At 32.4% G+C, this 57,648-nt stretch overlaps 3 protein-coding genes across 7 annotated transcripts in view; 1 reads left to right on the top strand and 2 right to left on the bottom strand.

Annotated features, from left to right (window-relative positions):
• LOC133197714 (uncharacterized) overlaps positions 1–3,991 on the bottom strand; it is a 22,744-nt gene extending 18,753 nt beyond the window's left edge. Inside the window, exons 1-2 of the mRNA XM_061333893.1 lie at positions 3,908–3,991; positions 2,112–2,268 (exon numbers count right to left, since the gene is read on the bottom strand). Of these exons, the coding sequence (XP_061189877.1) occupies positions 2,112–2,214 (103 nt within the window). The 5' untranslated portion in view covers positions 2,215–2,268; positions 3,908–3,991. The remainder of the gene's footprint in view (positions 1–2,111; positions 2,269–3,907) is intronic.
• A 21,771-nt stretch (positions 3,992–25,762) lies between these two features.
• LOC133179900 (sperm flagellar protein 1-like) lies at positions 25,763–37,534 on the bottom strand. Of its 3 annotated transcripts, XR_009720201.1 has the most exons (8): positions 37,451–37,534; positions 36,784–36,910; positions 33,707–33,818; positions 31,330–31,547; positions 31,118–31,169; positions 29,253–29,332; positions 27,416–27,545; positions 26,945–27,066 (listed from the first exon to the last, which is right to left on the bottom strand). XR_009720201.1 is itself a non-coding variant. In XM_061314579.1 (7 exons), the coding sequence occupies exons 2-7, from the start codon at positions 36,881–36,883 to the stop codon at positions 26,947–26,949; spliced, it is 732 nt and encodes a 243-aa protein (XP_061170563.1). In that variant the 5' UTR covers positions 36,884–36,910; positions 37,451–37,534; the 3' UTR covers positions 25,763–26,946. The 3 variants fall into 3 exon arrangements, 2 of the variants coding, with proteins under 2 accessions (XP_061170563.1, XP_061170569.1); XM_061314579.1 differs by lacking the exon at positions 29,253–29,332 and having other exon boundaries at positions 25,763–27,066; XM_061314585.1 differs by lacking the exon at positions 29,253–29,332 and having other exon boundaries at positions 25,763–27,066; positions 36,784–36,913.
• Positions 37,535–39,134: 1,600 nt separating this feature from the next.
• On the top strand, positions 39,135–55,356 carry LOC133192339 (sperm flagellar protein 1-like). 3 transcript variants are annotated; one of them, XM_061328366.1, is made up of 7 exons: positions 39,135–39,410; positions 41,062–41,173; positions 47,383–47,591; positions 50,139–50,190; positions 52,088–52,144; positions 52,779–52,908; positions 53,910–55,356. In XM_061328366.1, the coding sequence occupies exons 1-7, from the start codon at positions 39,269–39,271 to the stop codon at positions 54,024–54,026; spliced, it is 819 nt and encodes a 272-aa protein (XP_061184350.1). In that variant the 5' UTR covers positions 39,135–39,268; the 3' UTR covers positions 54,027–55,356. The 3 variants fall into 3 exon arrangements, with proteins under 3 accessions (XP_061184350.1, XP_061184344.1, XP_061184355.1); XM_061328360.1 differs by lacking the exon at positions 41,062–41,173 and adding an exon at positions 44,128–44,239 and having other exon boundaries at positions 39,142–39,410; positions 53,910–55,197; XM_061328371.1 differs by lacking the exons at positions 41,062–41,173; positions 52,088–52,144 and adding an exon at positions 44,128–44,239 and having other exon boundaries at positions 39,143–39,410; positions 53,910–55,194.
• The last annotated feature ends 2,292 nt before the right edge of the window (positions 55,357–57,648 follow it).

The raw sequence follows: 57,648 nt of genomic DNA on the forward strand, positions 1-57,648 counted from the left end.
TCTAAAACTTAGACAGCAATTGGAACTTATGTACATCATCAGAAATATAATAAAGTTAATACTTAAAAACAGAACATGGGGAATTGATTAAATACAAATGAATAGGAAATTGTAAAAGGGTTATTTTTTCTGGGCACACAAACTTGAATCGGATCTTGTCGGTTATCATGTTGTGTTTCCTTTGTAAATCTGCTGTTATCTTATTATAGTGAACACGTTGGAATTCCCCGCAAGTACATGTGTACAGGAAAATTTACTCTCAAGATATTAATCGTTAGCTGATTGACTCTCTATTGTCATACTTCACAGCATAGTCGCCGATCAACGACCATGTTTGTTTAGCTCAGCTCCGTCCACTTTCTCTCGAGGTGCATGTAGTATAAACACAATTAACAACTCAAGTCATTGAAAGTAGGTGTCAATGCTGAAATGCAATAAATATCAAATCATGGCGGCCACCGATTTTGACCATGGCACAGCTCATTTAACCACTGCGCAAATAAATTTTACCATGATGGGCCGCCATGGTAAAACCCCCTGTGGAGAACCCTGTCATATGAAATATTAGGGCTGCAGGAACATACACATGTTATGCATTAATACATATCACAATATAGTGGTCAAAATATATGAATCACTATGTATTTTTCAAAAAAAAAAAAGAACTGAAGTAGCAGCGGACATTCAAAAAGTAGAAGGGGGTTTGGGGTTCCTCTCCTAACTTGGGGTTGAGGAAGAATACTACAGTAACCGGGGGATAATGTCATTATAGGAGGGGAAATTCCCTGGCCCCTGGTCTTAAGGACAACACTGCAATAAGAACTAAAATAACCTGTGTCACTGTAAATTGACCTTTATTAATCTGATCAAGGTCAAATCTTTACTAAGGACAAAATAATGACCTACAAAATATTTCAATTTGGTGTGATTAAACAGAAAAATAAGTATATGTGAAGGTATTTATATTTCATCATTGATTATATATACACAGTAAAACTTGTGTATATTGGCCATCAATGGTTTCATAAGATTTTGCCAGATTAGAGAACAAGTTAAAGAATTGGAGAGTGTTACGCAACATAATTATGAAATATTGGAAACTATATATTTCATCGGAAAGCAAAACATACTGAAATGCATTTCATCTGATTTAAGTGCACATGCATAAATCAATTGAATATGCTGTTTCAGGGTTTATACTGAAGTCAGAACTAGGGTTGGATACCGTTAAGGATGAAACGGTACGATACCATACCGATATTTTTGAAACGATACGGTATTTTTAACGGTACGGTACTATACCTTGATGAATGAGAATGAGGGTTCATTTCATAACAAATGTATGCTTTCAGTAAATCACCAACCTTTCAATGTTATGACCCAGAATGAGCTTATAAACTATATTTATATTTCAACCTTTTAATAAATGATCAACAAAACAAATAAATTGAATCTCAAACAAATTAATAATCACAAGTATAAACAACTTCCATGGTTGCTAGGACCCATCTTGTTTGGTCGCACTAAACAAAGAAACGTTAGAAAATGGATAGAAATGCACATCACATTTTTGCGACATTTTGCCTTTTTAATTTACATTTTATATTATCAGTTTTATTAATTAAATTGAAACACGATTAATTTGAATGTATTTAATTTTTTTATAAACAAAAATATATGTACTGATTTACCTCGAATATCGGCAGTCAAAAGCAAGTGTCGGACAGTCATACTAAGCATCCATTTCGTTACTTAGCCTACCCTTTCAATGTGCGGAGAATTAAATTTTAGCGAGTTTTAAATCATTTTGAATGTATTAAAATGTTTCAAAGATTAAAAAAACAATATACCCCCGGAATCTTTCGATCCGGGGCCATGAAAATTGTACCGTTATTAGTACCGGTATTAAATGAAACGGTTTTTCACGTGTTTTTTTCAGTAACTATTCGGTATGGTATTGGTACCGAGTACCGGTCCAACCCTAGACAGAACAATGTTGGATTTGGTTCAAAGTTAATGCACGTCTATCCCTTGATTACATACTTCTTTGACTTATACTGCAATTGACTTTCAGAGCACGAAAGAAACTAAGTTTATTCTTTTATACCTACCAACGCATTCCATTCCACTTAAAATAATAAACGTAGCAGTGACCCCTCTTCTTCCTTTTCTCTCTTTCTTCTGCTTCTTCTGGAGTAATTCTTTCTCCCACATACTCCAAAAGAAAACTACCCTTTGAAAACTGCTGGGTGGTAAAAACACCAAATCCTTCAAATAAACATTTTGAAGAAAATTAAATGGAAATACAGACAGAAATACTTACTAATACTTGTTCAATATTAATAAATACATGCTATGATATCACTAGTAATCCAGAGTATCACTCGCAAAGTTGATGAAAAATTGAAATGATGTTAATTTGCATATAGTACACAAAAAAGACAAAATGAAGACACCCTTTGTTCTGTAATTAGGAGAGTAATTCTATTTACTGGGTAATTATAGTTAGTTATACATATATAAATACTGGGTGTTTCAACAAACATGTCTCAACTTTTGCTGTCTATATTTTTGCACAACAATATAATATTTACAAAATTATAACTGTATGTTATAGCAAATTTCCGGCAATATAATTGTGATATAAATAATATGAAATAACATCATTATATTTTTTCCACTGAATTTTGATTACTTCTTCAAAAATCAGGTTGTCAGATTTTTTTCTCTAAAAATGGATCTATGGATGTTTTTGAACTGAACAATACAAACAGAAAATCTCCAAAATCACCAAAACCAGTGCATAAGATTTTGAAAAAAGAAGTACATGTACTCATATGAAAACTATCTTTCTAAGAAACAGACTTCAAATGATGTCAAAATATATGCCATACAGGACTTCAAAGACAAATTGAGGACGCTAACTTTACAACATTGCAGCTTTTTGCAACACATAAAAATGACGTTAAATTGAAAACTGCTGCTGATGTTCAAACTTTAAAAATGCCTGTTTTAAAAAGTAATTGATTCAGCATTACTTCAAATTTCATATTGAAAAAATTGTTTTGTTATGTGGTTTTCATTTTTGCAAAAATTTTGTCACATTAAAGAGGCTGGAGGGTTGTGGCCATTTTTAGACTATATTGATCTCCTTTAGAAGAAGAGCTCCATATGAAGATATAGAAAATGATCAAATTTTAAAACTAAAATTTTTGAAATTTTTCTTTGCCAAATGATAGTTGACAGCCTAAGATATCATATCTAAAAAATTAAGTTAAATCTGGTGGTTAATTTATGGTTAATTTGTTGACCCCCCAGCATCCTTAATACTGTGTAACTTTATACTGAAACCGCAAAGCCAGGCCATGTTTGCTGAAACACCCTGTATATCATATTACATACTAGTGGAACAGTCAACTACAAAATACTTTACAAACTCATTGATAAATATTATTAAATTTTGTTAGCATATACAGATGTAGAGCACCAAAATTCAGAGGTGTACAATAAAACAAATATTAATCTCTAGTCAAAGCTAGCACAGAGCACAAAATCTCTGGCAAAAAAATTTAAAGTGTTCAATTTTTCAAACTGGGCCACATGATTTTCCTCAAAATAAAAACATATACAACTAAAAAACTTTAATGATGTTTCGAAGGAAATTTAGGATCAAATGGAGTTTACAGACAAAGACTGAAAGAGTCCCTTTACTGTAAAACATTAGGTTGTGATTCTGTTTAATTATCAACTACCCATGTTGACAGGTCAATATTTGACAGGTTAACAATTGACCTTCAATCAGAAAAAATTTTTCACAGAGCCTTTGGTACAGGTGAGATAAAAAAAAGTTACTATTTTGATAAGAATAACCTACAGTTCTACAAATAGTTCAAAATGTATTTCCTACCAATTTTTCTGTCAATTAGTTTTTTTTGAAATCCATCTTGATCCAGCCCACTCTCACACCAAAATTTGAGATTCTCTGCTGGGGAAAGTCTTTGTTTCTAAACAAGTGGAAATGATACTATACAATTATGAATTTCAGTTTAGGTTGATATGTAGTTATAAGGATCCGTGTCAAGTGATATTGACTAAAGACATATAGTGACCAAGCTTGCAAGTTAATGCCAAATGTTAACATCTCACATTGAAAGTTTCGAACATTGTGAACAAAAAAGAAAACTTGACTGTCCAGAACTTAGTAATTCAAGCAATACTCTTGAATAATTTCTAGACTCCAAAAATATCGAATAATTTTATCATTTAATTAATATATTTTCCAAACAAATGTATTGTACTTGTAAATAATCTAAACAACATAAATTTCAAAGAGTTTCCTGCATTTTTCGTGCACTATCAATTCTGTCTAATCTGGCAAAATTGTATGGAATAGGCAGAATCTGGTTTGGACATATTATACTGTACTTACCTTCTTGGACTGCTGCTCTAAGATACTTTTCAGCAGCTTATGAAAGGAAATCAAATTATAAAACTTAATAATATTTTGCAATCTAGACTATAAAACAACTATTGTACATCATGTAGTTTTACTTTGGAGAATCTCAGACACCCATTAGGGACTAAAATTAACCTGAGGCCAACATTTTTTTATTAAATGATTTATGGCAATTTTTTTTTAAAAATTGGGAGGGGGGGGGGGAGAGATAAATAAAAATAAAATTCATATTTTACATAGTCAACTAAAACTAAACATGCTAAAATTGAAAAGAGTGTCTGAATTTCTTATTTTCAATTATTCAATAAAAATTGCCATAATTATATATAAATACGGTGTGGAGCTTAAAATATGATAACTGCAACACAAAAATTAAAGTAGACTATTACACCCTTATGAGAAATGGGGGAAATATAAGGAATTTCTTATCAAAATATTTAACATGACCATGACAAGATGACCAAAGAAAAAAAGATTATAAACATGATAAAGAGAAGCTTACTATGCTCAAATTAAGGGGTGGGACGATATACCGATACATATCAATATTTTCTAAGATACTGTTTATGATACATGCATTGATATGTTGGTATGAAACGATACACGAAGGACTAAGGCTGAGATGATTCACCGAAATATTGATATTGTTCAATATTACTGCTCGGTTCACTATCTCGATTTTTGGTTCGTTACGTTTTTTTATAATCCAGTTTGGTTACTCCTTGATATAGATCAGGTTTGACCTTATTTTAATAGTTTGACACACGAGGGAGAAAATTGCGTCGGAGAAAGTTTCAGAGCAGGCTGCCACTGTTAGTATTAACACAAACAAAGTGCTCTTTTAATCTACAGAAGCACAAGTAGTGCTCTTTATTGTATCACCACCTTTTATTTGAAATCTGAATACATGTTTTCCATAACTTTATGATTTGTTTCTTCTTTAAAATGTATTGTATTGAAAAAAATTGAATTGTGACACAAGTATCGCGATACGTACCGTATTGTGGAGGGGGCGTATCGTTTCAGCCCCATGAATAACCTATCAAAAATTTGAAATTGAAAGTAGTTTTCTTTGGAAAATGGTGGCTTGTACGAAGCAAAGAGATGATATTCATATTGAAAACATGTTTTAGATCTAACTAGATATCATTGAGATGGTGGCCATCAAACATTGCCATGAAAATCACGAGTGCTCCATACCCTCTATCAAAAAACAGCACAAAAATCACGAATGTTGCATATCCTCTATGAAAATTGTTGCATATCCTCTATCAAAATATGGAAGGAAAATCACAAATGTTCTGTACCCTAAGTCATTTGGTAAAGTTTGAGGCTGACTGGACTTAAGAGAAAGAAATTATGCACCTAATGAAGATTTTAAACACAGAGGTTATTTTTGACCTTGACCCTTGACCTAGAAACACATCCATTGACCAGTGGCACTCTGTGAGTGAAGTATGAGGCACATAGGATGAAGGGGAGAGATGATATGTATGCTCCAGACAAGGACTTTTCATATAATTCTGCTATGACCTTAACCATAGACCTAGAAACATGGTTCAAGGTCACTGCACACCCTTTACCCAAAGACACTCTGTGGGTGAAGTATGAGCCAGATTGGGCCAAGGAGAGAGAAGATATGCTCCAGACAAGAGATCTGGCATAAACACATGATAAAATACCATTTTGTTTGCAGTGTCTGTTTATAATTTAACACACAGGAAAATAGTCAGTACAGTGCTGCGTATGATCTTTTTAAAATGTTAAAAGTTTGAAAATGTTTCTTGGATATACATGCAAGTCAGATACATCACATTTTATGCTTCACAAAATTCGAACGTCTATTTTCAATTTCCACTTTTTTAATCACATTCATCAACTGAAAGGTATCAAAATTGTAAGAGAACTACTGTATATGGTACCCATGGCGAAAGTGACAGTCTTGTCAACATACCCTCTAGTAAAATGTATTATGCTGACCATTTTTTAAAATTTCTTTTTAACTCCAACTTAACTTCTTCATCGGACATACTCTAATTGATTTTTCTGTTAGCTATGGTTGACTTTGAAAAACTATCGTGGTTAAGGGCAAAGTATTCTCAACTTGTAAAATTTGACATTTCTGCATCGATTACCTGCTGGCACATTTCATACACTTCTGAAACAGTTGATAACAAACGTTAGGGGTGGGACGATATACCGATACAAACCGATATTTTCTGCTAAGATACGGTTTACGATACAAGCATTAACATATCGGTTCGAAACGATACACGAACAACCTATCCAAAAATTGAAAATGAAAGTACTTGTCCTTGGAAAATGGCGGCTTGTATGACGCGAAGAGATGATATTGATATTGACAACACGCTTTAGAACTTATAAGTCGGAGATAAGGGGTAAAACAATTTCACTTTTAAGTATCTTCGGAAGATGGGACAAGAAAAGTTCCGTATGTAAAGTCGGTAAAGCGTGTGATATACAGAAAATATCGTTTCCACAACAGTTGATATTATTAACCTGATTAATAAATTGTTATAGTCCATCTGGCACTAACAGCGCATAACAAAGCATGGATTTTCTAATTTCAAGAATTTGAAATTTTGAAACAAATTGTGGATTAATTTTTTTATAAACTCAACTCGGTTGCAGACTTTCAGCAATTATTAATAATGTACATGTGATGTTTTTTAATGAATTTTTAGTCAATGTTCTTAAATAATGAACTACACAACTATTTATAAACAACTTGTTTATAGACATTTGGCGATACTACAAGTAATATTGTTTTTGTAAATATTTAGTCAATGAAATTGATGAAGTTCAAGTATTAATTTCAAATATCACATATAATTTGATATAGAATGATTTGTTGATTTATCATGTTTATTGTCAAGACAAAAAATGAAAACAAATACTAAGTTTTTAAATAATTTTATAATTTATCATAATTTCGAGATACGTATCGCATCGTGCTGTATGTAGCGAGGTACGTATCGTATCACAAGATCTGTGTATCGTCCCACCCCTAACAAATGTACATTGATTGGATGAAAATAATGGCTTTCAATTAAGCAGCCAATCAGAATTGCTGACTTATGTGCACATTATTTTATTTTCTTAGTGCACTTGTATTGACGATTAGCGGGAAATTTAAAAATCAACAACAGTGGCCTTTATTTTTTATGTGGTTTTAGCTTAAGTGTGTAGTCTGCACTCCCATAAATCATTTTATTAAAAAATGTTGGCCTTATACAGGGATTTTCCACTGCCCCGTGTAAGGCTGAATATGGGCCTCATTCCCAATTGCAAAACCCCTCCCTTTTTCTAAAATGAACTACATAGTTCAATGTTTGAATGCATAAAAACTCCACGAATTTAACTTGATCAAAATTCACAAAAAACAAACAGGCGGTGCCAGGCAAATCGTCAGTGCATATTACATAAAACTGGAAGTAATAGTATTTTTTCTCGATATACGTCACAAGTCACGGGGTGTGGAGGACCCTTAAACGCGAAAGATTTTTTGACATGACATAATAATTTCTCTCAGGTGTTATTGTAGTAGGTAATACATTCTTTATGCACTTCAATTGCATTTAGCTGTTTACCTAAGGCTTTTTCAATGCATTGACTGCAATCGTGTTTGAGGGTTCATTTTGGGATTCTTATGAGTGCAGAGTCAATCTAATAGCATGAACTAAGACAATAAATATATGTAGAGACAATGTGAACAAGTCTAAGGGAATTTTTTTTTTACCACACAGGACATTTGGTCCTGTGTAATCAATGAACACACATGCCAAACCTAATTTTGTCAGACCGAGAAACCTAATGTAAAACAGTGAGAAACATGAAAATGCAGAACCAAAGAAATCACATAATACTGTAGATGGTTTTTATCACTTTCAGTAACGTATTTGGATTTGTGCAATATTTATTTCTCATAACAAACATTTAAATGACTCCGCGTCAAAATAGTAAAAGCTCAAAACCGGACACTGAGACATCGGACATTCTTGTCTGGTGTAAAAAATGACACATCAGACCAAAGGCACTGCACACCAGTTAGGCCTTACAGTCCGATGTCTTTCACATGGACTGGTGAATCAACATTTTAGGTTGAAATAAAATAAAGTTTTCTTTTTAACCCAGGAAGACCAGCGGGAGTACAATGTAAACAAATCACACTGGCATACTTTTCTCTTTTATTTAATACGTAAAGTGGGGATTTTTTGTATGAAATGATTTTGCTTTTTTCTCCCAATTTTTTGCTATGGTGTACATGATAAATAGGTGTAATAAATATAATTTGTGAAGAAAATACCAACAAGCCCTGAGGTTGAATATTGGGGAGGAGGTGGAAGTTCTGTCCACAAGTACCTAAATGTATGACACAGCGATTTTTTTTCCTTATATAACTGGTACCGATAAACGGCATCATTCCCAATGCCAAAAAACGTTAATTTTTCCCAATTTTGAGACTAAAAATTCCCAATTCCAAGCAACAGACTATGATGACATTGTATGTAGTATTTCCTTTTAAATGAAACGTACAAGTTGACTAATTCTTTCACTTCCGCTTACATCGAAAGTAGAGATTAGTCGTAATATGGCAGGACCTGTGATGTAGACAGCGTAGTGTCATACATTTTGACAAATTGAAATCATGAAAATGTGAAAAAACAAGAGAAATGAAAAACAATAAATACTTGTTGTTTGTTCTTTAAAACACACAGTAATAGGTAATGAGGTTAGACTAAACGCCAAATATGTTTTATTTGTTTAAATGACAGAAACTGCTTTGTTCTACTTCGATGCTATTTTTCCCAATTGAACCGGTACCGGACCCTTTCCCAATGGGTAGAAAAAAATTGCTGTGACATAAATATGTACAGTAAAACTCGTTTAGTACGAACACGGATATTGCGAATTCACAGATAGAGCGAAGTTTTCTTGGATCCCCAGCTATATAAATTTAACGAATTCCTAATACGGATATAACGAATTTCGGGTATAGCGAAGTAAATTCGCATATCCAGTGACTTCGTTATAACCGAGTTATACTGTATCTGCATTTATCCATCCCTAGCAAAGTCATGTGTGCAAAAGTCATAGATCAATGAGCAAAAAATCGTAATTTTACTTTTCTTATTTGTTTACTGAATTTATATGTTAAAAGCTATAACGTCGGGAAAAAATTACCGCGAAAATGTCGAATGCAGTGATACAGTGACTGTATCGCTTCTGTGGTTAATGATCTCACTATTTTCTTACATCAGCGGTAAACATGTATTCAAACTAAGGAAAAAGTAATGTAAGCGCTCAAATTTTCTTAACTCGCTGACTAGTACCCCATGTATGATGTATGCCACTTGCATTCCGAATCGGAGCATGTGCTTTTCTTAAGGTTGGCAAGCAAGCTCCCTTACGCTTCAGACTGAGGCGTCCACCATTTTTATTCAATTGTGCATAAGTTCAAACAAATTCAACAGTCCCTCGTTTATAACTTTATATTCAATCGCCCTTCTACTTGCTGTTTAATGAGAAAAACACTGTACTTGCAGGTGTCGTAACAGTATTTCACTTGAGGTTCACGTCAAATCATGGCTGACGCAAAATAATTCCTGAATCTTCCCTTCCGATTCGGGCATTTTAACACGAGACTGGAGCTGAATTTTTTTATGAGATGAAAAACAATATGTAAACTTCCTATATTGACTAGATTCATTAAAATTTAGGGCGTGCTGAATTTTCTATATACTGTATTTGAGTGGGGAGTGATTAGGTCCTGGACTTGATTTTCAAGCACCTGCTCGACTTCGAGCGAGACAAACTTGCGTGCCTTGCTGGATGGCTATGTATTTTTTGGTACTAAAATCTTTATAAAGAATTGTTTTACAAGATCTGAAAAGGAAACTTCTCAAAAGTTTGTTTTCAATTAATACCATCTACTCAAAGTTGCGCATTTTTGGTAAGAATATATAGCAAAATTTAATACTGTTGTGCAACCTGCAGTAAAAGCAGATTTTATACTTCGAAATATTGTAGTCTATAATTTAAGGTTTAATTTCGTGAGTTTAGACGGAAAATGAGAAATAATGGCATTTTTTGACCGTCATTGCTGTTCGTTCGCGTTTAATGGAGCATAGAAAATTAGTCCAGATTTCCTCTAAAATAATTTATCTTGACCACACAAGGGCCTGATTTCGATGTATCGGGTTGAGAGAAATGCATGAAAATTAGAGGACACTTTAACAAATACCTTGCCATCACACTCGTTAACATTATTTACTCATAAACAATTTCAAAATCTATCAATTTAAAGAATTTAGACTAAACCCGGAGCAAAATAAAAATTCTGAATATGTGTAAATATCCGTTAATTTGGAACACAGTGGTAACAGATAAAGAAATCTAGATCGTAAAAAGAATTATTTAGGCAAAACAATCGTAATTAAGCAGAAAAGGCCATGATATTTCAATAATATTTATTATTTCAATGCTCTTTTTAATCCCACCCCCCTTCCTTATGACAAAGACTACTTCTTTCGCCCTGTTATAAAAAGCAAACATATTTTAAATAATTTTTAATCCTTATGTGAATCAGTATGCATTAATTAAAAATCTGAGACCAAAAAACAACAAAAGTTCAACGCGCAAGATCATTACATACAGTTCAACTTTTGCCATATTTTTAGAAATCCGTGTTCACCGCGAACACCCCTGTCACCGAGTGTCGCCAATATTTTTCCTACCTTGTGACGGATTTTTATGAAACTTGCTTTATTACATTGAATATTCATTACAGATCGGGAAAATAGCATTATACTGGCAAGCAAAAATTTTCACTCTTATTGCAGGTGTCGTAACAGTATTTCACTTGAGGTTCACGTCAAATCATGGCTGACGCAAAATAATTCCTGAATCTTCCCTTCCGATTCGGGCATTTTAACACGAGACTGGAGCTGAATTTTTTTATGAGATGAAAAACAATATGTAAACTTCCTATATTGACTAGATTCATTAAAATTTAGGGCGTGCTGAATTTTCTATATACTGTATTTGAGTGGGGAGTGATTAGGTCCTGGACTTGATTTTCAAGCACCTGCTCGACTTCGAGCGAGACAAACTTGCGTGCCTTGCTGGATGGCTATGTATTTTTTGGTACTAAAATCTTTATAAAGAATTGTTTTACAAGATCTGAAAAGGAAACTTCTCAAAAGTTTGTTTTCAATTAATACCATCTACTCAAAGTTGCGCATTTTTGGTAAGAATATATAGCAAAATTTAATACTGTTGTGCAACCTACAGCTCTCTTCCCCCTGCTCAACCCCGCCATTTTTCTCCCACAATGCATTGCGTGTATCGCTAACCCGTATTGTGGGACATTCCACTTGACATTTATAGATACACAAAATGTTGAAAGCGAGGGACTTAGACCGACTGTTCTAAAAATAGATTTTGAGTTGTGGGACATTTTTCTATATATCCTTGTGGGTCAAAAAAATTTTTTTTTTTGGTTTTTTATGATAATAATATCATTTTCACCATTTGTGTGAAGTTTAGAGTACATGGTTTATGGGTCAAAATATAGATGACCCATAAACCACCTATGGATCCCACAACGTGAGTCTGAGATACGCAAAATATCCCACAACACGCCTCTTGTATAACTATATATATATATATATATATATATATATATATATATATATATATATATATATATATATATATATATATATATATATATATATATGTACTTTTATAATCTTGTTATTCTATTTCCTAAAATAGTAAATAATTGATAAATTATTAGGAAACTGATATTGTATTCCTCCGGTAGCTAATAAAATCATTCGCGAACGCGACTAAAGAACCCAACGTCAACATATATGTATTTATTATTATTACACCCAAACTTCATCATTTTTTACCATAAGATTCAAGTCGCCCGCGTGGCGCAGTGGTTAGAGCGCCTGCTCTAGAGTCGCGAAGTAAGGAGTTGATCTTTACGTCGCGGGTTCGAATCCCACTGTGGGACGTGGAGACCGGTCCTTCGGATAAGACCGTATAAACCGAGGTCCCGTGTTGCAGTAGGTGCTGGCACGAAAAAGATCCCTCACCGCTCAATGGCCGTAAGTGCCGAGTATAGGACAAAATTTGCAGCTCTCCACCGGCAAGTGGTGGCGTCTCCAAATGAGTGAAAAATTCTCCAGAGGGACGTTAAACAACATACAAACAAAACCATAAGATTCATGACCGTGTTAATGAATTTAATACTGGTATTATAAATCTTTCACATGCCACTGACCAATCAATAAATTAACTTTTTTCATTGACAGTGTGTTATTGATATTTTTTTCTCATTCTTTTTACGAGCCAGTATATAACAACTTTTCAATAAATTTTCTATTACATTTTGAAAAATGAAATGCTGTAATACTCCATCTTTATCTGGAGATTTACATTGTGAAACCATGTTCACGTATATCAGTGGCGGATCCAGGAATTTCATAACGGGGGGGGGGGGCAGTAGAAGGCAGGGTGTCATGGGGCTTTATTGTAGCCCCAAATGGGTCCAGGGCAAAGACCTGATGGGGGTACGGGCCGCCGGAAGCTGACGAATTCTTACAAATAAGAGGTGTTTTTCCTTGATTTTAGTATAATGAACATATAAGTTCTACATACAAAAAATTCAAACGGGGAGGGGGGGGGGGCGCACGCCTGGCGCGCCGGCCCTGGATCCGCCTTTGTATAAATCATGGTACATGTAAAAATGAAAATGGTGCCACAAGATTAATATTTTTTCTTCATATTTTAAAGTTTAATAAAGGGATGCAGAAAATGTAATAAACAGAAATTTAGTGCTTGACAAGTTTAGGAGTTTACCTAACACGTGGGACATGATATTTAAAATAATATATTCTCACAAGTGCGAGCGTACAATAAATTCCATACCCAACTGTAAAAGGTTGGAATCTCCTCCATCTTGTCTATATCCCTATCAATTACGTCTCCAAATCAGGATGTACAAAATGACAGTCTTCTTATTATTTTTTAAACAATTTGTCTTCTTTATTGGTCCCCCATTGGGGGACATCAAAATTTTAACTATTAAGTTGTATTATATACTCAGATGTCCGCTAAAGCGGTATATGCTATCCGTTTTCGTCGTGCGTGAGGGAAATCCGCGTACGGAATACCATTCAATTAATTATTAACTGTAAGCACATAGAACTGTTTGAAAATCTCCAAGCTAAAATTGATATAATTTAGTGATTATTTAGTAAATAAATTAAGTAGACAATTTGTTTACAAAAGATTCAAAATCTTGCAATTTTTTTATTAAAAAAAATTCAAAAAGAAGGTAATAATTAGAATCTTTGAGTTTATAAGTTCAAAAACAAGGGGAATAATTCAATACGCCAACAAATACATTGTGCTAGTATATTGGTATAAGTCAAAAGTATTATAACTGACAACAGTGCAATCATGTAATATGTTACTCATTTATTATGCTCCGCCATGAGCATGACCAGTGTAACGTAGAATATTGACCCGTGTTGAAAATTTACCCAAGGTTCATTTTTCAACGTTGAATATTGAACCGGGATGCTTTTTCTCCGTTGAACCAAAAGTCGTGAATTTTATTTTCAACAGTTTGGTAATTTTTTTTCTAATCTGTGATGAATTGACCTTGTTGAATATTGACTCCAACTATGGTTTTAAACTGTATAATATTTTTATAATAAGAGATATTAAAGATCCACTACAAGAATGATGATGTACAGGACCATTTTATCGTGTACTTCTTCCTACGCTTACTAACTGTAAACCTAGGATAGTTTTGAAATGGTTTTGTTATCCCAAAATTGTTAATATGGCAGCAATCCTTTGCTGCTATTTTATGTTTATTTCGACTTTTTTATGTAATATCGTCCGATATTTAATTCAACATGTCAGATCTTTTTGTTGACTTGTCTGATCACAATCATCATGTCATACCAATAAGAGGACGACAATTTGATTCTAAATGAGTGGGTGGGGGTGGGGGTGGGGTTTCAAGTCAGATTATTTGATTCAATTTCCATGTCTACCTATAGGACAGAATACTTATTTCCAAGATGACCAAGGACAGATAATTTACGGGAGTTCCCATACGGGCACGGAAGCGTATTAGTGCCACGTAATATTTTTTTTTAAAAATAATTCCTACTTTATAGTTGGCTTTTCCAACTCTAATCTTGCTTTTCCAACTTAAATTTGAGCTCTTCTATCCTTTTCCTTAGCTTTTTCCCTTTATTTTAAATTATTACCAACTTTATTAATGCAAAATTAATAAAATGAAATAGATTGTTGAGCAATTAATCTGTGTCAATTATTTTTTACCTTGACCTTGCCTATGACCTTACATATAACTTCCAACTTCTAATGGAAAACCCTTACAAATATTTCTTTTGTTCCATCTTATATAATTATATAGAGAATAACTTCATACAACTCCGTACATGACTGGATTTCAACCAATCCTTTTTAAGAGATCAGACATATAATATGTTGTTTTGTATGGGAGAATAAACTATTACAAATGAGACCATTATTAGGTGTTTGATGTATAGGATGAATTAACACTATATTACATGCTACAAATACAACAGAAATAAATGTATCAATTCTGTATATGAAAACCCGATGAAATAATTCCTTCTTTCATCATAATTTCATAATTAAATCGTTTCTTTCCATTGTAATTACATGTATAAAAAAGCAACACGAGTCCAGCTACAAAGTTTCTTAATATAACGCATAAAGCCGTGCAAAAGCCATGATTAAAGTTGGAATTACCAACTTTAAAGCTGGAATTACTGATCTTTTTTCCCCTTTTTTTTCATGTCAAAGAACTTTTGTTTAATGCACCCTCAAAACTGAAATGTTCTGGTTGCCCCCCCCCCCCCCCCCCCTTGAAAATGTTTCATACGGGCCTGGTCACTGACCGGTGTCGCATACGTGTAGTTACACATGCATATATAATACCGTATAAGCAGAACTTTTAGCGAGGGGTTAATTTTGGCATTATTAGCGAGGGTTTTGATAGTGCTAAAATTGAATATCGCTAGCTATTCATTTCGTATCGACGGTTATTATAGCTATTTTTCTGGACATAATAGAAACGCTTTTAAAATTACTTCTCGCTAAAAATATACACCAATTTTTTGGGATGAATCGCTAAAGTGTCTCGCTAAAAATTCTACTAATATGGTATGTCTCTGATCTGATATTTGCAATTGACACTGAACAGGCAATTCTTTCTGATAAGGTAAGCTAATATTAAATTGATATTAACTTTAATATTAATTCATCAAAAACGTTATAAAATGTAATTCTGCCTTTAAATTTATAGTTTCATTGATCGTCTGATATATATGTAACTCTAAGACCTACTATACTACAGTTATTCTAGAAGTGGTGTTAATCAGATGTGGATTCTCAAAAAATCCAAAGAACTTTTAGAAAATTTAAAATCACCATATTTTTCATGTCGGTAACATCAAAACGTACGACTTGTCTACTTGCCAAGGTTAAAGTTTTCCAAAAGTAGGTCAAACGTCAATGTCAAAGGTGTTTGTATCCAAAGAAAGGTCTTGTCACAACAATGACATATGTGTAGTATGAAAACCCTAGCACCAACCGTTTAAAAGTTATGGCCAAGGCTGAAGTTTTTCAAAAGAGGGTCAAACTCCAAGGTTAAGGTCAAAGGGTCAGATGCTGAATGCCCCCCTCCCCCCTCAATTTTTGTTGTTGTGAGGTTGAGCACTGTTAAATTCCATGATTTTGGACAGGTAATGATTTTTTTTTAAATTTAAACCGTTGCTTTGGGCCTAACGCAAGAAGTCACGAAAATAAAACGATGAGGGTGGGGGTTACATTTGTCCAAAAAAAATTTTTTCTAATAAAGTTAACTGCATTTGTCAAAGAAAGAACCTCAGATAAGGCCAGCGACATTAAGCCGCAACTGTCCAATTAACAGAGTGATTCTGCTAAAGTCAGCGACATCGAGCTGCATGAATTGTCCAACAGAATGATTCTGCTAAAGTCAGCGACATCGAGCGGCATTAATTGTCCAACAGAGTGTTTCTGGTAAAGTCAGAAGCATTGAGTGGCATTAATTGTCCAACAGAGTGTTTCTGTAAAGTCAGCGACATCGAGCGGCATTAATTGTCCAACAGAGTGATTCTGGTAAAGTCAGCCACATCGAGTGGCATTAATTGTCCAACAGAGTGTTTCTGGTAACGTCAGCAGCATTGAGTGACATTTATCCAACATAGCTTTTGGTAAAAGCCAGCGACATTGAGCAGCTTTTGTCCAGCAGAGTGCTTCGGGTGAAGTCAGCGGCATTAAGAGGCTTTTGTCCAACTCAGTGCTTCTGGTGAAGTTAACGGCATTTGTCCAACAGTGTTTCTGGCGAAGTCAGTGATATTAAGCGGCATTTATTCAATAAAGCTTCTGGTAAAGTCAGTGACATTGAGCGGTATTTGTCCAGCACAGTGCTTCTGGTGAAGTTAGCGGCATTGAGGGGTATTTGTCCAACACAGTTCTGGTGAAGTCAGCGGTATTTATCCAAGACAACACTTCTGGTAAAGATAGCGGTATTTGTCTAACAAAGTGTTTCTGGTAAAGTCAACGTTAGCGGCATTTATACAACACATCCTCTGGTAAAGCCAGCGACATTGTGCGGCATTAGTCCAACAGTGATAAGGTCAACTGCATTGTTTAAACTACTAATAAGAAAAGTTTATCGTTTCTCATAAAATTCTCATATTTCACCATTTACAGTTTAAAATCTTTCACTTAAAAAGATGCAAAGGACTCAAAAATAGACAAGACCATTAATAGAATCCAAAATGCAATTAAATTGTATTGTTTCCCTACTGATAAAATTGCTTAAATTGGAGAAAAGGTTTTACCATTCTATAATGGAGGGTACTAAATAAATTATGCCTCTGTAGTATGGGGATGTTGTCTGTGAAAAGATACTGAAAAGCTGGAAAAACTAACAACTTTATGCTGCAAATATAGCAATCTGATTAAAATCAGATCCTCGATCCGCTCCTCTTTTTAAATCATATCCTCGATCCGCTCCTCTGTTTTATTTTATTGTCGCTACACGAGGAATAAAACAGAGGAGTGGATCGGGGATCTGATTTTAATCAGATTGCAAAGATAGTAATTGGCTTCAATAAATTAACTTTACGTCGAAAGGGGGTAGGAACCACTCAGTATCATAAGACATGTAGGTAGATTGACTCTGACTATGCGCCGTAATACATCAAGTTATTCTACAAGAAATTCTGAAAAAATTTGATTTTCCAAAATGTAGATTTCAAACTTAAAAGTCAACCTTTACTCCTACTTTAGTTAATAACTGGAGCCTTTTACCACTAGAAATTAGAAACGCACGATCAATGACAAATTTTAAAGTTCAAAAATTTGTATTAAAAAGTCTGTTCCTTCATTACATTTTACGTACTGTGACAGATGATCGAATGTTCTGCACACTATTTTTTTTTCTTATAATGATCTACATGTATGTAGATGCATAATTTCAATAATATAGATTTATAATTTCAAGCCCTTTGTGCTCATGTGGTAAAATAGAAGATATTTATCACTATTTTTTTTATTTGCCAGAAAAGATTTTTTAAAAAAGTTTTTTATCATTTGATAAAATTCCTATTTTAGATACACATGTTTTATTATGGCAGGGGCGTATCTAGGCTTACATGTACGCATGTACACAAGCGCTTCCGTTTTTCTCTCACTTCGTGTACTTGGATCACATCTAACAATCTTGCAAGAAAATAAGCAGAATTGTAAAATAGTACAACTTAAATTATTTTATATGCATTTTTTTTATTATAACGTGTAATAATATTCATTTTACAATAACATGGGGTGTAGGATAGAAAGTACACAATTCGTTGCATGAAAACCCAATCCTATTATACAGAAGGAAATCCTTTGTCTACTTGATCAAAGATTTCATGGCGAAATCTGCATTTAAAGCGTTGAAATTGAAGCTACCAGCATTAACCGTAAATCTACGTGCACTTTAATTAATTTAGCTGTTAGAAATACTGAAAATTCATCGGTTTCGGGGGGTGGTGGTGTAGAAATTATAAAATTTCATGATAAAATCAGCATTTTAAATGTTGCAATTTAAACCAATTCTTTTTAAATCTCCTTTCCTGCATGGACAATGAACTAAGCTGTCAGGAACGTTGAAAATCTATCAGCTTCCGGGGGTCTCAGGACCCCGAACCCCCTGGCTTTATTTGCACTCCTGTATGGGTTGATGAATCATTGTGCTGCAGAGTATAAACGATTTTTTCTGTTATTCAAATTGTTTATGATAACACATAACATATATTTTATGTTATTCTTAGATCACACATATAAAATGCATTGATCTGTAAGTTACATTAGTAGATTTTATTTTTATGTGATTAAATGTGACTTAATTTAGACGTCATGTAATTGTAAGGAGAGGGCGTTGTAGGTTTATATTGTAAATTTAAGACATGATTTTCATGCAATAGATTTTCTTCAAGTGTGGTTGTTTATTATTTCTAGCTTCTTTGATTTTTATTGATCCCCTGTATGGGGATATCAAAATTTTTTAAACTATTTAGTTGTATTAGATACTCAGATGCCCGCCAAAGCGGTATTTATATGCTATCTGTTTTCGTCCGTCGTAACGAGCTGATTGCTGAAGATGCTTCTCAATTAACTATTAACTATAAAACATAAAAGTGTTTGAAAATATTTAAGAAAGAATTGGCATAAAATAAGGAAAATATGAAAATCAAAACAATTATGATTTATCTTTTTAATAAAATTAAATCTTGTAATTTTATTTTAGAAAAAAAAAATTCAAAACAAGTAAATAATTATAATTTATGAGTTTACAAGTTGAAAAACAAGGGAAATAATTCAATACACCACTACATAACGCGGTGTTCTGTAGGTGTACAAACAATAGTAGTGTAACAGTGCAGTTGCATTACTCATTTATTTATGGATTTATCTATAAAAACAAATTCTTTCCTATTTGATTCTTTTATGGTCACGCATTGTAATTCTCCAAGCACTTTCATTGACCGTCTGACAAGAGAGACAACTCTGACTGGAATTAATCGTTAAAAGTGTACAGTGTATATGTAAATACTGGGACAATGTTTACTTATATTGCAAGTATATTTGTGAGGAGGCCACAGCGCTAGCGGTATTGAAAAAATACATTAATGTGTTTTAGGTGATGGAAAAAGCACAAATACTGCCATGATTTATGCTGAAACTCGAAAACTGTACTTCCGATGAAGATTGTTAACAGTTTCCACTTTTTCTTTTTAATTTGGTTCAAACTGTTAGAAACTGATGACTTTATCCTGAAAATGTGTTATACCGGCATGTCCTTATTTAATAAAAGTATGTCTTTATTTAAATAGTGTGAATATTCCAGTATAAATGCTCCAACAACTGGGTTTAAATATTAAAGATAAAATTGTTTGAAAATGGACTTGAATTTATCTGGTTTGAACAAGACAAAAAAATTGAGTAATAAGTACTTTCCTAGTACCAGACAATTTCATACAAAATCGCATGGCTAAAAGTAGTTGTTCAATAAAATACATTTTTACAAGCATATTGTGGATTATCTAACCTTACAATATTATTAAGAAAATAATTACCTCCTCTTTATTTAAACAAACCAAAAAAAAGTCTTCAAGTTGAAATTGGGCGTCATAAAAATATAGTAAGGAACAAAGATTTTGGGAATTTTGTAAAACCTAAACATATACATGTAGAAGATGAATTTCACTTTGTTTTATCCCCTATATCGAGACTTGAGAGATAAATATATTAAAAGTTATTATTGGAAAGAGCCATCAGTACAAATATTCACAGGTGCTTGGGGACGGGAACACCCCCCCCTTGTTCCGTACCCCAAGAGTTCTTTGACTTTTTTTTTTAAATAAAATATTTTTCTATGACATATTCACAAAGTATTACAATTGAAAAATCCAAAATATAACCTAAAACTAGCCTTTTATAAAAATTCACACTCTCTGCGATACTAAATTTTAGTGGGGGGTGGGGTGGGGTGGGGTAGGGGTGTTCCCGTCCCCAAGCACCTGTGCAAATATTAAGTGCCCAAAACTTTTCCGAGGTTTGGAATTTTGGAAAATTTTTGCACTTAAAGGTGCTTAGATACAGATTTGAAGTTAATATTTACTCAAATTTTCTGTATAATTTCATGAATTATATGATGCTATAGCATTTCATACGAAAATTTGATAAAAACCTTATTTTATCTGGAAGTTATTGAAACTTCGAATTTCTGGACGCGTTTGATAGACACATTCTTGCACTTTCACAAATTTTAACTTTATCCTTATTACTTTAGAAAAGTAGCAATTTTGTTGTTTATTAATGAAAAATAGTAAAACTATAATGCAGAAATTTCAGAGTAGAAAATTAATGTAGAAAGCAAAATCCTCTCACCAGTATTGTCAGTCCGTGCTCAGTGGTGTGTGCAGAGTTTAACAATTGAACACACCCGGTGAAACGTAAACATTAACAACAACAGAGCTCGTGCCCTGTTTACAAAAACAGTTTATGTTTCACGGGTGTATTCAATTTGTTAAACTCTGTACACAGCTACACAACACAGAGCACGGCCTGACAATACTGGTGAGAGGATTTGGCCCGTCAATCAAATCAGAAGCTATTGTTTTTTTAATGATTGACAGGCGGTATACTATTGATCTTGACAGGTAGATTTTGGGGGCGTTAACATAAAATTGGGTGTTTAAGTGAGTGGGTTTTGCTTTCGCACATTTCTGGATTATAGATGATATATAATTCCTTAATACACAACAAAATTGCTACTTTTCTTAAGTATTAAAGATAAAGTTAAAAATTGTGAAAGTGCAAGGATGTGTTAATCAAACGCCTCCGGAAATTCGTAGTTTCAATAATTTCCAGATTAAATAAGTTTTTGGAAGTTGATTTTATCAACTCCTCATAGTCAGCGCGCCAGAGGCGCATCAATACATACAACTGACAGACAGCCACTAAGGGGGTGTCCTCGATTAAATGCAGTATGTTGTGAAATTGGGAGAAAGGTTGAAATTAAAATTTTAACCTACAAATTGAGCAGGGTGTAAAGATTTAAAAATGCGATGTATAATCTCAGTAAACGGCAAACCTAAATATTTATGTAAGAAAATTGATTTACAGATATTGCGAATAAGAAAATAGTACATATATTCTAATTTTACGACAGGGAACTCGCTCCTAAAATAGCTTAGATACGTCATTTTCATCAGTTTTTAGGGAAAGGCTGAAGATATCCCCGTGATTATGACAACGCATAAACATGTAACTACAGTATCATGCTTCGACAATGTGAGTCCCATAATAAAGGGATTAATAATCAGACATACGTTTAAATGCATGTCAGTATATACAGAGAACACAAAATTAGATTGATACAGACAAATGATGTAAACTCTATAATGTTTATGTACATATGCGAGCAAGATGATTATCACAGAGGGCATTATGTGCCTTCAGTATCTCTAACATGTGTAAAGTTCTAAAGCCCCAGATTAGATCTCCAAACTGCAGCAGAAGTGACCTACTCGACAAACTTAATTTAGCAGCCTTTTATTTTTGTGTCTGGAATGATAATTTTTGATAGTATACACAGGATAAATTTTTATTAGATGTGTAATTGAGATGGCTTGTTTAATACTTTTATTTTTATAGGAATGCTGTGCATGTAATTGTCTCAACAATTAGTTCACTATTGATAGAACAGAATTCGGAGTGGATCCAGAATTTTGCTAATTTGGGGTACATTGTGTATTTTTGGAATGGAGTGGGGGTGTTGAAATAGCCCATTTTGTTCTAAAACAAAACCGTGTGATTCGTAAAGACCAGATATGTTGCTTTGTGGTTTAATATATCTGTAATGAAATATTTAATCTCACTGGAATCTTATTTATATTATAGAGAAAAATAAAAAAAAATTAATAAAAATGACACATTTAACAATGAATTATGCTATGCAATAAGGTTTAATTTATAAAAAAAACAAAATTTATTTATATGTAAATACACTGTTATGTCACATAGTGTGTCTAAATACAAATACCTAAGTGTAACATTTCTCATGCTCTTATCTTTCGCTCAAAGTATATTAACTTTATTAAAAAATAAATAAATAAATAAATTAATGAATTAAAAAAGAGAAAGAAAAAATTCATAGTTTCAATAAATTTAGGTATTAAAACCACTGTTCACTTTTTTATCATTCAATTAACCCTATTTTAATTATTATATGCATATGAAATTTGGGGTTATTTTAACCCATTTACTAAAAAAAAAAAAAAAAAAAAAAAAAAAAAAAAAAAACTGAAATTTTGCAAATTATTACTTCAGTTGGTGTACATAAATATGCAACTAAATTTGCTGTTCTGTCTGAATTTGGTAGATTTCCCCTACACTTCGACATTGTTGGATCAAAGATAAGCTATTGGTATAGACTTGAAAATCTGATAAGTCTTTTCCACCTTTACAAGATGTATATTGTGAATCCAAGTCACTATGAAAAAGGTGAAGATAACAGACAGTGATTGATCTCAAAAAATCTATGAAAACAATACAAATCTGCAAAGAGGGCATAAATTTGAGAAGAATCTCTATTTCTGGTATACATGTTGCTCCATTAATTTTCTCATCACCAATATAGATAGTATTTGTCGTGATTTAACTTTGGTCAAAGTACATCACGTGGTTAAATGTTGTACACCTTATTCATGAATTAATGACAACGTGACCGTTGCTAATGAATATTCATTATTTTTGTGATATTTAAAAAAAAATTAAATTATCAATCTTTTTATATGAAACATAAATAATCATTTGATCATATCCCTCATCGTATGACAATAATGAAGTTCAATATATACTCAGGTCAATAACAACTGCATTTTCCCCACTGGGAGTGTTGATTATGTGATATTTTTTCAGAAAAAAATAAATAATAATATAATTTGATCATATCCCTCATCATATTCGACAGTAATGAAGTTCAATATTTTCTCAGGTAAAAAAAAAAAATCCCACTGGGAGCGTTGTCCACCTTTTCTGAATTCTGTCTTAGTGATTTTCAGTTTAAAAAAAACCCACCTCATTACATGTATCTTAGAAACTGAAATTGCAAGTTTCACAACTTCACGCAAGATGAGGAAGAAAACAGAAAATGGCAAATATTTATAAATTTGCTTGATAAAGACCTTGTAAACTCTTTCACCACATTTTTTTTTCTACATGAATATCATTGTAATGAAACTTCGCTTTGGATTTTCAAACTCGAAAGGAACTTTCGTCATTTTGTAAATGGTAAACGAAAGATTGCATTCCGATACAGGACACAATAAAAGATAGAATCAAATGAGGAAAAAATCATTCCGAATTGATGATATTTTTTAATCTATATTTTGTTTTTTCTTTTATAATGCATTGAACAAAAATCTGCCATATTGAAAACAATATGACGCCTATGCAAATTAGCAAAACGTACACCATTTCTCTATATGTAAATTCAAATATATACATACATACATACATACATATATATATATATATATATATATATATATATATATATATATATATATATATATATATATATATATATATATATATATATATATATATGACTGGAATCAACAACTTGAATCACATTCTGACGAAAAAAAGTCACTATGGCACATTTAATCAAATTTTTGGTAAGGAAAATACCTTTATTAAATTACTGAAAAATTTTGAGCAATGAAGAAATCTTACACGTATTTGCATATCATTCAAAAAATGGTCAAATCAAAACAAGCCTTATTTTTTTGCCTCTGTAGAATCGTGACATTTTCTTAGTCATTTGATTATAGCATACCAAATTAAGAAGCATTAATGTTGTACATAATTTCAAAAATTGTAAACAAGGTAACAAACATAAATTTTATTTGAAATCGTCCTTAAAATCAACTCCCATCAGTACTTTCAGTACTTTGATTAAATTTTATTTTCGTGTGAAATACTATAGCAACATATAAATTGTGATATTATACAGAAAATTTGAGAAAATATAAACTTCAAATCTGTGTCTTTGCACCTATAAGCTTTTAAGTTAATAATAAAAAAATGAATCTATTCTTGTCTTATCTGTTTACAATGTATATGCTAATTATCATGCATAAAGGTGTCATACCAAGTTTCTTTATTTTCTTAAACCAACTGGCTTATCAGAATGACATATAGATGTAATAGAATAAAATAGAAAAATACAGAGAGAGAAGGTATAATACTTAGTACAAGAATGTACCATCTTCCCAAGTCAAGGGTTTTTGATACACTCTGCTCCACATAAACTGAGTAGAACAGAAACCCTTGACTCGGGGAAGATGTGAATGTACGTAGCGTTTTATAACATTTATATTAATTTCCCTTAACATTGTTCAGCATTAAAAAAAAGTACCCAAATTGAAAAGATCTTTAACAAAGTAAGTACTTAGCAATTGAATTAACTGAAAATATATTAGTACAGTAAAAACTGTCTAATCCGAAACTATACAATCCGTTTCACTGTGAATTCCGTACCTTATTTAGATTCCCATTTTACTGTTTTCTATTTTCTTTACACTGTATAATTCAACACCCTGTCTTTTCTGACACAAATTTTGTCTCTCATTGCATGTCTAATTAGACACTATGTCACGTACTGTACTTTTTCAAAAAATTGCTTCTTAGGTCATTATACAAAGGGCATTTCAAAGTACTAGTAAAATGAAATGCGTCCTCTTTATCATGAAGGTTACAACAAATACATAATCTGTTAATCTTAGTTATGTTACAGTGTCCTCCTGTTTTAACATTCAAAATATGTTTAGATAACCTAAATTTTGTTAATAGTTGTTTATATTTTTTGTTGATAAGCTTTGTTAAGTATGATTTCAAACAGAAATCCTCAATTAAGTGTTCATATAAATAACCTTTTTTTTTTTTTTGAAGAATTTGATTCACTTTTTATCAAATTTTGTTTTGATACATCTAAAAGTCATTTTATAATGTTGTAAGCTCCATCATCTACATGGTTACCAATTTTTCTGTTGTATATGAAACAAAAAGAAATATGAAAAACAAATAACATTTAATTTCATTCACAATTTTATTTCATTTATTCAAGATAAATAAGACATAAAAGGGAAGAAGATTGGTCTTTTATATGAACAACAGAGTAACTAATTCTTTGGCAGTAATTAAGTACTGATCTACTACCTGGTACAAAGTTATGTATGCACTAATTTGCAATCGTGTAACTCATAATGGGATAATTTATCATCAATACTCATAAGATTTTTAGTTGTCTATTATAGAATAAATTAAATATCATTTTCAAAAATGAGAAACATGCATGAGTGTAATTTCAAAATAATTCCACCCTCTCCCTCTCTATTACACAAATAATATGCACAAGGAGGAAATCAAAAGTCACTGGTTGATACTATATACATTTAATATGTATTTATTTTTATTTTGATAAGATGATAACACAAATGTATACAAATACAATAATGTGATCTACACATACTGTAAACCAACTTTTATTCGCATGCGAGAAATTATCGCGAGGTTCGCGAGAGCCTCGTCATCGCAAATATTTCTCGCAGCGAACGGGTCCTTAAACTCTCTCTTTCTTTAAACAACAGATCCAAAAAAGGCTTGATCGCAAAAATTAGTCGTCGCGAACTAGTTTACCCCCGGTAAATCGCGAAATAAAGTCGTCACGAATAAAAGTTGGTTTACAGTATTCCCTTAAACAAGCAGTGACAACAAAAAAACAAAGCACATATAGTCTTTGGTCTAATTACATTTTTTCAATCTGTTAATTAAGTTTAAATATTTGTTTAAAAAAATCTTGATGACGAAAAAACTTTAATAGGAGAGTGAATGGATTTAAGTTGCTGGACTGGATTTATAATGACAGATTAAATGATCTAGTAACCTGACATCTGTGCAGAGACTGAAGCTCTACTTACACTAGGCTTATAATTATTGTAGCATATTTTCATTTTTGTACATGCGAATAGTATGGTATGAGAATAATTTCTATTACATATGCAGAATAAAAAAATTGAAAATACTTGACATGGCATATTTTTCCAGTTCTCAAGCAATGCAAGCATACCATAAAAAAATAAACTTATCAATATAAATTGCACATTTCTATATCACTTCATTTTTCTGAAGATACAGTTGGGATTTATAAGCTACCAGTATATGATCATGATTCAAGATAAGCATACAGAGATTCTATATAAATTTCTGTGAGGACTTGTTTTTCTTGGAGATTTTAGTGTTCATCGCCGTACAATGCTTCCTGTCGGCCGTATTTTCTCTACTCGGCTCTGCAGGTCATCAATTCGGACATCTTTCAGGTGAAGCAAATGTTCCATTCTTTTTATCTTTGCTTGTAAGATCTAAAATGTGAGAATTACACTTACATAGAAAATGTTCATGACACAATTTAACCTCAAGATTTCAATATCAGCCCAAGGGCCAAAATTAGGTTGGGGAATTGTATTAGTTAACTGTTTAAATGCACATAATAGAGATTTAAATAAAAAATATTTCTTACTGAAATTTACATAAAAAGGTAAATCCCAGTTGTGTCTGATGTCAAAAATTAAACTTAAGGCTCTTTCAGTGCATTAAACATAGATATTCAAATAAAGCAATGAATATATCAAATAGAAAAAAACAAACAAAACAATGATAGACATTTCAGAACCTGACAAAGTTCTTACCAAAAGTTTTACTAGAACTGACCTCAATGGTTTCATCTTTGGACAAACTCTCCTGGACTTTTTCCTCAAATAGAATCCTAGGAACATTATCTTCATCTAGTTTATTAGATCCAATAGGTTTCCGTCGAGGAGGGTCGGGGTAATAATCTGGCCTGTAATAAAAACCCCATGAAAATAAGGAACACCTAATTTCAGGTTAATTAGTTAAAACAGCTTTAAAGAACCTTTAATGATAAATCTATAAAGCTTTGATTTTTGCTTTTTTACCCGCATATGACCCTTTGACTAACCATTCAATGGTTATCAAAAAGCTGTATCAGAAACATCAAATTAAATAAATTAAAGAATATGTAGACATGTATTATATAAAATGAATAGACAAATTAATATACAATATAAAGGGAAGTAATTTATTGTTAGCAGCAGTACACTTTATTACACAAAGCTTTCACCATACACCACCAAATCCTAATATACTTTAATTTTGCCCTATTAAAATTGCAAACAAGTTCAACCCACTTCAATTTCATCCACAGTTTTATTAAAAGAACAATAACTATTTCTTTATAGTTTTAAATCCCTTAACCCCCTCTTTCCACTGATGAGTAGGGTGAAAGGGGCAAAAACATAACAGGGGCAAATATTTCCCTGTTTTAAGTATGTTTAAATGAACAACATGTAATTATTAGTGTTAAAAGAACCCAAGGTTTTGATAAATTGCAACAGTTTAAAACCAAGATGCCTAGACACCCTACACCAATGTCATTATTGAAGCAAAATTGCAATGATTTAGAAAAATAAATAGACTTATTGAAACCATTTAGTGAATAAGTTTTTAGAATACTAAGATTTTGCTGGTTCTCTATTGTAATAATTGAATGAGCTCACTGATCAAAAGGGAGTATCAATCAATATCCATGTGTGTGCAATAATAAAGATAAATAAAATTTTAAGAACCTACATGTCTATTATTGTGGAATGGTTAAAAATTAAAATAAACATTTGTATTTAACATGCTAGTTTAGAAATGTTTGTATAAAAATGCATTTCAAAATAGAATCATTGAATTGAGAAAGCTCACTCTGTTTTACATCATGATTGATCTCATTTATAATGCATGAAATAGAATAATTGAAGCTCAAGTGAAAAATCTGTTTTCCATTCAAAAATTTCAAACACAGAAAATATTTCTCAAAAAATCTTTGTTCATTATACGACAGCAGGAAAAATATATCATAAATCATAAATAAACATTAAAGAGTACAGGAAATTGTTGCAGATTATAGGAAAGGTGAAAACAGTAGTTCAAAACAGACACTATATATAGATGACTAAAGATATAGTGGATCTCCCTGTCTGATACCTGGACAATGATTCTAATGTTATCACTTCCTTGCTATCAGCATGCAGCATTACATTTCTGAAAATCACCAAACTTTATCAAAAACTGTATCCTCTTTACAGAGATGATTATTTGTATGCTAAACTTGAATGTAAATGTCTATTGTTTTACCGAAGTCTTGTAGAATAACTGATACTAATCATCCCCCCCCCCCCCCAAAAAAAAAAAAAACATGTGAAAAACTATCATTGACCTCCAACATTGTAATGAATATCTTCATACCAGTATATTCTAACAAAGACTGACTGTGAAATAAGGAAATTCTGATGAAAGTATTGCATAGTGCCATTCAGTCCAGCAAAATGGACATAATGATGATGAATAACATTATTTCTATGCTTTTTGCCATGCACACACAGCTCATAAATATTTTTAATACACAAAGCCAGTTAGATTTTAATTTTCAGTTGAATACAATCTTTCAGCTAATCATTAGTAGACATGCTCTTTACTTAACATGAACGCAGTGCATATGACCACTGAGTGTACTGGGATGTCTCATACAGTCCATTGTCATAATATGACATCATATTTAACCTAGTAAAAAAAACAATGTCAGTTATTATGCATTTGCTTTACTAACTGGAAAACAAGAGCCAATTGGCCACAATATCTGAATGAGTTGCATATCTTGGTCAGTTTCTTACATTGACACTAATGAGTATTCAATGAGACCCCTCTTTATGGTTCCGATTACATGTACATATAAAGTAAAAGACAATACAGACTGATAATTGTATATAAGCTCCAAATCATAAATGTTTTGTTCTTTTGGAATTCTACATTAATTGTATATTAATTGTACGAATATTACAAGTTATCTAATCTCTTATGTGACCCTACCTTAATCAAAAGTGGGTTGGGTATAGAATAAGAAAGTTCACTCACACGATATGAAGGTGGTAAATATGAATGTTTTCTTAACAATTTGAACTTTGTTGTGTTCCAACACTAGACCTTGGGAGCCATTTATCTACACTACATGAGAATGCCTGGATATTAATTTGATTATTGACATCTTTGTTGATACACAGTCAGAAGATCTTTTTTTTTTATTTAAAAAAAGTAATTTACCTATATTTTGTGTGTGAAACTTTGAACTTTTTTTTGTCTGCTGTAAGATTGGCAGGCAAGACTTTATAAACAAACCTAAATATTCTAATCAGGTATATATGTATTGCACCCCTGGCTGTTACTGATATGTACAGTACTAAAACTTGTCTAATCTGGATGCCACTGGTTTCACACGGCAGATAAGGTGGATTAGACATTTCAATTTAGACAACATTTTAAAAAATTGAATTTACTGAAAGGGACCCAAAGTTTACATCATAATAGGCAAGATTTCAGAATACAAAACATACAGATTAGACAAGTTTTACTGTACTAAAGGTTTTTTAAACAAATAAACAAAACATTCAAACATGGAAGGCTACTTTGAAGAAATGAACTTTTTACACTTTTGTGAGCATATTCAAATGACAAGAGGACCATTAGCCACAATGCTCACCTGAGACACCTTGGTCCTGTTGTTCTTCAAATTAATTTTTAAAATATTTTTTCACACTTCATTTCCATGGAAATTTTGACCCCAAATTGTGGCCTACTCTAGTCCCAAGTAAAACTTTGATCTTCTATCATTAAACTATTCTAAAATCCCCTTTAACAAAGGATTCATTTAATTAGTTTGGTTGAATTTATCCCATTAGTTAAAAGGAAGTCAAAAATACAAAATAATAAACAAACAAATGACAAACTTTGCTCAGTCTATGTCTCACTTGAGCCTTTAAATTGACCCAGGTGAGCTAATACATGTAAACCTTGAACATAAACTTCTTTAAATTTATAGGCTAGCACATGTATATTATTTCAAATTTAGAACATTTCATTCAGTAAATACCCATATATTATTCTGAGCATAAAATATATCAATCTTATTAAAATTAGATTTCCAAATCAACTACCACTTCTTAAATTCTTAGTGGATTCTGAACAGCTAATTTTAAATAGATTCAAAATATATAAATTGATATTTTAGTTTTGTAAATTGATGCTAATCTTGTAAGTCCTTTGGACAAAATGAGATGACATGAATTAGTATCATACTTATTTAGTTTAGTTTTATTCACTGTTTCTTAAATTTTCTTACATTAGATATCTGGCTACATCTTAAATGAGTGACTCAGTGAAATTGAAGGAAACTTATCTTCAAAAGAGATTTTAAAATTCTTTGTTTAAAGCAACAACCATAAATGAACACACATATATGTTAGGTTAAAGTGAACATATAATTAAGATTTGATTGTCAAACAATGTACTCACCCCCCTCTTGTAGGGCTCTGATTTTTCTTCTCTACTCCCCGGCCAGGAGCAGCTATAAAGAAACAATAAATAATAATTAAAGGTTATTCTAGGATTTGAGCTTTTACTATAAACTGCTCATTAGTACAAGTGAAAAATCTTTGAAACTTTAAATCACAAATATTAAACTTAATCTGAGTAAACATTCACTGAAGAATTTCTGAAACACTGACCTATATACTGATCAGCCTCAGGCTTGTCGTTCTCTGGCCGACGTCCACCTTTGGCTCGGTGTGTAGACTGAAGAGGTTGTTTGGTCAGTTCCCACTCTGCTCGCTCGAGCTTGCGTCTGAGCATCATTAAGAATTTTTCAATCACCCCAGCTTTTGCCATGATAATATCTCCAATGACATCATCACCCAGTGTGAAATTTAGTTTGCTCAAAACTTTTCTGAATAAAATTTAAAATTTGCTTTTCATTTAAAATATTTGAACTAATCAAAAAATTTATCTGAGGTATCATGATCCTGAAGAAACAATGTGCTTATATATAATGCATCATGTGTCTTGAATCCTCTTTGAAACATATATTGTCCTGATATGAAATACTACTAAAAAGATATTCTTTAAATTCATATATCATTTCGTATCATATATCATTTCATACTAAGTGAAGCTCAGTAATATTTTATACTATGTAGAGCATAAAACATATAAATAAAAAGACAAAGACTTACATATCTACAGTTTATATACATTATGCACATGTATTATATTGAAAGGAAGGTAGCTAAATACATGTACATGTAGCTAACTAGTGAAAACAATCAAAGATTCATTATTACAGTAAAGAGAAGATGACTTAATTATATATAATATTCATATTTATTTTAGGACTAAACTAGATATTATATACCCACAGGAAATATTAATGGCTATGGTGATATCCAAGGTGAAAGTCAGAAATATTTGAGCAAGATGAAAATTAATGTTCCATCAAGACATTTTATCTGTGTAAAACTTAGATAAATGGATCTTTTATGGTTCTCAAAAAAAAAAAAAAAAAAAAAAAAAAAAATTCATGCAAGGCCAAGAACTGTAAGGTCAAGGTCATATGTACAATGTAAGGTAAAGGTCACAAAACAAGCACAAACAAAATATATCAAGGTGTAAAAACCTTATCGACATGAGTAAACTATAAAATAAGGATACAAGCTATTTGTCAATTTTTTTTTTTATTATTATTTTTCCTTAAAAGGTGTCAAAAAGATATATCTTGCTATGAATTGATAGTAAAAAAAATCCTTTAACAATATTCAAAAAAATTAAGCCAAATGAAAAAAATGAATGCAAGGTAATAGGGAAGTTAAAGATCACTAAATTTATTCAAAGTTAATATGTTTATTTAAGATTGTCTTGTAAATAAATTTATAGTAAATTAGCTTATTTAAAAGTAAAAAAAGGGGGGTATATAAGTTCAAGGTCACCATTTCTGAAGTAGGTGGAATGCACTTAAGAACCTGTATTCAATCTGATTAAAATCTGATAGATTGTATACCTTATGTAACAAAGCTCAGAATAGACAGGATTTACTGTATAAATCTAACAGAAATATGATTGTTATATTGAAGTAGTTAAATACATACTGTGTCATTTTAAAGTCACTTCTCACAGAAATAGAAAAGTACGAGACTGAATTCATATCATTCATGCAAATTAATGTGATTTAAGAAGATGGAAAATGTGATTGAGAATACTCCAGAAAAACCAGTGCATAGTAATAAAGAAGGTGATAGTCTTGAACATTCGGTTCATAAAAATTGAATGAAACAATTCATGAGTATATGTCAGATTTGTTTTTGTTTACAATATTTAAGCTAATCAAGCAACAGGGATGTACAGGTCAGAGTTGAAGTAAAAAGGAGATCACAGAGGGAGGATATAATGACATGCCAGGTATTCAGCACTATTTATAAACCACAGCTGTATGGGAGGAAGGATGGGATATTTCCTTGGGATCCTGAGGTTTCATTTTTTAAACTATTGCCTATATATTCATTTAATTATTAATGATTTCTAAAGATATTTATAATGGAAATAATAATAATATCATCTGGTTGTATATACAGGATTGCAAAATTAGTCATAAAATTAGTTTACATTGTGGGCCTTTTAATCAAAAATTTATATTAATGAACTCATTAATTATATATGTCATTTTCTTTCTATCTTTAGCATTCTGTCATTTACTAATCAATACAGTAAAACTCAGTGATAGAGAACTAGCTTATATGGAAATCTAATTTATATGGAATTTTTTATGAAGATGATTTTAGACTATGTTCCTTATGCAGACTCCATTTAAAGAATCTTCCAGGTTAAATGAAAGCAAAATTTAAAGTTCCTGTAATGTCCTTGTAATTGAGTTTTACTGCATTTATTCAATTTAGACATAATATGACTTTTGTTAAATGCCTTAACTCATTTCTTAGAATACATTTGGGTGATGGTTGTTGAATGGAGAATCATATAAGTAATGGTACCCAATGTAGGGTCTTTTATTAAATTCCACTGATTATATGGGACTTCACCAGACACCTACACAGTTACCTGTTGAGAACTTTCCAGTTGAGCAATTTTTTCTCTGTAGAATTGGCAGTGGAGTAGTTGTGTAGATCCACCAGAGTAGGGAATTTATTGTGAATAATCTCGGCTACCAAGACTGAAAACAACCAATAACAGACTAATTCCAGAGCTTCAGAAAGAAAGAAAAGACTATAGAAGGGTACAGGGATGCTCAAAAATTCACATGTTCATTGTTTTCAAAATAAATATATACCTTAACTATAATCAATTTTCAAAAATAAATCAGGTCGATCAATATACATTGTATATTTGATATTCATTGGCAAGACAATAATTCTGGAATTGTGGTTTGTGCAGTGGTCCACAGTAGGTCCACAGACAATATATTAGGGATGCGCGATTTTATCGGTATACCGGTATATCGCGATTTTTTATTGCATGATACGTATCGTGATACGGAGAATAAAATACCGGTATTTTGTACATAACTATAAATTCCGGAAATTATTCATTTATTTGTCAAACTATTGAATGACAATTACAGGAAGTGTAAAAAATGTTGAAAACAGTTAAACAATGGCACCAAAACATGCTTTATATTAAATAAATGAAAATTTAAAAAGTAAAGTTATGTTTCTACAGGATATTTTTAAGAAATGTTATGGAAATTCATTTGAAATTGTAGTAAAAATTGCGTGTAAAAATATCACGATTTATCGTGATATTTTTGGGAAAAAATCGTGATATATCACGATACGAAAATTTTGCCGATACCCATCCCTACAATATATGTTGTAAACCAACATTTCAGAAATCAGTCTCTGGATTTGAACATCTCTGTACAGAAGATCACTAGCACAGCAGACACACACAAGAACTGTACAGGACACTGCATTGTACAATATATTCATCATCTGAATCAATCACATCCTATTTTGAGTCAATTTTAGGATGATTCTTAATTTTCTGGATTATCGGTACATGTGTAGAAAGTTAAGATTGTTTATCTTTTTGGAATATGTATCATAGGTGTTCCAATGAAGGAAGAATTATCCATTAATATGAAGAATTCTAATGATTAGGACATCATAAGTAGTAAAAGAATTGGATTTGATTATGTTGAGATGATGAATGTATGAATGAGATGCTGTTGATATGAGTCACAACAAGGATGGCTGTGGAGAGATGTGCCCTGTACCTGCTTAGGACTTTCCAGTTATCCTTCTTAATAACTAGCGAACTCCCTGGAGTGTAGTTGTGCATTTGAATCAACTGTGGTTTAAAATGGCGGATAATCTCAGCTACCAACACTACAGTAGTAACATTAACCATTGACATTTACCACTTACATTTAACCGTCAGTAAACATGGTGAACAATAGATTGATTCAACTACAAGCATAATTATTTATATACATGTATCTATTTTATCACTGCTTTGTCTTCATGATCAATTTGTAATAATTTAAAAATGTATTCACTCATGAACAACAAGCAGTGAGTTTACATGTTTTGTACATTTAAGACCGCGGAACATTAACTGGCAAAATTGGAAATATGCAGCTTACGTCATTTCCATCTGTTAAAATCAAAACATTTAATGATAGACAATGGCCGGAATGGGCGCGTACAATTCGACACAGGCGTCCAAGAAAACATTGGATTGAAATTCTAGTTTGAAATTCATTTTCAATCCACCTCAGCTACGCTAGAAGGCAATGTGTTATTGATTGTTCAAGAAAACAAATGATTTCAATTTCAATTTCAGAATATTTTGAAGTTTAAGTATATAAATCAGAATTTCTGACCAGTATTTTTAAAGAAATATAAAGGGACAAATATTTGATTTCTGTTAGGTATGTGCATGCATGTGTTTGGGGGTGGGGGTGGGGGTGGGGGGTGGAGGGGGACGATCGCTGAATGATCTTGGAAATAAAAAAGAAAGTTTTTTTTTGTTTGGACAACCCTTCCCTGTTTTTGATTGTCAAACATATTTCAGTGAAGACAAAACTAAAGAAAATACCTCTTGTCATTCCAGAAATAAATATATTTTGTCATGTGAAGGCATGATCTGACTCGACAATTTTTACCCCCCCCCCTTTTTTAGAATCAAATAGCCATCCCCTGAAAAAATAATCTCTGTTTTCTATGACTTTTACGTGTCCTTAAAATTATAGGCTAAAAACTCATATAAACAATGATAAATATGAATTTCAAACAACATGTACTTGGGAATTAAAATTATTTGTCTTTTGGATCATACATTCACACTCTGCATTTGAAAACAGCTCAGGTGGATTGAAAATGAATTTCAAATTAGAATTTCAATCCAATGTTTTCTCGGACGTCCGTACCGAATTGTACCCGCCCATTTCATTGTCTATCATTAAATGTTTTGACTGTAACAGACGTAAGCTGTATATTTCCAATTTTGCCAGTTAATGTTCCGCGGTCTTATCACTAAGTGCTGATGTGCTATACGAAATATTCATGAAGTCTCATTTTATACTTTCGTGCTACAATGATATTACTTTTCATATATGAATGACTTGAGCAATGATTCCAGATCTGATCAATGCTTCCAAATTTCCAGTAAGGTAGTGAATATATATTCAAGTGTAAATACCTAGTGAGGCTAGTGTTCCACGAACGAGTTTGCAAAATAGCTGTAAAAAGCCACGTTTGTCATGCTTTCTACATGAGAAAACTTAAAGCTAACTGCTTTATAAAACACTGTCATCAATGATTATTTATCCAGAATAAAATATTAGGGTTTGTGAATGTTTTGTACTTATACATGTCAAAAACCTCCTCTGGTGTAAAAGCACATAGAATTTGGTCAGAAATACTAATCGTTCAATAATGAACTCATTGTGTTGAACTGTGGATAGTGCAAACGCATTTATGTTCCACTTAATTTATGTGGTGATATTATTGTACCAAAAAAATTTCATGAAATATTTAGACATATTATTTTCTCAACGCCAAAACTAGAAGGTAAGCAGTTATGACCAACAACCACTACCCATATTCGAATTTTAATTAATTAAGGCAATCTCTTTTCCTAAGGCTACATTTTATTGTCATTCCGAAGGATCTCACCTCCATCAGAGAAGTCCCTGGCTATGTTTTTCTTTGGTCTGCTGAGTGGTATACTGTCTACCCAAGCATAAAGCTCCTCCAACTCGGCGTCGTCAGCCATGATAACTGTATCAATATTGGTGTTATTCTGCTAAATTTGAAATTATTTTGAGAAAAACTAAAGGTTCCCTAGAGTCACTATTGATCAGTAAATGAATGTGGTAAAATAGAAAAGTTATAGCGAGCGCAGCGAGCGGCGCGAAGCGCCGCTCGTCACTGCGAGCTCTAACGACAACGCCTGGGCGAAGAGAAAATTCGGACTACTGCACATTCATTCAATAGAATTTTTTTCCGCAGTAATTCTGACCCACAATGCATTGCTTCTTGTTCTCGCTGCTAACTTCATTCACGCGGTAGCAACAACTAAAATTTCACAAAAAATAAACTCACCTTAATTTAATGGATATTGCATGCAGATAGTAGATTAAACGTTCTTTGTTAAAATATGTGCACTTTTTAAACTTTGTTTATGGAAATGCAGCTAACGTACGTCATGTGACGTCACAGTCTAGACGTTCCAAATGTCTCGTGCGGTTTGAAGAGGCGGATCTTAAAATGAAGTGAACAATGCGCTCGCCCCAACGGTCGCACCGTCAACATATTAAAATGAACAAACAACTTTACTTACGCCGTATAACAGGAAAGGAGGACAAGATTATCACTAAATACACAAAATCATAATAAAGCGTCCGTCGCAACGATATTCCCACAATTCCCACATACGGGAAATGCGGGATAGATCGCTCGTTATTTACTCAAAAAAATAAAACAATCCAAGTAAATTGTAGTTTAGTTATTTAAAAATATAGATAAATTGTGAATTTGAATTATGGCAAACTTAATTTATTGCTATATTAAAATAAACTATGCATTTTTTTGAAGTGCAATAGCTGATACGACTTTGTTGCAGACTACTTAACAACGAAAATAATATCCGGAATGTTTCGGCATAGACTGGTATTGCCTGTCTCTATCGTTCGAAAGAGACAGGTGACTACCGCCATCTAAGCCAGGAATTCCTGGCTTGATTGATGCGCCATCTATCGCCGCTGATCTACGCTCTGGCATGGGAAATAATCACAATAAACTGATAAGCCGCGGCTCAGTGAGTCATCCTAAACCGATGAATGTTTAAAATGTGTCAGTTTCAATTAACAAATGTTGCAGTTTTCTTTTATCCAAGTAATGTTGGGTATGTAAAGTGATAGGAGCTTCGCAAGCTAATTAAAATACCTTCAGGCGAAGCGAAAGGTGTATGTGAAATCAGGGACATTATAGGCCTAGGCCTATACTAGGCCTAATTATATAGTATATATATTAAGACTTGTGTTAAATGAATGAATGAATGAATGTACGTGGAAAGTATTGTGACCGTATAAGATTGACTGCATCAAAAGCAAATGCAGAGAACTTTTAAAAAGTATGCATTGAAAACGGAATATATGTAGAAATTTTTCAAAAAAATGTATTATAACTAGTGTCAATACTTTTATGATTTGTTTCAAAACATCCCCCACGGTTTATTTTTTTCCAATGCAGTTTTTGTACGCATGGAGAATTTAAGATAACGATCTCTGCACTCTGTGATCTGTTTTGTTTTTCCCGACACATTTAAATTTCTACGTAGACAAGAGTTTTTATCAGCCAATGAGCGCTGCCAGCAGAGGGCTCTTTACATTACTGGTCACCTGTCTGTGTATTGCGCATATCAGACAGGCAAGCCAGTCTAGTTTCGGCACGTCGATTTACCCAAATGGAAACCCAAAGGGACCCAAATGAAATCAAATCGACCCAAATGGAAAGCAAATGGAATATTAAATATATATTATCGTATTATAAAGTTATTAATTATTTAAAATGATGAAAATATCGAACTTACAAATGGAGAATATAAATTATTCATTTCTAATATTATATTTTAAAATACGAATTAATTTTCTATGGTATTCTATACATCTGCAAAATTATTGGGGGTGTGCGGCGCCTCCCCTGTGCCCCCCCCGGTTCCTACGGCCACTAAATAAACTTTAATATGAAATACTTCAATTTGTATTCAATGATATGCAAAAGTTACAAATAGAAAAAAAATTAATTCGTATTTTAAAATACAATATTAGAAATTAATAATTAATATTCTCCATTTGCAAGTTTATTATGTTCATTAAATAAGTAACAACATGAAAATACAATGATATATATTTAATATTCCATTTGGGTCCATTTGATTTCCATTTGGGTCCATTTAGGTTTCCATTTAGGGTCCATTTGGGTAAATCGACGCACCCGGAATGTTTTGATGCATGACGGGAAATTCGTTGACAACAAAACAGCAATGGACGCTTTCTACGCACTTCTGTGTATTTAGTGATAAAAGAAATTAATTACTGTAAAATCTGTACGGTATGTCATGATAGGAACATTTTCACGGTTCTCAGTGTAAAGAAGAATGTCTGTAGATAAAATCCACCCAGTTGAATCCGGCCTGGATTATTTCGACGATGAGGAGTTGGAGAATCTTTACACATGGATTGACAGCATCCCTCTCTCCAGACCAAAGAAAAACGTAGCAAGAGATTTTGCTGATGGAGGTATATTTGATAAAATAGTATTCTAAATGTACTCTTTGATAAGTGCAAATTATTGTCAGTTGAAATTTGTTTCAGGTGCTTCTTTCATACATGAAATATAATGTTTTTCCTTTTTGATAGGTTGGGAAAACTACTTAACAATGACACTATATCTTATGCAGATTATTTTCATATAATAACCAAAAAGAATAATATGTTGACGGTGCGACAGTTGGGGCGAGCACAGCTGTTCACTTAATTTTAATAGATCTGCCTCTTCAAACCGCATAAGACATTTGGAACATCTAGACTGTGACGTCACATGACGTTGTATGTTTACTTCGCTGCATTTCCATAAACGAATTTTAAAAAGTGCAAAACTTTAACAAAGAACGTTTAATCTACTATCCGTGTGCAATATCCATTAAATCAAATTGATTTTATTTTTTTGTGAATTTTTAATTGTTGTTACCATGAGAACATAGTTTGTGGCGAGATGCAATAAGCGTTGCATTGTGGGTCCAGAGGTTACTGCGAAAAAAAATTCATTTGGATGAATGTGCACGGTCCGAATTTTCTCTTCGCCCAGACATTGTCATTAGAGCTCGCAGGGCGGGCGGCGCCGCTTGCTGCGCTCGCTATAATATCTTGATGTTGCGATCATTTGGGTGAACACAGATGTGTTGGATAGTCTACCTATTCACTTTTAACTTAAATCCACCTCTTCAAACTGCAGAAGATATTTGGAAGGTCTAGACTGTGACATCACATGAGGTCATAAATATTATAGTTGCAGATTCCCATAACAAAGTCTGATATGTGCAATTTTTTAACAAAGAATGTGGATTCAACCATCTGTCTGCATTATTAATCTATGAAAACAAGGTTAGCTTACTATTTTTTTTATTGGTATACTTTTGATTGGTTACTGTAAGTATTGACGTTTCAAAGGGTGCCATATGCGATTTATTGGATCAATGTACAGACAGTCCAAATTTTGTTTTTACCCAGGCATTGCTTAAGAGCTCGCAGTGACGAGTGGTGCTTCGTGCTGCTTGCTATAATGATATATAGTATATACCCAAAAAGACTATATTTATATAAAGAGATCTCCATATAGCCTTCTCATGTCATATGAGAGATGCTTTTATGAAAAAATGGGGGGGGGGGGTTAGTTGTAATCTGCAGCTTGTTTTATTATATGTTATTTTAAAAATTATACAGAAAATAAAAAAAAAATAATAACACCCTGAAGAAATCAGATTTACATTACAGAAAATACTCAAATAATTAGGTAAAATGAGTTTTGCAGAACATAGTTAATGTCATGACTATCAAGCTATCCTGAAGGGGGATGAAAGGGTCTGAATCACCCTTATCACCACCTTCAATGTTTGGATCTGCTTTACATTTTTATTGTGTTATTTAAATACCATACAAAATTACTATAATTATGTAGTATTTTGTAACTGTGGTTGAAAAAATGTGATTGTTTGTATATATTAAGACTTATTTACCCTAAAAATATTTTGGCCTATGAGAGATATGTATATGGTATAGACTAAAAACAGTAGTCAGATAGTAGTGATAACTGAAATCAAAGTATTTCAAACTTTTGACGCACAAGAATAAATAAAAATATTTATGGGTTGAACTGGTGATTGTACTGTAGTGTTGGTGGCTGAGATAGTCCAGAATTTCTTCCCTCAGCTGGTGCAAATGCACAACTACACCCCAGCGAATGCTACCAATCAAAAGAAGGAAAACTGGCTCGTCCTCAACAGGTACAAAAAGGTCACTCTCTGCCTATGTGGTTTTTGGTGCTGTAGTTCACTTAACGTCACCTGGAGAACTCAGTTTATTGACAAAACACTTAATTAAGTTCTGTTATTTCTGGACTAACACTTGTTTTATTATGAAAATCAATCTTTTAATTGAAATCTTTGCGGTTACTGTTATTTGGAAATTTTCATCACCTTCTTATTTCCATGCTGTTTGTCCTCATTTTGAACTCATACATTCTGAATGCATGAATTCATTCATATTAAATTGAACTAATTTAACAGAGGTCTTAATTTGAGCAGAATCAAGAGAGGATAAAAATTCCCAGAATACAGTAACTGATATATCCAGGTGATTCCCTTTGTAGTGCTCAGCTGTTAGTGTCTATATTAATGTAAATATGTCAATGATTCATTTACACCTATACTGTTAAATGTCCCTTAGTTCTGGTTATAGTAGTCATCCTTTACTGTACAATTAAGTTCTGATAGATTTGTAATTTTGTATTAATCATTAATTTAACTTGATTGATTTTTTTCTGCTGACATTATTTTTTTTCTTGAAACTATATGTAAATAGTTTAATACTGCTAGTAAGCCTGTTTTTTTTTTGTTACTGTGTTTGAATGTGCATGTGCTTTTCCCAGCATCATCTGTTTGAAATCAATTTATAAAAGCAAGATAATGTACCTTGATGTATGACATGTTTCCATTAAGTATAGGAAAAGGGGGGGGGAGGGGGGGGGGACCCAGACTATAGCCAAGTGTAGTGAAGCAAATAAATTATGTACCTAGTACCACTTCAGTGTAGACTATATAACTAGCTATGTTTGTAATGTGTATAGCTCCTAGCTGTCAGTCTAGAATATCAAGTCAGTTTGAGTGGTGCATGTGGAAAAAAAAGAAAAAGAAGGAACTTCATTCAGCATGATGGTCCTTAACTATAAACCATTTAGCTGGATAATGGTGGTATATAAATTTGGAGTGAGCTTTATTTTGTAATAATTGAGACTCCTTAAAGTGGCAATATGTGATTCTTTAAGTTTCACTCAATACTTAAAGTAACAAATCCCCACTCAACAATATGTACAGTTGATATTAATCTAATCAAATTTTCATACTTGTCTGCTCACATACTTGCAATCTGTTTTTAAAGAGTTTATAATTGTTTTTACACCTGTTGGCAACTACATACAATTTAACTGTAGTATGAGTTAGTATTGTTTCAGTAGTTGCTGATTATCAACAAGATGTGTTTGTGAAACACTGATGCCCCCGTATGGCAACTTACAGCGAAGGTTAAACTTTCTCAAATGCAAATCAAATATGTTGGTACCCAAAGTAAGGTCTTGTCCCGAGGAATAAACCTGTGAAATATGAAAGCCCTAGCAGCAACCATTGAAAAGATAGGAAAAGGTTAAAGTTTTTAAAAGTAAGTCAAACATCAGGGTCAAGGTCAAATGGTCAAAATTAATGGAGTCCAAGGAAAGGCCTTATCACAAGAAATATACATGTGAAATATGAAAGTCCTATCACCAACCATTCAAAAGATTTGGCCAAGGTTAAAGTTTTTCAAAAGTAGGTCAAACTCCCAAGTTCAAGTTCAAAGGGCTATAATTGTTGGTATCCAAAGGAAGGTCTTCTCACAAGAAATACACAAGTGAAATATGAAAGCTCTAAAACCAATTGTTCAAAGTTATGGTCAAGGTTAAAGTTTTCCAAAAGTAGGTCAAACTCCAAGCTTCAGGTCAAAGGTTCAGTGTTGTTGGTATCTAAAGGAAGGTCTTGTCACGAGGATTACATTTGTGAAGTATGAAGATTACATTGGTGAAGTATGAAAGCCCTGGCACCAACAGTCCAAAAGTTATGGCCAAGGTTAAAGTTTTGCAAAAGTATGTCAAACTCCTAGGTCAAGGTCAAAGGACCAAAGTTGCTGGTATCCAAAGGAAGGTTTTGTCACAAGGATTACATATGTGAAGTATGAAAGCCTTTACACCAACCATTTAAAAGTTATGGCCAAGGTTAAAGTTGGATAAAATTTTGTAAAACTGGGTCAGATTCCAAGGTCAAGGTCAAAAGGTCAAACATGATGGTACCCAAGGAAAGGACTTGTCACAAGGAATACACAGTAATTTGAAATATGAAAGCCATAGCTCAAACCAATAAAAAGTTATGAGCAGTGTTAAAGTTTTTGCAGACAAACAGCTAGACAGACAGACAGATGGACGGACAGGGCTAAAACTATATACCCCCAAATCTTTGATACGGGGGCGTAAAAAATAATTGCTGAAACAGCACTTCAGCGCAATCAATAGAAAATTTTAAACATTGATATTGCTAAATATTTTAGAAATATTCCTTTGAACTAATTTGGTTTTTCATTTAGCATTACCAAGGGATGTTACTCTATTTCTCATGCAGATGGCAAACAAACTAGAAGTTGATCCTGCAGATTTGTAGGAGTACCAAAAAGAGTACCGGTACTTAAAATGTTCTAAGCCATACTGTAAAACAAAAAAACTTCAAAGGTCTTCATCAGAGCCTTGAGTTTTGGGTATATAGGACTTGTCTGTCTGTAAATATCTGCAGGTTTACAAATATTATGCTGGTCATTACTTAATTCAACACAATGGGATCTACCTGTAAATTACACTTTGTATTTAAGGTAAAGGTCTGGAAGCATCAGTACAAGTTGAGGTCATACTCAGATATCCATAGGCTGCTAATCTAAATGGATTAGTATTTTATTCATTTAACATTTTGATTTCAGGTCAGTCATGTGGCATGTATGTGGCAGACTCACTGTGACAGTGTTATGTCTGAAACTATATATATATATATATATATATATATATATATATATATATATATATATATATATATATATATATATATATATATCATTTGCTGGAGATTGTTAGCAATATGTGCTTTACTTTTTGCTTAATTACTTTCAGTACTGGTTTCTGAGATAATGTATCATAAATTCCCCCACCTGGTGCAGAAACACAACTATAGCACGGCCAATTCCACTTCAAAAAAGATGGAGAATTGGTTATATATGAACAGGTAACAGCAGGAAACCCAGATTTAACCTTGGTTGTTTGATTCCCCATTACCCACAGAACAGTTTCCTTCCTAAATACAAACCATTAGATAGAATACCACCCTCCCTATACATGTACAAACAGAACAGTTTCCTTCCTAAATACAAACCATTAGATATAATACCACCCTCCCTATACATGTACAAATAGAACAGATCCCTTCCTAAGTACAAACCATTAGATAGAACATCACCCTCCCTATACAAACAGAGCAGTTCTCTTCCTAAATACAAACCATTAGATAGAACATCACCCTCCCTATACATGTACAAACAGAAGAGTTCCCTTCCTAAATACAAACCATTAGAACACCACCCTTCCTATACAAAGAGAGCAGTTCCCTTCCTAAATACAAACCATTAGATAGAACATCACCCTCCCTATACAGACAGAGCAGTTCCCTTCCTAAATACAAACCATTAGATAGAACATCACCCTCCCTATACAAACAGAGCAGTTCCCTTCCTAAATACAAACCATTAGATAGAACATCACCCTCCCTATACATGTACAAACAGAAGAGTTCCCTTCCTAAATACAAACCGTTAGAACACCACCCTTCCTATACAAAGAGAGCAGTTCCCTTCCTAAATACAAACCATTAGATAGAACATCACCCTCCCTATACAAACAGAGCAGTTCCCTTCCTAAATACAAACCATTAGATAGAACATCACCCTCCCTATACAAACAGAGCAGTTCCCTTCCTAAATACAAACCATTAGATAGAACATCACCGTCCCTATACATGTACAAACAGAAGAGTTCCCTTCCTAAATACAAACCGTTAGAACACCACCCTTCCTATACAAAGAGAGCAGTTCCCTTCCTAAATACAAACCATTAGATAGAATACCACCCTCCCTATACATGTACAAACAGAAGAGTTCCCTTCCTAAACAGAAACTGTTAGAACACCACCCTTTCTATACAAACAGAGCAGTTTCCTTCCTAAATACAGACCATTAGATAAAACATCACCCTCCCTATACATGTACAAACAGAAGAGTTCCCTTCCTAAATACAAACCGTTAGAACACACCCTCCCTATACAAACCGAACACCACCCTTCTCTTCTACTCTCTGAATATATTTAAAAATAACAGTTTAATTTGTCAAAGATTGATAGATTGCAAATTCTCTTGACATTTGAAATTAAATCTGTACGACTTGAATTTAAACATGTATATACAAGTACAAGTTAGTAAACAGAAACCATCATTAGAATTGTTAATTTATCTCCTTGTTTAAAGCATGCATTACTGTGGGCATGGTGGAAAAAAGAATAGTTTGTAAAATTTTATTAACTTTTTTTTTTACATTGACAAACCACTTCTCATTCCAAAGTCTGAGATTAATGTTATGGAGTGTCTATATCCAAAAGTATGAAAAGTTAAGGTCATTACATAACATAATCAAGTTTTACTACTTCATTGAAATTGTGTATTAAATTGAAGTCACTGTTTGTTCATTTCAATGCCTTTTAAATCGAGCCAACACATGGAAGAGTTGTTCATTAATATCACTTTGATTTTAACTAAAATAGACAATGCATTAAATGCCCATCATTTTATAAGCTAGCCTAGTTGTATCTCAATATCAAAAAGTTAATACAGTTATCTTGTGACTGAAATAAGGATAATTCTGAAATATAATACAGAACCCATTACTGAGTCCTCACAGATTAAATTTAAGATTAGATAAGTATCATAAAGTGTTTTCCCTAAGAACCGGCTATCGGCCAAATTGACTGCATCAATTGATAAAAATGCCGCTTTGAAATAAAAAAAACAACAAAATTTAATTGTTGTAAGGTCCACAGAGATTTGTCATGAACTTCAATCCATAGCCTATTACAATTGATCTCTAAGCCTCACTTTGAAATAAATTAAGGGAATTAAAACACTGTGATATATTCTTATATATAGTGAATTTCTCTGATTTCTATATTTTCACTTAAGGCAGTTATGTTAGTCAAAGGAGTTCATTGTTAAATACATGTGCTTTAAAATAATAATTTCAGTGAAAGTGTAAATGGTAATGATCCTTTTATAAAACTAAAGTCCAAATAGCTTTATCTCACTTCTATTCTCAATGACCATGTAGTGTAGGGTTGCACTGCAAAAATTCAGTCTACAGTAATCCAGTCTTTGCTGGCTAGGCTGTGAGATATATTTATAAGCCTTTTATTGAGTCCTCTCAGACTAAGCTGTGAAATATATTTATTGAGTCCTCTTAGACAAGGCTGTGAAATATATTGAGTCCTCTCAGACTAGGCCGTGAAATATATTTATTGAGTCCTCTCAGACTAGGCTGTGAAATATATTTATTGAGTCCTCTTAGACTTGGCCGTGAAATATATTTATTGAGTCCGCTCAGACTAGATTGTGAAATATATTTATTGAGTCCTCTCAGACTAGACTGTGAAATATATTTATTGAGTCCTTTCAGACTAGGCTGTGAAATATATTTATTGAGTCCTCTCGGAAAAGGCTGAGAGATTTATTAACACAAGAACCTTTTTTTGAGTCCTCTCAGACTAAGTTGTGAGATATATAGGAGCCTTTGATTGAGTCCTCACAGACTAAGAATAGTTGCCTGTTGATGAGACCTTGCCGCCTTGCCTGTAGGATATAAATAAGGAGCCTGTTACCAAGTCATCATGAATTAGGCTAGAATATAAAGCAAGATTGAGTGTTATGTAAACAAAACTTTTAGCCTGCATATCCTAGACCTTGACATCCAACTACCTATGTATGCTATTAAAGCTAATACTAGTATTTCTCCCCTTGATAATTATCTCATTGCTGCATGTATTTATTTATCCTTTCTTTTCTGTAATTTGCATGTTTCCTTTCTTCACTTTTTGGTTGGCTATGTAATATTACTTTAGAATAATAACATGGTATGTAACATTCTGTGGTCAAATGTATTCAGCTGAACTATTTTTTAATTTGAGAAAAGAAATGTGATTTAACAGATTTTTCAAGATAATATATTAAAGAATCATTTACCTATTTAAATTTATAAATATTAAACATTTCTGTGATCATTTTTTTTTTAATATAAATGTTTTTTTTTAAAAAGCATTGTTTATTGCTACAGAAAAGTGTTTAAAAAACTGAACTTTGAACTCTCGGATGCCCTTATTCGGGATTTAGTGAATGCCAAGCCAGGAACCATTGAGTTACTTTTAAGAATGCTGAAACGGAAAATTGAAATGGCAGAGTGGGAAATGAAGAGAAACCCTCCACAGCGGCATGCTGGAGGTAGGAGAAATGAAAGTGATCAGCCTGAGGCGGACCAAAATATAGGTATGTGTAAAATGGGGCAACTTAACTGCAATGTTGGCTTATGTAAATATTAACATTAGAACATTTATTAAATATAACATTGACTTGGTATTTATGATTAGTATGATCATAGGATACTTCATTGTACTGTAATTACTATGAGGGAGTAACTGCGGAAAAATATAATGGCAGAATGTTCAATTCCTCGTCTCGGATCCATTATAAAGCTATTTGAATAGAACTGTAAGATTATAGAAAATAATGAATTCAACCTTTGAAAGATTATATTAGAAAAAATTGCCAAAACAAAACAAAGTTAAGAAAATGCAGAAGTGATTGTACATAAAATATTAGTTTAATATCAGTCAACAATGCAGGTTTTAAGTATACATATTAATGCTCTCTGATCAGAACAAAGCTTCTGTCTAAATCTGGATACATCTCAAATGTTAATGTTCTAAAGTATGAATATGTCAAATTTTTAAATAACAAGAATTATGCATTACAATAATTTTTTATACATCATTTTAAAAATCTTGCTATATCTCCATGGTCTCATGGAAAAATAATCGTTAATAATAAACAAAAGTTATCTTGTATTTTCTCAAGGTCTAGCCTCAAAGAAACATTTCTTTCTCCAAAGTAAAACCTTTACACTTTGAAGCACATGCAGTGTTTGGGATAATGCGTACACTACAGAGTGCAGTGTGCCTTAGGTTACAGAAACTCACTTTTCTTAAGCCTATAAGTTTGATCTGTATGTGGTATTTAGTTGTAAGCCTGTCATTTTGACCATCCACTGAAGTTTCAAGTTTTAAAATTTAGCCCAAGTGGAACTTCATATAAGAAAATCAGAATGACTGAATTATAATCAAATAATCATTTTTAGATAACAAGAATTGTGCATTACAATAATTAGTCTGACTGGTTTTTTGCTTACATGAGATGAATGCAAATTTATGTGAGCTTTTCTGATCAAAATTTGTACGTTGTCTGTTGTGTTTGTTGTTGTCATAGATTTTTTTTACAAGTTCATCTTTTTCTTCAGAACCACAAGCCAATTTCAATTAAACTTAGAAAAGAGGATCCTTGGGTAAAGAGGACAAATTTGTTCAAATAAAAGACTATACCCTCTTTTAAGAAGAGATAATTAAAATAAGTAAAAATAGGGTGGGGTCATTTAAAAATCTTCTTCTCAAGAACAGTGGGGCCAGAAAAGATGAAACTCAAGTGAAAGCTTCCTAACATAGATTTGAATTTAATTGCTTAAATCGTGATCCCCCAGGGGAAGGGTGGGGCTGCTATGATTGATCAAAGATGTACATGAGTATATATAGGAAAAATCTTAAGAAATATTCTCATCAAGAACAACAAAGCAATGATCAGTTGTATTTCTATGGAAGGTAGCATTCACAGGCAGTGAGGATTCAAGTTTGTTTAAATCATGACCCTTGGGGATAAGATGTGGCCACAGTTTTATATAGGAAAACAAAAAAAATCTGTTAAAACCTTTTCCCAGGAATAGCAAAGTCATGATTAGTCATATTTATAATAATCTGCTGAAGGGCCATGGTTACTGTAAACCAACTTTTATTCGCGACGACTTTATTTCGCGATTTACCAGGGGTAAACTAGTTCGCGACGATTAATTTTCGCGATCAAGCCTTTTTTGGATCTGTTGTTAATGGAAAGAGAGACTTTAAGGACCGGTTCGCTGCGAGAAATATTCGTGATGACGAGGCTCTCGCGAACCTTGCGAAGATTTCTCGCATGCGAATAAAAGTTGGTTTACAGTACTCGGGTGAGTGTTGTGGCGCATGGACCTCTTTAGTTTGTTGGTGATAGAAGCATTATCCATTCCTCTTACATCTTCAAGTATTCTTCAATACCTTTAAAAAAACTTTACAATTTTTCTGTCTCTTAGCATATACTGTATAGTGGGAAAAATAGCAATGTTAATTATAATATTTATTATATCCTTGCATTCAGTAAAGTTCCAAATTCAGTCAACAGTGAAAATATGCAAGTCATTATATATACAGTGAAGACAATTTTCATTTGTGCAAATTCAGACACTTGCAATTATAGGTGTCAAAAGAAATATGTAAAGTGAAAGTTGTATATTGGCAAATTTAAACCCCTATACAGAAAGTTTTCTTGGTCATGCTAATTTCCTTTACCTCAAAAGCTGTTTTAGTGGTGGATCCAAAGGAAAGAGGGGCAACCTATCAGGCACCAACCTTTTTTTCCTCACTTCTTGGTGAAACCTTCATTTGAAATATATATTATTATTGCACTTTATTATACTGTATAATGAATTAGATATCTTTGTAATGGCATTTTCTATACATTTCAAGAGTATACATTGTAGATATCAAAGCTTGTATCAGTACATGATAGTTTGGTAGTAATGTATAAATGTAACATAAATAGTTAATAATCATCTAAATTTGTATTGATATTTGGTGTCATACTCCACAATCTGAACATGTAAGAACAAATACAGTTTATCATGACGTATAAAATGCTGTACCTGATTGAATGGATGAACTTATCTATGATTTGTAGGATCCCCTGGGCGGAGTCGGAAGGGAGTGAGTCCTACTAGAGGAGGAGGAGGGTAAGTGCATGAACAATCCACATTTCTACATTAATGAACTTCTCCCTCCAACAATTTACCTTGTTCAAATCCACCACATTCTCACAATTTTCTGCCTCCTGACACTGCTAACATATACTTGTTGAATATATGCCAATTTGAAACACTGGATTTAAGTATGCATGAGTACCATCACTACATGTACATGTATTACCTGTAATAAGACAAAATAACTTATTTATGCCCTGTTCACACGGAGTGTTTAATTCGCAGTAAATTAATGCGAAATAAAATAATGCGAATTAAACTAATGCGAATAAAATTGTTTTCAGACGACAGCAAATGCGAAGTAAACTATAATGCGAATTAAAATTTTATTTCTACAGTAAGGCTATTCAGTAAAGCTATTATGACGTCATTTACAAATCACGTCACATATGCAGAGCAGATCCATTTGACATAATGTCGTAGTGACTGTGAGTGTATATACTTTAGTGATTAACATAATTTTCCTCTATATTTCACTCAAAAATAGCACAGATACCTATATCTGACCACCGATATGTGGCATGTAACTTAGTTAATTCTGCCATTACTCATGCGTCAGAATTTAATTCGAATTAGCTTCGCTTAGTGTTCACACTGAGGTTAATGTGCAGTAAACTAATTCGAATTGAACTGATTTGCATTGAATTCTCTGTGTGAACGCGGTTCAAATTTAATTCACAGTAACTTACGTTTAATTCGAATTAAATTCTTTGTGTGAACAAGGGCATTATATCTGAAAAATTTTACATTTTAGTAAAGGTGAACCAAATGCTTCAGTAAGCTTTTTTTTATCAATTTTTGTTTAGTTCACCGTAACACTTTTTTAAAAATATTTGGTGGGATGGGGTGGGGGTTGTTGTTGTTGAAGGTAAATCAGACACCAAACTTTATTTAGAATAGCTTCTTTTATGAGGAATTCAAGATAAGTCAATCTTTTTTTCTTTTCAGGGTCAGATAATACAAAAATAATGAAAAAGGGCATGTCACTTAAAAAATCATACTTATTTTCAAAAACCTCTTTGTAAAGATTAGTATTATTATTCTTGGGAAAGAATCATGGGCAACTGTAACTAGGATATTTAATTCTGTAATATGACTGATCTCCTACTTTAAAAAAAACAGTTTATATATATATATATATATATATATATATATATATATTTAATGTTTTTACTTGTCTTGATTTCTTTTTTTTTTTACTCCATTAGACATTAGACAACACCTATTTAATTCGGCAAGAAAAAAATGAAGCAATTTCGTTTCAGTTTAGTATTCTTTGTTAAAAGTCTGTTTTATTTTTCAAATTCGAAAAAATTTTTTTTTTTCTTTAGATCATACATGTAGTTACTGACTCCTGATTACATGTAACAGGAAGCCAGGTTAAGTGAGCAGTGTGACCTATTGACCTTTTGTAATGTTCACAACACAGATTGATATATATTTTTTAAACATGAATATTAGTGTTGAATATTCTTTATAGATTAATTTTTTACAGGTTTGAAAAAGGTTTGAAAAAAAACATCTATTTTATTTAATTTTTATAATGGTTTTAATTGACAAATGTTTATTGTTTTATGTATTTCAAGATACTTATTTGACGATCATCATCATGATCATGATTATTGGTGAGAATTTCACAAAAATAGCATTAACTTGAGATAAACTGTAACCTACTTTCTCTAGGACTCAGAAAGTGGCACTTATTAATCATGTTGGATTACATGAACTGATGGGGTATAGGTTTCATGTTTGTTGTCAATGCATGCTCTCTTGAGTGACACTAAGAAAGAAGGATAATTAAGCATGAAATTAACTTTATAGAAAATTGATCTACTGAGTATATGCGTTAACATAGTGTGGTGATTTACAGGTATTTTAAACGGCATGCTGATAGCAAGGAAGTTGTAACACTTGATAAGCTATTAAGGTATCAGCCAGGGAGATCTTCTGTGTCCTTGTCTTTCCTATAAAATAGATGATGCAGTGTTTCTAGCACATGGTCTTACTCAGTGTTTTATATGTATCTTGTATGTAATATCTATAATTGTCTATTTCTTTTTATGCAGTATGTGATTTTTTTTTACTTCTGCTAAGCAGTATATACTCTCTTTGTAAACATAACTTCTATTTGGAATCTATTTGCTTAAAAGGACATCAAAGAAACTTTCCTGCTGATGTATCTTTCATCAATCAGATAAATACTTTGTCTTTAAACATCTATTCATAGATATTGTAATCATATTCTGTAGCAGTTGAATGACTTATTAAAGCAAAATATATGCATGCATACAAGTACATATTTTACCAAATTTTGGATCATATACAATGCATATGTAGAATATAATTAGGAGGTAATTGTGTAACTGGTTAAGGTGTTTTTTAATGTTTTTTTTCTTCCAAGTTACATTTGTTGGTGTGATGGATTGGATTTTGCTTTATTGCATTGGTGTTAATGTTGTGGCTTTATTATGTGAGTGACTTTATATTGTTAGCTTCTTAAAAAATCATATTGAAGACCTGACCAACTGCTTTGTTTGTGATAGAATTGTTAATAATTACAGGCCTAGCAACTATACAGAGAAGCCTAAACAAAGAAGAATCCCAGCACATTTAACTGAGGCAAACTCTGTACCTAGGCTTCTGTTTGAGGATAAGGTCCAGGAATGTCTTGCCAAAGATGAAACCATAGAGGTAGGGAATTATTATTACACCCCCGCTCCGAAGGAGAGTGGGGTATACTGTTTTACCCTTGTGTGTCTGTCTGTCCGTCTGTCTGTCTTCTCAGCAACTACTCATCGCAGATGCTTGAAATTTTAGCACACTCTTTGTTTAGGCATGCCATATGTTGGGATTCATTTTTGTACGATTCCGATGTCAACTTCCTGTTTATCCGTGCATCTGTCCGTACCATACATAACAAAGTTTGGTCGCAGTTTTCTCAGCAACTACTCATCGCAGATGCTTGAAATTTTAGCACACACTTTGTTTAGGCTTGCCATATGTTGGGATTCATTTTTGTATGAATCCGATGTCAACTTCCTGTTAATCTGTGCGTCTGTCCGTACCATACATAACAAGTTTTGGTCACAGTTTTCTCAGCAACTGCTCATCACAGATGCTTGAAATTTTAGCACACCCTTTGTTTAAGAATGCCATATGTCGGGATTCATTTTTGTAAAGATCCAATGTCCACTTCCTGATTATCACTGTGTCTGTCCATAACTGAACTTGTATATTCACATCAGAGCAGGGGTATTATTAGTGAGCATTGGCTCACAGACTTCTTGTTTTTTTTTTTAAAGTTCCCAGCTCTCTTAGGTAGTTAAAAGCAAATTTAAAAAAAGGGGTTAAATATGTAGACCATGAAAGAAGAGAGAAAAGCTTAAAATGTAAAATTATTGTCAAAAGAAATTGTCAATATTAAAGATACATCAATGGTCAGTCATAACTTGCAAGGCATACGGATAAATGAAATATATCAAGGGATATTGGCAGATATTATCTGTAATAGTACATGTAAGACAATCAGATTGTAAGGTTTACAGGTAACAGGTGGTAGGAATATAGTCAGAGATAAAGCATATATTGTTAAGATGAGAAATGTGATATACATAGCTAGTAAATTTTATATTTATGTTATATGGCAATTTATACTATAAATCAAAATAGAGTATAACATTCATATTCAACAGTTTTTGAAAGCAAAGGTCCGTCGTTTGGAACGTCTCATTCAATTGAAAGATGTTCGCATCGATGATCTTCAGAATCGAGTGGAGTCCATGCGTCCAACGGGGAACCTAAAGCGGTGAAAATAGACATTGACCGGGTCAAGGCTGACAAAACAGAAGTATACTCTATCACTGTTTACACAAAATTGTGATAAATGGACTTTGGACAGAACAAAAGGATATTTTTACTCAAATGATTTGACTAACCTTTTAACAAGGGAGTTAATTTGTACCTTAATCAAAATTACTACTGAATTTATTTTTTTTTAATTTAAGTCATATTTTAACTATAAATGGTTGTTATTTTAAAGAATGAATTTTCTCATATACTAAGTATGATCCCTCTTGCTGTTTGCTTAAAATTCACATTTTTTGGAATTGGATTGTCAATTTAATAGGGTACACTTCTTTTATTCTTGTAGAAATTATGAAGAGCTTGGTAGTTTTCCAATTTTAACGTAATACGCTGGAATATTTAAGGGAACAGTAGTTGAATACAGTGGGTTTTTTTTTTTTTTTTTTTTTTTTTTAAATGTATTGTTGTTCACTGAAATGTAGTGCATTTCCTTTGTTCTTATTTCATTATAAATCAGGGATAAATATATAAACTTGTAATAGAAGGTTATTTTTATTAAAAGTTCAGCCATATTTGCAGAAACTTTGCCAAAAGACTTTTTCAGATTATTATTCTTTCTAAATTTACGAATTGTTTTAAGAGGCAGTCCACCGAAAAACCAGGCAATGGGTGGCACATCGCATGTCATGGATTTTAATTATTTTTTGCATGGAGACTTATTAAAGCAAGTGTTTACACATGACAACATTAAAAAAAAAATTAGTGCTCCACTAGTCCTATTTTTGGTAAATGCTTAATTTTAAGTGCAAAAAGGTCAACATTAGGGTAAAAAAAATTACTACGTTTTTATTTTGTTTTATATGTAACAGATACTCAAAAGCTGGATGTGTCGATGAATATTATTTATAGCATAGACTCTTATCTTTTATTTTATTAATGAATAAGACTCCAATTTATACTTCTTTAGAAAAAATTTTATGGTCCAAATTTGAGTTAAGCAAGTAACTTTTTGAATTCAGTATCCAATTTTCATTACGTTATAAAACCCAATACATTACAAGGACAGATTTTTTTTCTTATGTTATTATGAATACAAAGTACAAACTTTTGAATCACTCAATAAAATCAGTGGGAACAGGTATATTGAAAGAAATAAAAGGAGTCAAATTTACCTTTTTTTTTTTTTTTTTTAATAATTTTCCCAAATGAAACCGATCCCGACCGGAATTATATAAAGAAAAAAATACTATAATTGTAATGTTAAATTTGGCTCTTTTGTTGTAATATGAGTAAAAACTTTCTTGATTTATTTTTTTTAACATGTTATATAGGTGGCAGGTGCCTTTAGTTTGATAAATTTGTTAATTTTGCATTATTTTCGATCGGATCGGGATCGGTTTTTACTGTAAATTTAGAAACATTTCCTAAAGGATGACTGCACTTAAGGATATGCGAAATTTGCGACAAAATAAACTTTCAAAACAAGCATTTTTCTTTTCATTGCAAGAATGGTCAACATCCAATCTACAACTTTATGTAATTACGTTTAATAAAAGTGTGTATTTACGAAGTTCGAATCTGTTTTCAAAGGCAGGGGTCATCACAATTTCTTGAATCTCCGTTCGATAATGAGGACGCCCACTTTTTTACTGACTTCATACATAGTCAGCGCATGTTTGTCTATTGTTCTACGTTTAACAGTAGTTGTATATTTGCATAAATAATAATGTGTCAAAAGGAGATTAATAGACAAACATGCGCTCATGGTTAAAAAGAGAAAAAACTGCTTCTTCTTACATTCGCTCTCTGTGTTGTAACCAAGGGTTGTGACATGTTGAATATTATAATTCACCACGTGATTTCCTACCTCAGGTAACTCTGTGAATACTAAATTCCGTCACGTGACTTGTAAGGTAGCATGTTTTGTGCTAACTAGGACATTGTGTTCGAACACGTTAAGTCATCTGGCATTGATAAAAAATCTGCTTTAATTACATGGACGTGATCATATTGTTAATTTCGCTTTGAAACCTTTGACAGTAGTGTATTTGTGCCATATAGAATGGAGATGGAGATGGGAAAGAGTGATCACATTCCTTATTTCAAACATGTCATTGTTATTTATCTAGTCTAATTTTAGACCCATTCTTACAATGTTGGCTCCACCTCTCATGCATATCTAATGTTCAATCAAGGGCAGGTAAGTGTAAATTCTCTATATTTGGAAAGCAGTAAGGACAAAAAACATTGAATCATTTTATTGTTTCACAGTCTAAAATCATTTTAAGATTTAAATTTGGTTCCAAATTGACAGGATTCTTTCATAAATATACAAAAGTGAATTAAGGTTTAGATATAAAAGCAACAGAAGCAACCGAAAAAGACCCAAAAACCGGCGTTAAGTGCAGTCATCCTTTGGCTCTTCATTTTAATTTATCAGAAAAATATGCTTGTCTTTTATTTCTTTTCAGTCAGTTAACTGTTTTTAAATGAGTGTAACCATAGATTCAAATTTATATATTATTTAAATTACTAATGTCTTTTACGTACATGAAGATTACATGTAAAACATCTGATTGAATTCTTAATAGATACTCGGTATTTAAAAAAAAGTATTTGTACATGCATTATGCAACAAATGAGAGCAGACAGCTTTCTAGCTTTATTATTTATCTTATTTCCAAGTAAAATTTCTTTTTTATTTCCTCAGGAATTAAAGAGTAAATTCTATCAGTGGCGAAATTAAACTTGCCTAAATACAGGAAATATTTTTATGTGTACAGTCTCGACTTTATCCAAGTTTTTCCTTACCTGTCATCTGTAAAGCCTTTTCCTCTTTTACAAAATTTGATTTTATATAAATAAGAAAATAAGTTCTTTCATATATAGTATCATTATTCAAGAGCCGATAAATCGCAAGCAAAAAGCGGGGGGGGGGGGGGGGGGGGGTCATGACATCATTATTTTTAAAAATTGGTTTCATGTACGTGAAAACATTTTAGAATTGGCCAACATAGTCACTTGTTTAAACTCCATATTAAATGTGAGTGTGTGATTGTTTCAATCGCCAAATTAAAAAATAAATAAGTAAAATAAAAAAAAAACCGAAATGTTTCACTAAACCATCTTCCGTTTTAGTGCCAAATTATAGTGGGGAGTTCAGAAGTAGTTTAACTCACTAAATATATTTTTATAACTTATTTTTCAGTTGTTTTTTTTTTTTCATTTTTAATCGTACTTCGGATTGTTTATTTTGATTTGACTGCATAGATAAATATATTTAAGTTTTTACAAATATCATGAAGTAAAACATTATACATTGTCAACTACGTAATGAATCTAGTAATCTGAATGCTCACTTGTATAATCATTATTTAAGTGAAATGGCATCTTCTACTAAGTGCGGATATCCAAACGAGGATAACTATCATTTTTTCTTAGAATGCCCTGCCTATAATAATCAGAGAATGATACTTCTTGACAGTCTTCAGAGTATAATAGATTTAGAAACCCTCTCTCCAGATCAAATTTTGAATAATTTGCTATTTGGTGATAGGCAATTGTCTGATAAAACTAACTGTTCAATTTTTGAAGCAGTCCAACTATACATCAAGTTTTCAAAGCGAT

The sequence above is a fragment of the Saccostrea echinata genome, unplaced genomic scaffold (assembly GCF_033153115.1).
Source record: "Saccostrea echinata isolate AGI-Se365-2 ecotype Australia unplaced genomic scaffold, CSIRO_AGI_Sech_v1 ptg000001l, whole genome shotgun sequence".
Lineage (NCBI taxonomy): Eukaryota > Metazoa > Mollusca > Bivalvia > Ostreida > Ostreidae > Saccostrea > Saccostrea echinata.

Bases quoted from the DNA above. Each gene is read 5' to 3' on its own strand.
- LOC133179900 (XM_061314579.1), bottom strand. From the start codon at position 36,883: ATGGCTGACGACGCCGAGTTGGAGGAGCTTTATGCTTGGGTAGACAGT. The intron at 33,819-36,783 runs GTGAGATCCTTC...GGTTGTTTTCAG, and splicing joins CAGGGACTTCTCTGATGGAG to TCTTGGTAGCCGAGATTATT. The intron at 27,546-31,117 runs GTGAGTACATTG...TTTTTATTACAG, and splicing joins CAGAGCCCTACAAGAGGGGG to GCCAGATTATTACCCCGACC.
- LOC133192339 (XM_061328366.1), top strand. From the start codon at position 39,269: ATGTCTGTAGATAAAATCCACCCAGTTGAATCCGGCCTGGATTATTTC. The intron at 47,592-50,138 runs GTATGTGTAAAA...TATGATTTGTAG, and splicing joins TGAGGCGGACCAAAATATAG to GATCCCCTGGGCGGAGTCGG. The intron at 52,909-53,909 runs GTAGGGAATTAT...CATATTCAACAG, and splicing joins CCAAAGATGAAACCATAGAG to TTTTTGAAAGCAAAGGTCCG.